The sequence below is a fragment of the Protopterus annectens genome, chromosome 15.part0, assembly GCF_019279795.1.
Source record: "Protopterus annectens isolate FY-2018-M chromosome 15.part0, PAN1.0, whole genome shotgun sequence".
Lineage (NCBI taxonomy): Eukaryota > Metazoa > Chordata > Ceratodontiformes > Protopteridae > Protopterus > Protopterus annectens.
The window spans coordinates 644,188,880-644,258,807 of NC_056749.1; the positions used below are offsets into that span (position 1 = coordinate 644,188,880).

At 38.2% G+C, this 69,928-nt stretch overlaps 1 protein-coding gene across 1 annotated transcript; it reads left to right on the forward strand.

Moving 5' to 3' along the window:
- The first annotated feature begins 42,136 nt into the window (after positions 1-42,136).
- Positions 42,137-58,673, forward strand: LOC122789866 (putative protein TPRXL). Its single transcript, XM_044057299.1, has 5 exons — positions 42,137-42,310; positions 44,745-44,829; positions 56,607-56,939; positions 57,128-57,286; positions 58,393-58,673. The coding sequence occupies exons 1-5, from the start codon at positions 42,137-42,139 to the stop codon at positions 58,671-58,673; spliced, it is 1,032 nt and encodes a 343-aa protein (XP_043913234.1).
- Positions 58,674-69,928: the final 11,255 nt, after the last annotated feature.

Consider the following 69,928-nt stretch of genomic DNA (forward strand, 5'->3'; position numbering starts at 1 on the left):
ACTTTTTCTAACATTTTCATTGGGAGTGTTATTGGAACCACCGCCAGGCCTGTGTGGTGGTTTACGCTGCAAAAGAACATATTTTCTGATAACCTCTTTGCATAGGGGCTTAAGCCCAGGCTTGTGCAGTTTTTCCATACTGTTTTGACTACCATAAAAGAACATTAACATTTTTCAACATTCTCAATATTTGTGGAGTCTTTAAAATGGACTGTCTGCCTTTTATTTGAACACTGGGACAAGGCTGTATTTCTTGTTTTTTTGTTTTGATTGCATTATGTTGAATTGTATTTTACTTTTTGTACTGTTGAGCTATATTCTGGTCATTTCATTAATTAATATTTGACCAAAAGAGGGCATTTTGTTACAAGTTCACAGTCTATTTATTATTATTTTTTTGAGATTTATATTGTCACAGGTTTTTTATTAGAATTATATGTATATCTACTAGGTGGATTCCAGATACATATCTAGTTTGACACATAGTGTCATTAATACACTATCTAGAGGGGTATTCATTTACTCGTTGTTTAAATCTTTTTGACATATATTATTAACACCAGTATATATATATATATTTCAATTTACACATTTTTATGTGTTTCATAGATAGTCGATAGGGTTATACAACTTTATACAAGAAAGGTGTTATTTGAATTGTTAGGTTATCTATTTAATGTTCTTGACATTTAAGGGATTCAATAGATTTATTGTTTAAAATGGAGCAACTTATGGTTCAATATTTGGAGCTTTCTAGACAAATTATTTCACTACTGCATGCCAACAAAAGTAAAGACAAGAACGACAGTTTAACAGACAGGCTGGTCGAGCTTTTCACTATGCACACACCACCAGGGACTTCTGCAGAGAGGCAGTTGAATGTGAACATTCCAAGACAGATAAGGGGTAATAACCCCAGATTAGACAATAACAATTCAAACAATAGCAAAATGAGGGGGGTTGATAATAGCAACCTAGTAGGAAGGTTATCTTTTGATATGGAGAACTTTTTAGTACCCCCTATATTAGGCGAGACACTCAGGACACCGAATACCGGTTTTGGGACATTTAATTCTCAGTTATCCAAATTTGAAAAGTTAGCCAAAGAATATAAATCCCTTCAAATGGACAATGTTTTTTTGGAACGATCCATCGAATTAAATCAAGTACAGAGGGATTTGAGAGTATTTAAGATACCTATGGGGATTGAGGCTGGCTCTGAGGCATTTAGTAACATGCTGGAATTATTCGATAGAACAGGAATGGATTTAATGAGAATTATTATTAAAGACAACACAAGTAGGCTTAATAGTTTAAAGAGTGAATTACTTATTCTTAAACAATGTATTATGAATGATTTGCTTTTTGAAAGTAACAAAAATAGATTTGATAGAATTGCAATTGATCTGGACAAATTTGTCAAGACGAGTATGGAGAGAAAACAAAAAAAGATTTTGAGGGATACGAATGAGTATAAAGAAAAAAGAGCTTACCCTACACCGAAAACTATAAATGAAAATCTACTGGACAGGGACATTAGGAGGGACACCATTCAATCTGATGTAGGAGCGACTGAAGGGCTTCAAACAGACGTAGAAGAAGAGGAAGTTTTTTTAGAGAACCAACCTCCACTGAGATGATCGGACAGGTTAAGAAACCGGGGTCACCCACTGGAACAGACCGACCAGAGGACACCCCAGAAACAAGGGTTTCACCCAGGCAACAACTGGAGGGGAGGGGGTTAGAGGAGGAACAACTTCAACTTCAACAACAGGAATTGGCATCATTGATGAACCACGCACTAGAGGTGGAGAACTGTTTCTCTATATATTTAGATATGAACATGCTGCCCCATAGTTCCCTCAACTCCATTGATACCATCGTGACCCCATGTTTGACGAGTAATGGGGGTCCCCTTATTATTGGGGATAATTCCTTTCATATTTACAACTATTCTGACTTGCAGATATCTGAAAGTCATTTAAGTTTATTGAGAAAAGTTTTTTCCTTTGTCCCGAACTTTAAATATGACATTGGTAAACTGCTCATTAATCTGAAGTTGTATACTAGGAAACTAAATTTAAGGTTGTTTTTCAGTAACAAAATACAAGTCAATAGGGAAATGCAAATATTTACACTCAAGAGAAGTAGTGTTTTTATTCCTCCATATAACCCTGTGATCCTGGCTTTCGAATGGTTATGTACCAGTCAGATCAGGAGACTGATTGACCAACACTTTATTGTTGATAATAAAAACCTAACATCAGCTGAAGCATTTTGTTTAAAAGAGCTTTCGCCCAGTACTGATTACAGGGTTATGAAACCAGACAAAGGGGGAGGGGTAGTCATAATGACTAATGTTGACTACTCTTGTTATATGCAGAGTATTATTTGTGACTCCAACACATATGAGTTAGTGGCCAAATTTGATGTCCACAAGGCATACACTAAGATTGATTGGCAACTGTATGAGATGCTTTGTGAAGGAATGATTGATATGGATGAATATAAATATCTACAAGTGGAACATCCAGTTATACCCAAGTTATTTGGGATACCTAAAATTCCTAAAAATACTGTCAACCCCCCATTTAGACCAATTGTTGCAGCCTGGGGTTCCAAAATGGAACCATTAGCATCATTTATAGACATCATGACCAAGAAGGTTTTGGACAACTTGCCACATGTATTAAAGGATTTGTGGCATTGCTTAGACTGCCTCAGGACACTAATCAGATGTACTGCTGGCAGATTTTCTATTTGTAACTGTGTACATCGTTAATTTATTCTCAGTAATCCCCCATGAAGTTGGTTTGGAGTGGTTTGAAAGAAGTTTGGTTAAACACGATGATATACACCAGGTGAAGAGAGGCTTGTTGGTCGACAAGATGCGTATTGTACTGGAGAACAATTATATAGGGTTTGAAGATGAATTTTCTAGACAATCCACTGGGGTAGCTATAGGCGCTAAGTGTGCGCCTATATATGCCAACCTGGTGTTAGCCGAATGGGAGGAACAATTTGTGCTGGAATCCAAATATAAATCTAGGCTAATCATTTATTTGAGATTCTTGGATGACATTCTGTTCTTATGGAAAGGTACTCGGGATGAAGTTGAGGAATATGTTAATTATTTAAGCAACACCACCTCATTTCTGAGATGACAAGATGATAGATTATTTGGATTTACGATTATACATTAAAGATGGGGTAATAGAATCCAACATCTATAGGAAGAAGACCTATAGTAATTCTTTTCTACATTTTGACAGTTGTCATCCTTATTACATCAAGAAGAACGTGGCCAAGGGACAGATGATTAGGTTGTCACGTATTGTTAGTGAGGATAGTAAATTCAACAGTGAATTGGGGGTTTTGAGGGACCTGTTTGTCCAAAGGGGATACCCTTTGGACATGTTAGCCTCACTGCTCTGGCACTAGTGTCATCCCTACCAGCCTGGATGCCAGCAGGACCTGGCCAATCCATCTAGAAGTTGATGAAAGTCATGCTAAAGAAGGCAATGAAAATTTTTCTTTTATGTATTCCTCTGCTTTCTCTTCCTTCTTTTTGATATTAATTGTCACCCAATTTTCCTCCCTTTTATAATGTATTTTATGGGTTATTAATTGTGCCCAAATTGCATAGTTAACATTTTTAATGCATGTGTAAATGCACATCACCACAAATACTCTACACTCCTGCTAGTGGGCCTGGGTCATGTAACCTATTATAGCAGTCTGCATCATTGCATGATTACTGCAGAGCTTGCAAGTGCATGGCTTATCTATGTAGAATTATCCCAGGCTGGTGTGCCCTGTGTTGACACTTATGCATGGCTAATCTTCTTTGCATTGCTTTGAACAATTTTGTCCATGCTATTTATGGCAGCATGATTGTTTTACTGTTCTTTCTGTATTCCATATCTGTTTAGTTGTTTATTTAAATTTTGTTAAACACGTTAGTGATCTTGTCTGCAGAACCTTTTCTGCCATGACCTGGGCTTAATTGGCAAGAAAAAGTACACATAACTCTATACATTTATAAGTTACTCAACATACACTAGTGTTCATTGTTCAGTTACAATGCCTGTACTAGAAAACAGATGTAGGTATATGACAGAAAACACTAAACAAAAATAATATATAGCATATTTGGCATAACATAGTGGTGGGTCCAAGTAATAACAGGGACAAAAGATTAACTTGTTATTGCTATAATAAAATGCTTCATCATTGTAGTTTAATACAGTCATCAATCTGAGAAGGCTGGCTTGAAGGTTCTGACAATACAGAAGTATATAGGCATTTTGCTCTGATCTGTGCAGTACTGAGGTCACAGCTTGATGATAATGCCTAAAATTTTTAAATTCTAAATTTTAAAGGAGTTATTGATGAAAATACTGATGTAAAAATGAATGCAGAGATTTGCTTTTAAAGTGACGAGAAAGACTTTAAATGAAGAATTACTTTTTGCTTGAAACAAAAGGGAAGAGGAGTAATGTGGTGATCGACCTAATGCCATGAACTTCTCAAAAGCATATGAATGTGTTAAACTTTTTTTATATTGCTCCTATAGCCAAATTTCTAAATTTAACGATATGGTAACACCAGCATATAAGTGGGATAAAACTGCCTCTGATCTAATGGGCACCTTAAAATAGATGTTATGAGATGGGCAACATGCTACAGTCCCTGTAAGGAATTTCCATTTTATTTAAATTAAAGAAATGTTCTAACTGGCCATGATCACTTGCAAGAGCTTCTGCTAGACCATGGTTGTTAATCCAGGAAGTAAAACTAAAATGCAAGGAATGAAATGTGAGATATCCTCACATGATAGTGCCTAATAGTCCAGAATATGTTTCCATTGTTTGGAATCTGATTTGAGTTTGCAGAAAAAGATTCAATTTTTAGCAATTGTGTTTCTTCCTCTCATTTGACAAAAAATTCTACAGTTCTATGGCTGCTCAACAAAGTTGTGCTTTGTTGTGTTAAATCATCTTTAGACTATCAGGTAATATACACACACAAGAAACATTTTCTTTTTTGGATGCACAGTTCCCCTTACTGCATATGCAGTACTACTGTTCTGTGATATCCTGCCTATGGAATTTTATATGTCCACTCTTATCAAGTGATCTTCAGTTAATTATTCACTTTAAGTTCATCTATATTTGACAGTATCAGTGATAATGCAATTAATACTCTTATGGTTAGCTTTATGTATATAAATTACAAAGTTACTTCATTTTAATTAATCATTTTGTGTACTCAGTATCTCATGGACAGTTATGAACATTTCTCAACTGAGAATGCTAAATAAAAAAACACTATAGCAGGTATTCTCTGAAAGCAGACACTTTTAGCAGAAACAAATTGTCAGTGATTTACTAACACCTCAAGAAACATAAAGCAATATTTGAAATAAATTGTCATATGGTACATAGACATACTGCGGATTCATTATTTACTGCTACAATTAAGGTTCATTTCTGGTCATCAAAAAGCTCTGAAATGTAAAAAGAAATCCTGTAGTATTTCACAAAATAAGGCGTTGTTTCCATCCACGCCACACATGTTTTGAAATGCTGATGAAATGGCACTTTAGTGGTTGAGTGTTCAATATGGTGTGATAAATTGTTGAAGAGATTACAGTATGGAGATATCTTACAAAAATAGGGTAATTTGTCAGCCGACTTCATCTCTATGTGGTAGTCAAGAATATAGAATCCATAAGTGCTGATGAAAGTTTAGATGTCACTCTTTTTACAGCAGCAGTGGCTGTCTCTTTGGGCATAATTTTGGCTGAATTTCAAAAGTTATAGAGCTTTTTAAAAATTTCCATCTAAGATGGCTATGAATAATAAAGATGTAGACAGCTGTTTTAAGACCAACATGCGACAAGGAAAAAAAAGGACTGAAATATCATTTTAATAGCTTGTAAATGAGCCTTAAATTCTAAACTGACTTAAAAAAAATATACATATGATAGGACGTTCTGAGAAGGTTGAAGAGCCAGCTTACGTAGTATATATGAAGGATAAATTGGTAGACTGGTCTAGATAGCCACCAAACTGCACTAACCTAGAAAAATGTCACTGGATTTTCCTTGCTGAGTTTGAAACCTGCAGCTGGATGACTTCATAATATTTCAGTGTGATTCAAGTTACAATTGACTAAGGAGAAAGTTTTCACTCAGCTATGGCAAACAGACCAATTTTGGAGGATTAGAGGATGAAGAAATCTTTTTGATAGTGTGTTATTTTTAACCAGACTACTAGAAATTGAACTCAAATGAAGTTATGCAAAAATTACTCAAGACGACCCAATCACCTAGCACCATCAATTGGCTTGCCCTCACACAGACTGCAGTCTGGGATCCATGTTCTCCTATCCTGAGGATACTGTGCACCACAACTGATGCCCAAAGAGGTTGGTCTGTACAACTCTTCCTTCTGTAGGCACCATCTAGGGTTTGTACAGCTGTCTACAATTTCACTCTTGGGTGAGTTTGAGGTAGAAACACTCATGTGTTTTTTTTGGGGGGGGGGGCACCACACTAAGACACAGAGAGAACTTACAAACTTCATAGAGGCATTGGCCAATGGCCAGGATAGAATATTGTACATGGAGGCAAAGCCCTTAATCATTATGCCAACTGATGATTGAGGTTATGCATAAATGTTGATAGAAAAAAATAAAGTTCAGTCTGATATACCCAGTATTTCTATCGGTATTTTTCTCACTGGAATGAGATTTTGGCTAGCTATAAATGTTGCATTGCACATGGTTTACCAATATGAGCTCAAACAAATACATGGCAAGAGGGGGCTAGGCACTGAAGAAATGGTTACAAACCAGAAACTGTAAAATATTCACAGCATGATGATAAAATATTTAAGGATAGAAAATTCATATTTGTGGTTTGATATTCAAGAGCTTCCTTTTTATGCAGTAGTAATTCAGCAAAGACAGGGACTTTATCAAGCTTTTTGGACAGAGTTCATACTTATTTTGCATCATTTGTGATACCTCTTTACTAATTTAATGCTGCAGACTTTTATTATATTAGCTGAAGTGCCAGTAACCTTTATGTTCTAATTGTGTTGGAGTCTATTAAGTTTCTTGGATATCATTCTGATTATGTTTTGAGTTGTTGCAAAGGTTTTCCCCATTCTATTTTGCAATGTTTTACTAGCAGAAGCACTAATAAATGTACTACTCTAATTATGATAAGGTAAATATTGCATGTTTAATATCCGGTTATATCTTTAGGTCCTAGTTCAGCATTTCAATGAACAATTATTTTAAGGAAATTACTTATTTTAATATTTTGGATACCAGCAGCATTTTATGTAATGCTCTTTGTGGTTTGTAAGTGGAAGGAGAAAGTATGATTTAAAGATCAGTTCAAAGGAAGTTAAAGTTAAGATTAAGGGGTGAGATATGAAAGTTTCTGGGTGTGAACTATAAGTTTGTTAGTTGCTGGGTTTGTAGCAAGCTCTTTTTATTTATCTGATCAATGTAATTTTATTACTGCCTTGTGGCTGGAAAATGTATATGGTTTCCAGATGGGTTTTTCAAAGAAATACATGAATGATTGCTTAGGTAGAGAGTATGAGCAGTCAAATATATTTTGTTTCCTTTATTAAAAATATGGCCCATTTGGTGTTAAATACATTGGCATGCTTGAAATCAGAAAATTGAAGTTTATAAACCGGTTACTCCCACCGATAAAAAGTACCTTGATTTAGAATACATTTTAGTGTTTATTGTGATAGATGACTGAAGATGACATTATGAATAAAGAAAATCATGGCAGTTTCCTGGATTAGCTGAACTGTACACTAGCCATGTTGGGCCAGATAAGGCATTCCAAAAAAATAAATACTGACAATTTGTAGCAGCCAAATGCATAATTTTAAGATTATGAACATTTCCTTCTCTCAGTCAAACTTTGAGGGATGAGTGTTGGGCATGAATACTGATTAATACATAACGGCATATTTTACATTAGACATTTGCTTTATTTCTATAAAGGACATGGTAATGTCCATATAATAAATACTGATAGGGCATAGCATAGATGATTTCAAGATTAGCAGCTTGCATCTTTGGAATATATGGGTCTTCAGAAGTGTGTGAAGAAATTTTAAATAATGAGAGGTCCCCTAAGTGTGCATGAGAAATAAGTTTATAATTTATTGGTTTAATGGCGGAGGGTGTACCATAGATCCACTAAGTTTATTATAGTTACCCTTATGAAATATAAATGGGACTTATTGTGTCTGGCTTAAAGTCATTCTTTTCAAGGGGTACAGGAGTTCTCTTTCCTGCCTTGGGGGAGATGACTGTTGGATGTTATGGAGAATATTTTTTATTATTTTGAATGACTATGTTATCAATATACTTAATGCTTAATAAAGGAAACTTGATAAGGACAAAATGTAGTATCTTGCTTCTCATATACTTTGAAAACCAATAATATGATGGAAACATATGTGTCTGGATTGTGTGGCAAGGTTTCTATGTGGCCTAGTTTTACATTTATCACTGGATAATGCAGTAGGCATAAATGATGCTTGTGTGTTAGGTACTCAGCAAACTATGGTGGAGTAACTGAATCATGACTGGACAGATTATATGCTAAGAATTGATAAGACTGGTGAGGTGGGAAGTATGAATGGTTAACCTTATTTACTTACATGCACTGAGAGGTGGAATTTGTGTTAGTATTTAAATTCTGTGAAGAATGTGGATTTGTATGTTCTGAAGACATCTGTAAAATTAAATACTAAAGCACTAAATAGTTAGAAGGTTGGTGTGTCTATTTTGTATGTTTTCTGTTTTTTGTTTATTTACCTTGTCATACAAGACTCATATTTAGTTGTCTGCTGCAAGTTTATTGAAATCATGTCAGTAAAGGTGTTTTTATTAAAAAAAAGATAGTGTTTATTAAAAAAATCAAAATATAATATAATTTAAATGAACCATATGATGAACCCCTTCTATACCATGGAAATGTAAAGAGATTCAAACAATGATTTTGAAACAGTCACAACAATACTTAAGTACATCTGCAGATTACCCCTAAACTATAAGGTGTCTGTCTTAATCTTGAAAATTAGATACTTTAGGTCATAACATAAACAAATCTATGGGCTTTATTCTTCATAACATAAGATTATCTCTTACTGTGAGAGGTTCATTTGCCAAAGGTACACAGTAAATATACAAATATAGGTGTAGTAATGAACAATCAGTAATGTTATTATTGTTAAAGTAAATATTGTAGTGGGCTGGCAACAAATTGACTGTGGCCTGCATACATGGTCCACATGGGAGTATTAATCCCTGTACTGTACTGCTATATACTACGATTGTCATAAAAATGCAACATTTTCTACTTTCAAGTCTCTGACTAGTTTTCTAATCCCTTCTGCTGTATTCAGCTTCTTTAGTGCACCTCACTGTATTTTTCCATAAAATCATACTACGGTACAATATTCCATGATGACCCAGCCTTCTTTTCATCCTGTTAGTCACAGACAACAATTAGTCTGTCTAGGAATGCAGGCTTACTCAGTCCTACTGTTGTAAGCCACATCAAATAAACAATGTATGGCTTCAAGACAGCTCTGTCAGAGTCAATTTGTCAGTGGAAATGAAAACTTTACATCTCTGTCTGACATAGGAATGTCAGGAGTGAAACAAGAAGTTCACGCAGTTTTCAATTTCTTTCCCTTTACAAGAGCAACTAATGCAGATATTGTCTGCAGCTGAAAAATACAGCAAACAAAATTCTTTAAGGAGATTTCAAAGGCATAAAAGATCAGGAGACATACAAAATAATGGATATTTACTTTCTTAGAGTTTTTCAAGGAAAGCAATACTGCATAGTAATCTATCTAAAAATTAATATACAGAACAGTTAAGAAAAGGAATGGAAATAAAATAAAATATTGACTGTAATATTGGATGTGTAGTATAATGCACTACACAAAAATTAGCACTCTTGCATATATGGGTGTGGTTGGGGGTGTGAGTGTGTATATATGTGTGTGTGTGTGTGTGCGTATATATATATATATATATATATATATATATATATATATATATATGTATATATATATATATGGGTCTACTTTACATGGTCGACTTTTCACAAAGTCGACTTTCATACGGCCAAGACCATATGATCGACTTTTGAAAAGCCGACCATGGGGAACCACTATCTCTGTACACTGCATAATGGGAAAATTTCCCTCTTCCGCACTGTAGTGTGATCTCGGAGTCGGTATATTTAAGTTACAGGGGTTGTGGGGGGCAGAGCCCTCCCTCATAACAGGTTTAAGATAAGTGTTTGTTGTGTTTATTTTACATAGTCGGCTTTCCGAAAGTCGATCATGTGGTCTCGGCCATAAGAAAGTCGACTTTGTGAAAAGTCGACCATGTAAAGTAGACTCGTGTGTGTGTGTGTGTGTGTGTGTGTGTGTGTGTATATATATATATATATATATATATATATATATATATATATATATATATATATATATATAAAATATATATACATATCCTTATGTAGATTTCAACAGATTTTCAAATGCACATTATATTGACAAAAGTTTATCTAATGCTTATTTATCTAAAACATATTTTGTTCAAAACATATTTAATCCGAATCAGAATAAAATAAAATACACCTCCAAAAACCATTTTTGCACTGCATCTCCCCACCCTTGCTTAAATATTTTAAGTTTACAGTCGCACAATCATGCAGAAGCTAAAATATGGACAGAAGTGATTCATTACATTTGGTGTTTTTTCTTCATGCCTGTAAAACCATAGAGTTAGTATACTTAAATTCATCTGGCAGTACAGCACCAGTTCTTGACTGGTCTGCCTTTTGGGAGGGATGGCCCCTCTGCTGGAGGTGGCTTAGAGGAGGCATGGATGCCTTCTGTGTCTGCCTGCAAAAGGAGACATTAACAGCTCCTCTCCTGAAGGTCAGAGGTCAGATTGGGTGTCTACAGTGTTAGTGCTGCACAATATGCTGGTTACTGCAGAGATGCACCAGCAGCCACACACCTGCACTGCTATCTGGCACTGCTTTCTGAAGTGATTAGCAAAGTCATGCAACTGAAATTTCCCACCCACTGAGCAGCTATGAACCTATGAACCAACCCATAATACTGGCTGTCCATCTAACTGATGCCTGGGTTTGCTCTGTCTGGGATGAGCCTTCTCTTTTCCTTCCTAGTATGTACTGCCCTTTTGTGTCTTTCCCTATTCCTTATTCATGGTCCATCCTTCCCCATCACCTATTATCTGCTCTCTGAATGAAAATGTCCATTCACTGTTCACCTTACATTTTGTGTGTATATCACCTCCGGCTATGTCTAAGTTCTTTACTGGTCCATCTGCAGTGCCACCTGGCCTACTCTCTCTGCCACTGTCCTTCATCTTGTGTCTTAATTAATGCCCATACTGTGAAGAACAAAATGTGTGGAGTCTGCATGTCCTCCCCGTGGTCGAGTGGCATTCGAAAGACATGCTTGAATGGGCGTGCCTTCGCTGAAGGTTGGACGTCGGGCTGGCACCTGGGCACCATAAAGATTGACTGCCAATCATTAGCGGACCAGAGTTCCACTGTGGCAACCCCTAACTGGGAAAAGCTGAAAGAAAAACAAATTGTGAAGAACAAAATGGACCAATAAAGCAGCTTTTCACCCTGCACCACTTTGACCTCATAGCTATAACAGAATCTTGGCTCAAACCACTGATCCTTCCATCCACCACTTCTTCCCTGGGTACAACTATTATCTTGATGGGTCACATATGATGTCAAATGCTTCCTGAGTCAGGGACAATGCCAGGCATACTTGGAAAAACAACCCATCCTCATCCTCCATGCAGCACTATTCTAAGCTAAGAAATATAGCTAAACTGGCAATCAGGTGAAATTTATTATTATTTAACATTTGTTTACTGGGAAAATCTGACTTGGAGCAAAGCCAATTTTCAGTGGAGGCCCAGGGAAACACGCTCCAGACGCATGTTTTTGTAATGTGGGAGGAAACCGGAGCACCCGGAGGAAACCTACAAGAATGCAGGGGCATTCCAGCTGAGAACTGAACCAGTGAACCTCTTGCTGTGAGGCAACAACTCTATCACTGCGCCATTATATTATGGTAAAGCCTCAGTCATCCCTTCTCAACAAACCTAAATAATTCTCAGTAAAGTAACCACCTGACAGGCTGTACCAATCCAGCAAACATCTCAACTCACAGTCACTGATTTCAGCTTCCACTTCAGTACACTTCCCATCCCTTATTCCATGAATAACCCCTCCTCTCCCTCTATCGTCTCATCTTCCCTATATATTCCCATTTTACATTTCAAACCAATCAAAGCTAAACACACAGTACCACTACATGAAGATCTAAAACTTTCTCACCTGCTGGTCCTTGCAATCTTTTCCCATGGTTCTTATTCCTATGTATTGACTTCATAGCCCCCCCCCCCTTTACATTTACAATCTCTGCCTAACTCAAAACATCATGGCTGATATCTGAAAAACAGCCATGGTTAACCCCCCCCCCCAAAAAAAAGTAACCTATTCCACAGCACTGACTTCCATCCCAGCTCTATTTCGCCCATACTTGGTAAAATCCTTGAAAGATAAATTTACAATTAACTCAGCCATTTCAACTCCCAATACTATCCTCAAAACATCATGGCTTTTGGGCTGATAGGAGCACTTCTCTAGCACTCTGGTTTCTTACTAACAACATCCTTCTGGCACTGGACAAAAGTCTCCTCATCAGAGCCATCTTAATTTACCTTATCAGAGCTTTCAATGTGGTTGACCATATTGTTCTGTTAGATCAATCCAAAAAGAAGGAACCAGTGAAGAGAGCACAAGTGTGCCAACTATTAAGCCGACAAGTTCTACACTGTCCGAGAGTTATAAGTACACAATTAGCTACAAGTAGTTACATTTAATGGATAATGATTTTATTGGTAAAAAGGAGGGATTATTATCAGTTAGTTCACTGTTTCTGAGGAAGTCTCAGTATCAAAGGGACGAAAAATGTGGCGATAATTTTAGTGTGTACTTCATGGTTACTGTGTGATTTGCTGGTATTCATTAAAAGATTCATGGAGTGGTGTCAAGCCTGTGTTTTGGAAGTTTTAGTTCTGTTAGATCACCTAACTGAAATTGGAATTAGCCCAGATACAGCTCCCTGGTTTAAACATTATTTTTTCAATCAATACTTTATTCAGTTTCAGTACAGCCTCCCTGCTTCCGCCACTCTCTGTAAAGGAGTCTCCCAGGGCTCCATTCTGGCTCCCCTCCTTTCTTCCATTTCATTAACAAACTACCACTTGACCTGCCTCACTAGTCCATTTTTCTTTATGCTGATGACAGGGTCTTATTTTTCTCAAACCTATCCTCCTTGGCCACGCAACAACTACAAATTGACTTCCTTTCTCTTATCAAATGGATTAATAATCAAAAATTAATTCTTTACACTTCCAAAAGCAAAACAATGCTGTTTGGTACCTCCGCTAAATGGCAGAAAAATTCTTCTTATCCATGACAGTCTTAATAATGCCATTAATCAAGTCACCTCCTTCAAATATCTTGGTATGTGGGTTGATCCCACACTGAACTTTCACCTTCACCTACGATAAATAAGAGGAAACTAAATTCCATCCAATTTACGTCCTAAAAACTTTCCTCATTTTGCTCCAGACCAACCAGAAATGCCATAGGCAAAGGTATTCTACTAACACAGCTTGAATATGGACTCCCACTGGTTGCAGCAGCAGCAGCATCCAAGAAAAAGTCCTCCACCATGTAAACTGAAAGCAATTCTATTAGTAATTTCATTACACTCTTCCTTAGAAATGAGCATCATTGTATCACACTTAACAAAGCCAGAGGGCTACCTGTCCGATAATGGGCCATTCTTCTTATTGTATCCCAACTTTACAAGCTCTTTGAAGAACACTTCCATCCTTCCCTGGCCTATAACCTCTTCTGCTATACTAAAATCCTGTTTGGAGGAAACATTTGCCCTAATCTTTGCTCCACTTATCACAACAAATATCGAGACAATTTACTTCCTCACACTACACCATAATGGTCAATCTCTCACCCCAGTAATCTAATCATCTGATGTTGTCATTTTTCATTCTTTCCTCAACTGCTGGGTTTGGATCTGAACTTGGGATCTGACTCGGCTGTTATTAAGCTTGTGGTAACCAAAAAAATCTCTGGCTTCTTCCTTACACACAATGCACCAATCTCTATCATACCCCAGATCTCATTTGTCGCTTTTCATGTAAAGATATGGTCAACCTTAGCTTTCGTATTTCAGTTCTTAAAGCAGCAGATAAGTGTACTTTTCTACAAAAACTTTATATTTCTTTTACACTCTTTATTCCCTTACCCTTGTACATTAGTGTAGCTCTATTTGGGTCTATATTAGCAGAATGAAAACTGTACTGAGCGAATCTCAGTTGAGCGACACCAAAAGTGCGAAAACCCCCTAATTTTGAATCTGATAAACAAAACAACTAAAACATGTAAAGTGTCACTAAGTGTTTTATGCAGGGGGCAAGCCAACCTGTGCCCCCACACACCCACTACTTAAATATACCAACTCTGAGACCGCACTACATTGAAGTAAAGGGAAGAATTCCCTATGGCAATCTCCTTTCATTCTTATGATATTAGCGGCTTTTGCACTTTTGGTGTTGCTCAACTGAGATTTGCTCAGTAAAGTTTTCGTTCTGTTAATATAGACCCCTCTATTTTACCATTTTGATATGTTTTTTTCCTTTTTTCTGTATTCGTACATGCGTATGTAATTATACTTACCATTGTTGGTATTAGCTTTCTTTTTTCTTTCACTCTGTTTAAAATAAAAATTCTTATCTTGTCCTTCTGTTGTTTTTGTACTGATGCTGGAATGGCTGAGAAGGGTCCTTCCAGCTTTAAAAAATGGCAGAAATGTAGGCACGAATTGCCTTATTCTGACACCCATATGCTTTGTGTTTATTGCTTAAGTCCACAGCATCTACAGGAGGATTGTTCTATTTGCCATAAGTTTAATCCCAGAGAGGGCTTGTGGATAGAAAAAATAAACTTATTCTTAAAACAGATTGTCACCATAAATATTAGAAGCATATGAAAAAAAAACTGAACTAGAAGCCTGGATTATCCAGCACAAGCCTGATATTCTTATTACAAATTAAATATGGCTTAAACCCAGTGTAAATTACTCCAAAATTCTACACCCAGACATAATATTATCCATAATGGCTGTGTAAAGAGGAAAGGTGGTGGTATTGCTTTAAATATTTCCCAACAACTAGCACATTTCCCCAACGAGCAGGGGAAGCTCATGGTACTGGCTTTTGGGCTGCCGACCACCATACCTCTCAACTGTACAGATTTCCGCAGAATGTTCAGATTTTTGCCTCATATTTTTACCCTGTTCCTCTATTTTCCTGGCAAATCACTGGGATGCTCTCAAGATTGTAGTCACTAAATAATGACATACATTTGAGTTTCAGACTTCAGATCCTTCAGAAAATGTATATTAAAACAATCCTGTTACTCGAGCAACTTTCTAAAAGTTTGAGCAGTATTTAAAATATGTCCCTATTTGTACCCCCATTTTGTCAAGCTTTGTACAAATTTTTTGCATTAAGGGGTTGAGAGGTATGCTGACCACAGTTAAAAGGAGAAAAAAAATGTGCTAACTCAGAAAGTCAACTATTATTTTTAAATTAAAATAATACTTGACTTACTGCTGTAGAGGACATCTGAAAAAAAAAATCTGATTCTTGCAATTACCAGGCTGTTTTGAAAACAGTATGAGGCTTCCTATTCATCAACTGGGTTTGACTGGCAGCATTCAGCAGTGTGACACAAGTGTCAGTCAATACTTGGCTCACCAGACTGCTGCATGATGCACCAAAGGGACCTTCCTGTTGATTCATCTGAAACAGCCTGAGCCAAGAAGAAGGAAGCAGTTAATGCAGAAGTGGAAGCACGAGTGTAGGAAAAGTATTTTTTTAAAGTATTTTTTCAGGTGCTGTGTGTGCTACTACCAGGATGTGGGAAGAAGGTAAGTACTTAACGTGAGCGTGCATGTATGTATCTGTATGATTGTATGTGTGTCTGTGTGTGCTCGTGACTGTATACATATGTGAGTGTACATACGTAGACAACATACTGAAGGTGTCATGGGAGAGTGCTTCATTTTGATGTCAGTGAAGTGCTTGTGCATACATGGACAAACTACTGGAGGGATTGTTGGGGGAAATTTTTCATTTTTGTGCTTATGCATACATGGACACTCTACTGAAGGGGACATTGGGGGAAATGTATTACTGTTTGTACATATATAGTTAAACAACTGAAGGGATCAAAGTGAAAATCATTGAGGGTGGAAATAAAATAAATTACTTTGACCAGTCATTGCTATTTTTATTTTATTAAATTATGATATCTGAGCTATATTCTGTCAATAAAGTTGGCTTTAATTGCTGGATGCAGGAGTTGTCTGTGGAGAAAAGTGACTGATACTGTTGTCTTTTGTTTAAAATAAGCATTTATTATTCTGGGTTTGCAGAAGTAGTCTGCATATTTTTTTTTCATTTTCTGTAACAGTCAGGCATCAGCAGTACAGTCAGTAATTAGCTGTTTGTGGTGGTCTGGGCAGGCTGTGACAGAAACTGATCATTGCAGAATGTTGAACTGAGTGGCACTGCCTCAGAACAGCACTTGCTTCTCCTGCTGAGTTTTGGCTGTGCATTCCTTCTACATGAAATCCTTTGAATTTTATACTGATGCTTTTCCCAGACCCTCAGCAGTATAATATGTGGCACTAGCCATTTGTTCTTTTACTTTTTATCACAATCAGAAGGGTACACAGAAGATTACTGTCTTTTTGGAGGGGTAGAAAGGCTGGCACTATTCCAAGAAAGACTGAATATATTTCCTTACAATTGATTGTTCAGGCCATCATCAATAAGTCAAAAGTTAGTTAAACGAATCTAAACTACACCCACTTTATGACTTCTGGGGTCTTAGTAGAACTCCATCTTAATTCAGTTACTTCCTCCGGACTTAAATTACAGTGGAGTCTTGGCCAGATACAGAATATAACAAGCATAGGGAAGGCAAAAAGTATGTGTTGGGGGGTTAAAAGTGAGATAAAGTATCAAGAATGAAGTTCAAAAAAAGGACGGTGTGGGGCCAAGATGAGGAGAAAACAGAGAAGGGCTCTGGGTAGTCCAGGGGAGACTAGTGGTTAACGGAGATGCATGGAGTGTTGATTACGGCTAGACATCTAAGGTGTATATAGTCAGTAAAGTGGTTCTAATGACTGGGTTTGTACTGAAGCAGCATGTGTCTGAAATTGAATGACCACAACTGTTTAATAATGGATAGCAGTTACTGACCTGCTGTAATATAGCCCCACCCCACTATATTTGGCTCCACCCATTCAGTTGCTTCCTGCAACCCCTCCTTGCTTTGAAGTCACCAGCTGCTCCTGCCTACAACAAATAAATAACAAAATTCAGTTTGGTAGAGCTTCATATTACTTTCTTGAAAATAAATAAATATAAAATAATATGTATTACTGTCCTTTATACCCCCCCAGCAACAATACAGAAACACTGGAAGATTTTCTACATAGAACAGCCCTTACAATTCCACAAGAAAAATATACTACTAGGTGATATCAATACCAACTGGTTGCACATCACCTGTAACTACTCTACATCCAGCATGTACTTATATGGTTTAGTACAACTAATTAATAGCTCCACACATTATAACAACACATCAAACCCCTTATTAAACTGAATCCTAGTATAAGAATATTGTAACGTCATCACTACAGGTACAATTTCTGACTGTCTCAGTCACCATCTCCCAATCTATACAAACAGGCATCTCATACATCCACTTAAACAGCATGTTTATAAAACAACATGCAACTTGTCCAAGTTTAACCCATAAGTATTTATGACTAGCTTATTGTGTATTAACTGGAACGTCATAAAAATCCTCCACTTATCCATCATATAGATGATGCTATAAATGAATTCAAATCAACTTTCCTAAATGTCCTAAATAACCTTGCACCTTCTAGAAGGAAGAGACGTAAAGCAAATAATGCACTTTGAGTCTCCAAAAAGAGTAGATAGTTAATTCAGGATAGAAACGAAAGTGAGGAAAGAATGGCAGGAATATAAACCACAGTATTCAGAAAACTTCAGAATGTTCCACAACAGTACTGGAAAGAAAATAAATGCAGGCAAAAAAGATGCTACAACAACATTCAGAACAATAGTAAACAAAACCCTAAAACATTCTGGTCAGCCATTAAAGAAATCTTACATCCTGACCAAAAATTCAATTTAAACTCTCTGCCAATAACTCTCCACTCAAGACTGCAATAGAATTAACCTCTTAATTTACAGACAGTATAGCATCCTTAACCAAAGATTCCCCAACATAGGATCATAGGAAGTTACTAGGCTATTGGCCCTGAGGCTCTAACAAGACTATCCAAGAAGTTAGCCCGTGTTCTGACAAGTCAGCATGCGATGCCCCTGTCCAGCAAGGATACAGGTGGAATCCCAGGGGTGTATTTTCTGTTCCCCATCCAGTTATCCAGGTTGTGCTTAAAAAGGTTAATGAGGTACTCTGCTTGATGTGGAGAGGGAGTCTATTCCACAGATGGGGGAGTCTCTGGGACACAAATCTGTCCTGCCAACAAGTCCTATTGATATCACAGACCAGGTTGAGGTTGTGCATGTGGGTTACTGGAGTGGAGCTTGACTTGCCGATATGCAGCAGTCCCATCAATGCAGGGTCTGAGATTGTTTTGTATGCCAGACAGAGTTCACCTCTGAGAAGTGTGCATGAGACGGAGTAGAGGGACAAGGCTTTTAGCCTATCTGTGTAGGGTAGATGCTTGAGGCCCTGGATTCTCCTGGTGAAGAACCTCTGTGATCTCTCCAGTTGCTGCACGTGCTTTGTGAGGTACAGGCTGAAAGGGGCATTGTACTGAATAATGGGTGTTATAAGGGATGTTATGACCTCCTTGTCCCTGGATGAGACACCCTTCCTAATGAGGTGGGCCACATGCAAAGCTTTCCATATAATGGAGGCAATATGGTGGTCAAAAGTCAGGTTACTATCAACCTGGGTGCTCAAGTCTCTCAAGACAGATCGCATACTTATTACCTAGTTATTAATGTGATAATTTGTGGGGACATCACTCTGCCCAAAAGGGGATGATGGTGCATTTTTGGCATTCAGTTTGAGGCATGTTTCTGGCACCAGTTCTTTGTTTGGGTGAGACCCTCTTGGAGGATGGCCACATCACTAGGGGAGCTGATGACAGTGCCCAGCTTGCAGTCATCTGCAAAACTTGGTCATCCATGACCCACTGGTTTTGGCCTGCACAACAGAAAAGTATATCCCAAACAACACAGGCCTCAAGACAGATCCCTGGGGTAAACCGCTCGTTACAGGTCTACTGCTTGAGGTGGCTTCCCTATTTTGACTAGGTGGGTTTTATCAGTGAGACAGTTTGCTACCCATCTGGTAACATCAAAGTAGATGGTGTGCAACATCATCCCCTCATCCATGGCTTTGGTGACTGCCTGAAAGAAGTCAACCAAATTTAACAGGCATGACCTCCCCTTGATAAAATCAAACTGTGTGGGATTGAGTGTTTGGAGGTTACCAATGTCCTTGTTAATGAGGTCTATGATAATCCATTCTATGACCTTGCAGATCAGTCTAGTTAGACTGATGGGTCTATAATTTCCTGGATGCTCTACCTTTGTGCAAAGGGATGACAGTGGCTGTCCTCCACTTGGCTGGAATGAAGCCGGTACTCAGGCTTTGGTTGAATAGAGTGCCTAATGGTGCTGCAAGTTCCTGCCTGAGTTCACGTAGAATGCAACCTGGGATGTTATCAGGTCCCATAGAGGCTGTATTTTTGCCTTTGAGAGGGCAGTGATGACTTGCTCCCTAGAGATAAGAGGAGGGGGCAGGTCCTGGAGATGTCCTGATTTACTGATGGGGGACAGAGGGGTGAAGTTTTTGCTGAACCTGTCTGCCAGCAGGTTGGCTGTATCTACGGTGTTTATGTATGCGATGTCCTTGACCACCAGTTCTGAGCAGATGTAAGTGCTTCCTTTGAGATTGCAGACATATATGTAAAAAAAGGCCTTTTGATTGTCTTTAGTAGATGTGGCCAGTTTGGACTTGAAGTTTGCTTTGGAGGATTTCACTAGTGCTCTTACTTGCTTATTCAGCCTAAAGAGATATTGCTTCCAATTAGGCACCTGCTCCTTCTTGGTCCTGGACAGCAAGTTTTTTCCTTTTACTATAGAATTTATTTATTGCAGATGCCCACCAGACAGGTTTACTCTTCCTTGAGGAGGAGGACTTTTTTCCTGTTGGGTATTCCTGATTCAGCTATATAAATGCTCATATAGTACTTTGGTGTAGGTATGGATATCTGTGCCACTTCTATGAAGGGGGAGGGGGCTGTGAAGCTGTTTATACCTTCCTCCAGGAGGTTGGAATTAGCTTTGGAGAAGTTTTTATGTTTGACCCTAGCAAGGGGGGTGGGCAGGTTAGATGGTGAGTTTGAAAGTGACCACTTTGTGGTCAGATCTTACCAGGGAGGATGACACTGTAGGGATGCTGCAGTGGTTACTCAGGTTGGTTAATACCAAGTCCAAGATATTATCACCTCTTGTGGAGGTGTCGACCAGCTGGTCCAAGGAATTTGCACTGATGAAATCAAGGAATCTCTGGGCATTTGTATTTTGGCATGAGTGGTTCTTCGAGTCTAGTGTTGGATAGTTAAAGTCACCAAGGATCAGGGTAAAAGGTTGAATCTTGATAGATTCAAAGAGGTTCTGATAGGTGGAGTGGGCATCTTGAGTCAAAGTTGGGGTCCTGTAGCTAGCTATGATTTGAATAGGGGTCTTGTCAACAGTTAACTGCACCTGGAGTGCCTCCTGTGCATCATACTGTTTGATGAGCCTGGAGGCATGTATGTCTTTAATATATATTGAAACTCCACCTTCTTTTGCTTTGCTGCCCATGGTTTGGGGTCTGAATATATGCTAGGATGAGTAACCTGGTATGGCTGGGGTGCTCTCCACAGCTTTGAACCAGGTTTCTATGACTGCACAAATGTCAGCATTTCCAAGGTTAAGAATGCTTGCAATGAGTGTAGTTTCATGTTTAGACTCTTAGCGTTTAGGGGCATGACTTTTAATTTGTGTTTTGGTGAAATTTTTTGGTCTATATTAAAAGAACAAATGCTTAAAATGTTGAACACCTATTTGTCGACACACATTAAGTGAACACTCTTATAGCCAAAAGCTGACAAAGTTGAAAGCCACATACTCAAAATATTTTAGTTGTCTAACATCGATCCCCCACTGCCGCATTGAACATGAACTGCAAACACAGTAAATTTCACGTCAAATGAACACCCTCAATATATGCTATAATCCTTCCTATTTGTAAAGTAAATGAATTAACCATACCAATTGCCAACAGTAAATCTCCACTTGTCCAAAATGGCACTTTCCCGAAACACAAACCAGTTAACACACATATACTAATTTTTCTCTAATTTTTGCAGGGGGCAAGCCCCCCTACACTCCCTGCTGATTATATATATCAACTCCTAGATCACACTAAAATTACGGTAAACATGCATAACTCATAATGTACACATCTTTGCATCACTGCTACATTTGTGTGTGTTGGCTAACTATGACATTTCGAACTTAATGTTTTCGATCTTTAGGGCTTTCGCTTATGAGAGAGTTCACTTAAAACGTATCGACAATGTGGTGTTTGGCATTTTAAGCATTCATTCTTATAATATAGACCCAACATTTTCATACTGGTAATTTTGACCTCATGGCATTGCCTAAAAAAAAGCACTATGGGAGAGGCGGCAAGAGCCTTTGCCAGAAGCCTGAAGCCCAAGGGGAGGCAGATGCAGGCTATCTCTGACAAAGCATCGTGATCTGTCGATCACGTCTTCCCAGGCTGTCAGGTACTGGATCCCGTTGGAATGACACCAGAAACTAAACCAATTGTTAAAGTCAATCATTTTCTGCTTTTATTGAGGCATCATTTTGGGTGATGGTAGAATGCTGCTAAAGGCTAGGGACATACCTGCCTGGGACACATATTCAGCAATCTCGATCATGTCTCTCTTCATAGAGTCCAGGGATGTACGTGTCAAGTCATTCACGCCAACATGGACTATAACAGAGCCATAACAGTACCTGTTGTTGGGAGACTTGAGTGCGTGTGTGATACAGCAGATTCTGGCACCTGACAAACAACTAACCGCGACTTTCTCCTTATCCAGCCTGGTGAAGGGCACATCTGTGTGTCTTACAATGGAATTTCCTATGACTAATATGTTGTGTTTATGGTCAGGCCTTAGTGGCTGTGAGACACAGGTGTGTGGACTGTGTGGTGTGTGATGTGGTGGTATGTGATGTTTGCATGTGTTTTTGCATCAGAGGTCTCTTTTGTATTCAGCAGCCACATATCACCTTATCCACTTTCACCTTCAAACCTGTGCTCACATCCTATACAAAACTACTGTTAAACTCATATCATGCTCTACCTCAGCTAATGACCTTCAAGGTGAGTACCTTAAAATAGCAGCTAGTAACATTGCCTATCCTGTCTCAACCCTTATAAATAGGTCAATCCAGGAATCGCATATTGCCTGCCTCTCTAAAAAAATCAGACATTATCCCTCAACACAAAGGAGAACATTAAACAGACATCACCAAGTTTAGACCTAGAGCAGTCTTATCACTCCTCTCCAAAATACTTGAAAAAATGTAGTCAAAAACAATTGCCAAACTTCCTGCAGGAAGAACTCCAGTCTCCCACACAGCACAGCTTCTGTACCTCCCATAGTACTAATGCAGCATTTCTAGCCTTTACAGATGTTTCCAGTAAATATAGAGCTAATAGCAAACTAGTCTCCTCCTCATTTGCTGCCTTAGCTAAAGTCTTCGACAAAGTTTGTCACAGCAAAGTTCTACTTCAAATGTCCTCACTAAGTCTATTTCAGCACACCCTTCTGTGGCCCAAAAAGTACCTCTCCAATAAAGTTTCAAAAAGTAAAATGGCCTATCTTCAAAACTCCCAGTCACCACAGGCTCTATCCATAGTCTTCTCCTCTTTAACATTCTCAGCAACACCTTCCACACATCCGTACAACAAGCCTCCCTAATACAATATGCAGATGACTCCACACTCAAATGCACATCAGACAACCTGGCACATCTCCAAAAACAATTACGCAGGATGCTTTAACAGCCACTGACACATGGCTTTGTAACTCAAACTCATGCTTGTCCCCCCCCAAAAAAAAAAAAAGAATAGTACTAGTACGTTTACCCCAAATTCCTCTCATGAAAAAACAAAATTTAAAATCCTCTCTCTTAATAATACAGCCATGAAAGTTACTTCCCATAGCAAATTATTATGGATGATAGTGGATGATAACCTTAAACTTCAAATGCATATACAAAATTGCATAAAAAAGAAATCACAAAAAACTAGGGATACTTTACAGAGCTAAGTACTCTTTCTCTTCTCACTAATTTATGATGCTTTCTTCTTTACTAACCTCTGGGCATCAAAAAAAGCAAAACATGAAGCATGCTATAACACAGTGGCTAAATTTGCAGCAAATACCCCTTTTAGAACCCACGACTGTACGGCACTAAAAAGGAAAAGAAAAACTAGTTAGATCTACTCCATGAACAAACATATACACAACTTTTTGCCAGCAATAAAATTAACCAGCATCCATCTGCGTGTCCAGCACTAAACACCATTGTAAACAACTATCTTCCCACTGGGTCATTAGGATCCGATGGACAAAAACTTCTCTCTGTCACAAACCTATCAAATCTTCTGGACATGGTCTGTACTCATACCATATTGCTAAGGCCTGTAACTCCTTACCTATATTCAACAGGTCAATACGTTCACTCCAGTCCTTTAAAACCATTAGGAATGACTTCTTAACTAAAATCTATCTCTGTTCTTGCTCAACCACAGGATAATACTATATCCATACTGCCCCTACTTTTTTCAATAGGTTCTGTGGGATCTTTTACATCCACCTAAGTTACCACCAGCTCAAGCAGATTGGGCCTCAGTTTCACATCCCATCAGAAGGATGGCACACTCAGGAGTGCAGCAGCTCCCTTATGCTGCACTACACTGTCAGTAATTTATCTTCCTAGTGTGTGAACAGAACCCACAGCCTTTGGCACCAAATGCAAGGGTGCTACCTGTTACGCTGCTGACGCTGAAAATTTCTCTAAATATTAAATCATTGCCATATAAGTTTTTAGCCAGTGTTCTTAAATATTAAATCATTGCCATATAAGTTTTTAGTCAGTGTTCTCACAATACGTCTAATTTTGTTTTTGTATTATTTTAGAAAATTTTAACTGCGGTGGTGGTGCTGCGGTAGCGTTGTCGCCTCACAGTAAGACGTTGTCCTGTTCGATTCTCAGTTAAAGCGTCTAATGTGTGGAGACATGCGAGAATAGGTGTACCTTCATTGAAGGTTGTGCGTCAAAGCTGGCAACTCGGCACGTAAAAATCTACTGCCAATCATTAACGAACCAGAGTTCCGCTGTGGCGACCCCTAACCGGGAAAAGCCAAAAGACACAACATTATTTTAGAAGATTTTAAAATTATTGTTCTTGAAATGTTTTTGTAATACATTGGAGCTTTTCTCCTTGGGCCTGCACTGAAAATGGGTAGCTACCAAGTCGGATTTTCCTGGTAGTCAAATGAAAATAAATAAAAGTAGACTACAGCTGCAGTTAATATGCTGTTTGGGGAAGGGGCTTTTCCATACCATGCCAGCAGACTATTTTATAGGCTATCACCGTCAGAGTGCTTGATTGACTTGCTTGCTGTTTTCCGCCTGACTATTGGTGATCTCTGCCTGCAATTAATTTTGTATTGGAGTATTTTTATTTAAGGTTTGGTTACTTCTATTTTTATCTTTTCCTCATATTGCATTTGTTTTGTTTTAAGTTTTTTGTTCTTTTTTAAGAGGTCTTGGCTAGTGTCAGTTAGAAAAGTTAGGAAAGAATTCCTTGGTAGATAGTAAATAACATCCAGCTAATTAGTGGGAGGACCTGAGAAATATCATTCCTCATTTAACTAGCAATATTTGGAGGCATCTTTATTTAGCTGGAGTGCTTGTTTGACTTGCTTGCTGTTTTCTGTCCGACTATTGCTGATCTGTGTCTGCATTTGATTTTTCCCACCCAGCTGCCCAACTGTTGTTGCACTTTTAAATCAGTTCATTCTCCTGAGAATGGAGAGTTCAATTGGGAAGGTCCATCTCCTTAGTCTCTTAAATTGTATTATCTTCCGTTTTATCATTTCCCAATTTCTTAAAAAAACTGCACTTTATTCAACTGTTTTTACTGTATCTCTGCTTCTTCCGACTTTATTACTTTATTTTGCGTTTTGCTGCTTGTTCTTAAAGTTTTTAGTTGCATTTATTCTGCTGCATTTATTGCTGCTTATTAGTAACCTGATTACATTGTAACTGTTATTCTAAGCCTCTTAGTTTTGATTTAAGCACTTGGGCTTCAAACTATCATGCATAAGGAAGGTTTGCGGTCTACACTCTTGTGGCAGGAGAGGTAGCTTACATCTTTCTAAGTCAGGAATTGCTGGTTGAAGGCTCATTTTGTATGCTGTTCTAAAAGTCTCTTAGTTCTGATTTAAACCCTTGGGCTTCAGGCCAGTTATTTTACATTAAGAAAGTTTGTGGTCTACACTCTTGTGGGAGGCGAAGGTAGCCTCCTTTCTTCTGAGCTGGGAACCGCTGGTGAAGGCTTATTGAGCCTGCTGTTCTAAGTGTCTTTATTCTGGTCTGTGGTCTGCACTCTTTTGGCATTACTGTATAGACAGTTTTTGTAATTACTAGATCATCTACTTTGCTCATAGCTGAGAGATGCTCATCAGGTTGCTTGTTTTACTGACTTGTTTAATATTAAAGTTTTCCTTACTCTTCCCTAGCAGATCAGTGGCCATGGATATGCACTCCCTTACTCTGTCTGCGGCTAGTCTCATTGAGTTGGGTATTCTAAGGCATTGCAGCAATTGCCTCATGTACACTGATAACCAACTTATTCTTAGACAGATAGCATATGCGAGTAGCGAGTACTGTAAATACAATTTAATGCTGGAAGCAAAACTCTCATACAACCACAACTAATGTTATAGAGGCTGTCAGTGACACTTACACCATGCCTGCTGCACAGGGTAAAGATCCTACACATAAAACTACTTATTCTGAGGCAGGTAGAGGTAACCTTCCTAAAACACTAATAACTCCTGCACAGTACAATCAAAGAAAGGGTCCTCAGCCATCACATAAACTCTCTGTTAAAACACTACCCACAGCTACACATAGTAAAATTCTATCCATTGCCTCCACTGCTAAGCCCTTAAGGCAAACTGGCACACAACCAAATTTCCTGGTCATTGGTGATTCTATAGTAAGGCACACTGATGTTCCCCTCACCAGACTGAGTAAGGAGAAAGACACAGTCAGCTGCCTTTCTGAGGCTAGGATACATCAAGTCACACAGGCACTGAGGTCATTGAACCACAGGTACCAGTATGATTCTGGCACAGTCCATGTGGGTGTTAATGACTGAGATGTACCTACCTTGAGTGTATGAAGTGAGACATGATTGAGCTTGCTGATTATATATCGCAGGCAGGTATGAGCCTAGAACTAAGCAGCACACTAACTTCTCCAAGGATGATGGCACATTACCAGCAGAATATGACTGATTTTAACAATGGGCTTAGCTTCTAGTGTCAATCCGGGGGTGTTACAATATTTGTAAGCCTGGGAGGACATTGTTTTACAGACCATGCTGCTTTGCCATTGATGGTCTGCATTTATCCCCTCTAGGCTTTCTGATATTGGCAAAGACCTTTCCAACACACATAGTGCCTTTTTTATGCAATGACAAAATTGCTAAACCTAATGACTTAACTGAACCTATGAAGGAATATCTGAAGATAGTACTGCTTAATGCTAGAAGTCTTAACAAGAAACTCCACTCCCTGCAAGCCTTGCTCTCTTTAGAGTGTATAGACATCTGTGTAGTAATGAATACATGCTTTAAGGTCACTGATAGTGCCCCAGCAATGCAAGGTTATAATGCTTTTCACACCTTTAGACCAGCTACTACACAAGGAGGGAACTAATGGTGCAGAGGTGTCAGTCAATATTGAGACCAGTCTCACATCTAGACTAGTTAAAGTGTCTAACCCACTGGAACTCATACATGTGCAACCCAAAATAAACAGGGTGCTGTACCATATCCTTGCAACATATAGGTCTCCCCTCCATGTCATAGGAAACCCATACTACCTATCTTTATGCACTAGGGTTACCCTCTGCTCAGCTCAATAGAGTATTCATGGGGGATCTCAACTATCCCACTATAGACTGGGAATCCTATACCACTTCTAATGCACAAGCCCAGTGATTCCTACACTTTGTTAATACTAACATTGTGGAATAGTTTTTGCTCCATTCTTCTACCAAGGCAAACCTCTATCTATTAAGCAACACCTTGGTTAAATTCCAAGCACTCCCCCAAACAAAATAAACCCCACAAAATACACTGAACTACATACAAAATCTCTTTACAGCCATATTGATAGTGGTATAGTCCAAGCTGTGCCCATTGATATAAAGAATAAGACAAACTCAAAAGACAAGCCACCCTTGTGGAATCAGACTATCAATCGGTTATACAACAAAAATCTTGGCCAAGCATAGAAGGAACAAAGCCATACATACTAAAAGCCCCCTGACCAAAAACAGGCAGTTAAGAGGGTTAATTAATACTTCAAAGGCTAAATTTGAAGAAAAAATAGCTTCTCAGGCAAAGGACAACCACAAAGCTTTCTACAGCTATGTCGGTAACCTCAGAGGAAATACTCAACAATGTACAGACCTTATTGTAAATGACATCACCCACTCTGAGGCTATTGCCCTCCTTTTGGCTGACAGGTTAAGCCCAAATTTCTCCCACCACTCCACCCTGATAGTCCAAATGAAATACCACATAACACAATCCCCCCAACCATTTCTAGAGAACAGATCATTAATGCACTTTCCAAAGCTAAAAACACTACATTGATAGGCCCTGATAGCATCCCGGTATGTTTGTAATAAATAGCATGAAACATGACATTTCTGGTTCACTTGAATCACTTTTCAACTGAAGCATCCAATCAGGTTTTGTGCCCAAGGAGTGGAAGATGGCAATGGTCATTGCCCTGCACAAAGGAGGTCCAACCACTGATCCGGGTAACTACATGCCCATAAGTCTTACCAGCCTTATATACAAGGCCATGGTAAGAATCATCATGGGCATAATAAATGAGGACATAGGTAACCTGCAAACACTGGACTCAACACAGTTCGGCTTTGTTAATGGATAGTCATGCCTATTAAATCTGGTGAATTTTTTTTTTGAGAGGGTCACCAAAGCATTGGATGAAGGTAAGACTGTGTACACAGTTTACCTCAATCTGGCTGAGGCTTTTGATACAATACCCTCACTAATTTAAATATAAATCCTTTTATCACCCACTGGATAGCCAATAGCTCACTGATAGAACCCAGAAGGTCAAAATAGGCGAGGCCACCGCCACCAAGAAGCTAGTCACTAGTGGAGTCCCCCAGGACTTGGTATTGGACCAGCTACTTTTTGGCATCTAATTCTCTAAAATGGAAGCAAATGCTGAAGGATTATGGCTATGTTTGCAGATGAGTGCAAGCTGTGGGTTATCATCAAGTCCTCTGCAGACACTAGCATTCTTCAAAAAGGTCTTTCTCTAACTAATAAATGGTGCCAAAGCCATGGTCTTAAACTCCGTGATAAGAAATGCATAATTGTACCCTTTTGGAAATCAAACACCCCAGCTAATTACCATGTTGATAATACACCCCTAAGAATCGACCCAGTGGTCAGGGATCTGGTTACACAGATAAACACAGTAGCCTTGCCTTCAACCACCATATGGCCACAGTGGTGAGGACATCCATTTATGATGTGAAATTTATAAATAAGCGCATGGCATCCAAGCCCAAAGAGGTCAGTATCTTACTGTACTCTTCCCTTATCAAACCAATTATGGAGTACAGTGATCCCTTTGATATTTAACAAAACAAGATAAGAAAACTGATAAAATAAACAGATCCAATGCCAGGAGGAACACCAGCTTTAATGTAAGACAAATGAATAAACTAACTAAGTGCTTTCTTCCACAATTGGGCTTCATCAGAGCCAGTACACAATAGAACAATTATCCCGTAAATATCAATTAACAACAAACGAATCACATGAGTACCACCATAATTTGTAAAAAGTTAACCCTCAAGCAGCCAAACTCAGTCAGCCCTAACGTACAATGCATAAAATACATTAGTAATACTAATACAACTATAAACTTTTAAATTTATATCTAACTTATATAAATTGAAATGTAAACATTTATATAACTATATTAAAAATTCACACCTTCTTAGAGATTGGTGACCACATATAATAAAATAAAAAAAATATACATTATAATAACTGAGATTTATATTTCAATACACAAGCTGTAGAAATACTGTCATTAATACCAGGTACATTTGATGTGTCAGGACACAACTGCCATAAGCATTCTCTAACTTCTAGCAAGGTTTTAAGATCCTCACCAAAATCTCTCTTAGGTAGCCTGTCAATAACAAAAAATAATTTTTTTTAAATTAATACAGTTCTTACTGTGATTAAATAGGGGATTGGTGGATTTTTTATTTTTAATATCGCTATTATGCTCCAGTATATGAAGTCCTAATTTCCTTGTAGTCATCCCCACGTAAATTGCCATACATGATAAGCATGTAGCCACATAAACTACCATGCTTATATTACAGTTACAATGCCCTGGACATATTAATGCTCTCTTGTAACTGTGAATCTGCACATATGGTCCATCATTGATAAATTTACAAACACTACATGTACCGCATTTAACCATCTGTGAGGTTTTCTGACCAGAGATCCCAGAACTTTTCTCTAACAAATCTTTCGGATTTAAGCCTGTGCTGTTAATAAACCTTGGAACAGACCCTATTATATATTTTGTTCTTGAAAACACTATCCCATACAGTGTGTGTGAACTGTTGACTTCAAAACATAGTATTTTTAATGATTTGTTGTTTGAGATAAGGCATGCTTTGATAAAATTCTTGTAGATGTGGACAAATTTGTTAAAACTGGGCTCGAGAGAAAGCAAAAGAAAATTATTAGAGACACTCGAATATAAGGAAAAGAGACCTTATCCTTCTAAAAGAAGGGAAGAAAATATGGGTAGAGACAGTCTGAACAATGAGACAATTAGAGTTCCTAGTGATGAACTGGAGGTTGTGCAAACAGATATGTGTGAAAACACTGATACTTTTTAGACAATTCACCACCACTGAGACGCTCAGATCGGTTAAGGTACCAGGCTCAATATCAGAATTATGCAGATACGAGAACCCTGAGTTGACAGAATTATCAACAAAGGAGGAGATGGGGAGGTTCATGGCAAATGCAATACAACCAGTGGCACAACCATCAGGAGAGTTACAACAATTAGGCTCTTGTTCAATGTTTAGTGATGAAATGCAAATTGATGTGTCCATGTTTGAGATGTTTTCTTGCCACAGTAATTGTTTTGAGGTTGATGAATACACTGATGTTGACAGTACAAATATTATAAAAATTTTAAGCAGTATGGTGACAATGATTTTAACATTTATAATTATTCAGACCTCATGATTACTGAATATCATGTTAGCCTTTTTAAAAGAGGTTTTTCATTTGTTCCCACTTTCAGGTATGAGATTGGGAGACTGCTTATTAACCTTAGATTATATTCTAGGCTTCTTAATTTATGCTTATTTTTTGGCAACAACATTTATCCAGATTAAGTCTTAAAAGAAGTAGTGTCTTTATTCCACTATATAATCCAGCTGTTATGGTGTCTGAGCTCCTCTGCGGAACACAGATACATAGATGTTTAGAACATGAAACACTGTCTAATAGAAATTTAACTACAGCAGAACAGTTTTGTTTGAGAGAAATGACACACAGTAACCAATATAGGGTTATGAAACCCGACAAGAGTGAGGGGGTCATTATGTCAAACACTGACTATGAATGTAGAATGCGATTATTATTAAATGAAGTAGAAACCTATGAAATGGTATCTAAATTTGATGTATAAAGGGCTTACACTAAAATTGACTGGCAGCTGTATGAATTTATGTGTGAGGGGATTCTCTCTCATGATGAATTTAAGTATCTTCCAGTGGAACATCCCATTATTCCTTCAATTTTTGATATTCCCAAAATTCATAAGAATGTTAATTGTCCACTGTTTAGGCCTATCTTTGCAGCTAGGGGCTCAAAAACTAAACCCCTAGCATCATACATAGATATTAGTTGTAAGAGCATACTGGACAAATTACCGTATATTCTAAAAGATTCATGGCATTGCCTAGACTGTATAAGGAATATTAATGTAGATCTTATGGAGGAATTTTGGTTCGTAACAGTTGATGTCATCAGTTTGTTTTGGGTGATCCCCCACCAGATTGGAGTAGATATGTTTAGTAGTAGTTTGGTTAAATACAGTTTATTACATCAAGTAAAGAGAAGCCTGTTGATAGAATTAATAGAGATTGTATTATTTAATAATTTTATACTGTTTGATGGTGAGTATTATAAACAGACGACTGGGGTTGTGATGGGAGCCAGGTGTGCACCCATTTATGCCAACTTGGTGTTGGCTGATTGGGAACAGCAATTTGTATTCAAATCAGAATATAAGGCCAAAATTATGATTTATTTACAATATTTGGATGATATTCTTATTTTATGGAAGGGCTCTAAGCATGATCTAAAAGAATTTATTGGGTACTTGAATGAAACAACAGAGTTCCTTAAGTTTACAAGTCACATTGATAAGGACAAAATTGAGTTTCTGGACATTTAGTTGTATAAAGAAGATGGTCAAATTCATTCAAATATTTTTCGTAAAAAAACATATAGTAATTCTTTTTTACACTATGATAGCTGCCATCCTGAGTATCAAAAGAAAAATGTGGTTAAGGGGCAGATGGTACGTATGTCCCGATTAATAAGTCAGGAAGCTTGTTTTAGGGTTGAAATAAGAAATTTGATAGATATGTTTAGGAATAGAGGATACCCTTTAGATTTATTAACTAAGTTCAGTAAAGAGATTGAGAAGAGGAGAACTTGTGACTTTATGCCTATTCTTTTGGACAATAATAGAAGTCATGGTAAAGGCAATGTCTATGACATTAACAACCCCAGTCAGAATTATTCTTCTGGTATGGTTATGGAGTTTAATCCCACAGGGGTAAAAGTTAAGAATATTATACACACTGTATGGGATAGTGCTTTTACTCAAGAAATAAAAGATATAATAGGGTCTGTTCCAAGGTTTATTAACAGCAGAGGCTTAAATCTGAAAGATTTGTTAGAGAAAAGTTGTGGGATCACTGGTCAGAGAACCTCACGGATGGGCAAATGCGGTACATGTAGTGTTTGTAAATTTATCAATGATGGACCATATGTGCAGATTCACAGTTACAAGAGAACATGTCCAGGGCATTGTAACTCCAAAACAAGCGTGGTAGTTTATGTCTCTACATGCTTATCATGTATGGCATTTTACATGGGGATGACTACAAGGAAATTAAAACTTCGTATACTGGAGCATAATAGGGATATTAAAAATAAGAAATTCACCAATGCCCTATTTAATCACAGTAAGAACTGTATTAATTTAAAAAAAATTTTTTGTTATTGACAGGCTACCTAAGAGAGATTTTGGTGGGGATCTTAAAACCTTGCTAGAAGTTAGAGAATGCTTATGGCAGTTGCGTCTCGACATGTCAAATGCACCTGATATTAATGACAGTATTTCTACAGCTTGTGTATTGAAATGTAAATCTCAGTTTTTATAATGTATATTTTTTTATTTTATGATATGTGGTTACCAATCTCTAAGAAAGTGTGAATTTTTAATATAGTTATATAAATGTTTATATTTCAATTTATATAAGTTAGATATAAATTAAAAAGCTTAGAGTTGTTATTAGTATTACTAATGTATTTTATGCATTGTGGGTTAGGGCTTACAAACTATGGTGGTACTCGAGTCATGATTCATTGTTGTTAACTGATATTTAAGGGATAATTGCTGTATTGTGTACTGACTCTGATGAAGCCCAATTGTAGGTGAAAGTGCTTAGTCAGTTTGTTCATTTGTCTTACATCCCTTTGATATGTACCTGACCAGGTGTATGCAACAACTAGAGTGACCTCAAAGGTTCATTACAAAAAGAATGCAAGGTGTAAAATGCCTTATGCAGAGTGCCTTAAAGCCCTTTGCCTCTACTCAGTCTCCTGTAGACTGCTGAGGGGTGATCTATGCCTGGCACTGCATTCACAAACCCCACACTTATGAATCTCCTACATATTTGTAAGCCAAAAAGTTCCAGAAATACAAGGTCTAGGAATCTGAATTTTGTCTGTGACTTAAAAGAATGTGTTGGAAAGACAGATATGTCTCCTGGAGACTGCCCCTCCTATGGAACAGGCTTCCCATCTGTTTGAAGCTGAGTTTGACTAGTACCCATTTTAAGCACAACCTAGACAAGTGGATGGGGAATTGGAAAGTTACACTGAGCCTGGCACACACATCCCTTATGAACACAGGTAGCTTAGAAATACCTGACCCTCAATGCCCTATTTGGATGCAGGACATCATTATTCTTTTGGGAAAACTTGGCTAGGCTTAGAAAGGCCACTTGGGTCATTAGCCACTAACAGTCTATGAATCTAAGAATTATTATTTGATAATGTAGCACAAAATAAAAGGTCTGCATATTATGAATATGTACCTGTGTGTATTATATATAATGTCCTTCATTAGATTACTGCTGCAGTATTTCTTACTTATGGGAAAGTATCCTGCCAGGGATATCTTATATCGGGACAGTTTACAAAAGCTTGGGTTCCATACATCTGACCTATGAACTATGTACAAAACTATGTGGTGGTACATAGGGATGTATGGGTATGACGTTCCTCAGAACTTTTTGGGTAACAGTCCATAAAGGAACATTATATCTCCAGGGATCCCTATCAGTTGATCGAGTTTTCAGAAACTCAAAATTCATATGGTCGAGGCCATATGATTGAGTTTTTGAAAACTCAAAAGGTTTTGAATGGAGATCAAGGTACAGTGAGGATTGGGGAATGTACGCTTTTCTTCACTGTAGTATATTCTTGGAGTTGGTATATATAATTTGCAGGGGGTGTGAGGGGTGCAGGGGGGGGTTAGTCCCCTTGCCTAAACATAAAGCAAATTTATATATATATATATATATATATATATATATATATATATATATATATATTTTTTTTTTTTTTTTGATGTTCAAATTTTTGGAAACTATGGTCTTGTTCATATGAATTTTGAATTTCTAAAAACTCAATCATCGGACACCGATCCATCTCCAGCCATGGCTTGTACCAGTTTTCATTCACTATGGTTAGGTATGTACTCCTTTTGAGGACACTTCCATTTTTACTTAATTTTTGACTATAAATATTTAATTTCATGTCAGTTAAGAGAGAGAATTTGATTGCAGTCAGCAGATCCCCTAGAAGGATAATAACACCAAGTGTCTATTCGGTCCAGAAGATAATGTTAGGGATTGCTCTATTTGCAAATCTTTTATCACTAAAACAATTAGAAGTCATCTGGCATCTCTGAAGACCTACCTTGAAAAATCAAAGGCTTAAAGAGAACTAGCTTGAGAAAATATGGACTCAAGTTGTTACTGTCAGATGTCCCTCAGCATCCACGTAAGAAATTTAAGTAACCTAAATAGTCTGAGGTTTCTGTTGTCTGGTCATAGTCGGACATCTCTACTGAGGCATATGATGAAGCCACATGCTGTTTCTCTTCTGTCCCTGCTTCCACTGTTGAGACGTATCCTGAGACTTGCAAGGAGCAGCTTTCAGGCACTCAGAACCTGATGAATTAAATAGCCAGCAAGGCCATAAAGGGGGTAACCTGTCTCACTGGTTCTGAAAGGCCAGATAATACACTACAGATTTTCATATGAGAGAATGGTAGATGTCCTGGGTACCCTTATAAAGAGACATCACGTGTATGTCCCTTCTCTTCTTCTGTCTGCAGACACTCATGAAAGAGAATGCAGAAGACTAAATGCATTTGCCTTCCTGTTACTCTGTATCCTTATGAACCTTAACAGGAGTGGTATAATTTTCCCAAGGGCTTTTTAAAGCCCTTATGTCTGTAAAGTCTCCACATTTCTTTTCCACACCTTCTTCTACCACTCAGAAAGTGAAGACAGATACCTCTTCTGAGGATGAGGAATCTACCAGACCCAGATAATTAGATATTTATTGGCTATTTTTCATAACATCAATAAGGTAATTTCTGATATTTTTGACTATGACAATTCAGCTATGCAAGTAGGAAGTCATTTAATAAAGTATGACTATGATGCTGTAATACCTGCTCCAGGACAAAAGCTACTACTTCTGTTTTAAAGAGGCACCCTTGACTTTGCTTACAGTCCTTGCCAGAAGATTTTAAGGCTGTTAGATACTTCTTTAGACAAAGACAACCTTTTTGGACTAGATCCTGCTGAAATTTTCCAAAAGCTGCTCTGTGTGGCACATCTCATTACTAAGGGTTTTGCATCCAGGAAGAAAGTTCATTGTCTCCCTCTATTCTTCTCTTATTAGGCCAATCATCGAGTACAATGCCTCATTTGGCGTGTATCTCACTAGACATCTGCAACAACTGGAGAGGCTGCAAAAGTACCTCACAGAGAGGATCCTAGGCCTTAAACACTTGTTTGCCATGTCTGACCCAGCTCTGTTAGAAATGCTACATCTAAAGAAATTCCAATCCCTCCGCACCACACGCTCCAGAGACCTCAGCCTCATTACCACAGTCAAAAGAACATGCTGGAGGGACAGGTTTATAACCCAGAGACTGCCCATACATGTCAAACAGAGCACCTCACTGGCCCTCTTCAAGAGAAACGTTGATGAGTGGATGGGAAATAGAAAATTCACCCTGGGGATCACTCAAGTGTCTCAACTTGACAGAGGCACTGGGAACTAAGGTCGGATTGCACGATGCCAGGCTAATCCTATGCACTAGGCTTGTAAGGGCTCCAGGGCCATTAGCCTAGTACACACCTTTGAGCCTATGAACCTATAAAAGGTAGAAATTTATGAAAGAGTTTAAGACAGCTTTTTTTCTCCCTATACCAAAGTTTCAGAGGAATTACAGTAAAGTAAAAATAAAACCCAAAACCCCAGCCAACCCTAGAACATTCAGGAACTACTCTAAGGCAACATGAATACTATTAAGTTATAACCTGGAAGCATTTTAAGCACCTCCAAACCTGAGAGCAGTGCTGCCTATGCCTATGCAGAATTCTTCACAGAAACCCTATACAAGCAAACTAATAGCTGCATACAGGCAGCTGTACCCACCCAAATTAAATACAGAGTTAAGTCAAAAATACAAACCACTCAGGTAGCATCACAACATTAATAAGCTGTATAACAGAATGAAGAAAATCATTGCAAAAATTAGGAGGTGTAGCACCGAGCAGGATAAAAGCACTCTCATCAAATTAAACAAATAACTCAGAGAACAAAGAAAATCCACCAGAGCCAAATTTGAGGTAAATCTGGCCTCCAAATCCAAAACAAACCATAAGGCATTCTTTAGCTATGTCCACAACTTCAAAGGCAGTACACAATTGTGTGCAGAGCTCATTGCTAATGGAGTCACCTTCACTGAACCAGAAGATATTGCAAACAAATTCAGCTCTAACTTTACCCCCCGCCAGCCTCCCCTCAGGCAATATACCATCACTAGGGAACAGGTCCTAGATGCTCTCAGTGAGACAGAGAACAGAGCATCAAATTACTTTGACAATATACTAGACTACTTTCTAAATTGCATGAAACCTGACATATCAGGCTCACTAGAATCACTCTAACTCTAGCCCTCAAACAGGCTTTGGGCCTCATGAATGGAGAATGCAGCCATCATCTGTCTGCACAAAGGCCAACCATCTATGCACCCTGGAAATTATAGACTGATAAGTCTCACTAGTCTCGTATGCAAGGCCATGGAAGGAATTTTCATGGAAAATGTTTTATTTTTATCCTGTTTTCCTTTGTTGGAACAGGATAGTCCCACAAGGATAGTAGCCTCTTTACAGGGGAAACCCTAGGTAGCATTTATACTAGTAGGAGAAATCTGTTCAGGGAATCACAGAACTTCCCCAACTCTTTTTGTTGTGAATGAAGAATGTTTTTGCTGCTGCACTTCCTGCTTCTGTTCCTGCCACCAAGCCATCTAGGAGAAGCTGTGCAGAAATGGAGGGAGAAGAGAGCTGTTCTGTTGATGATAGTGGTGTGGTTCTGTCAGTCAGACAGAAAACTGTCGAAAAGTGAGTGGATGGTAGAAATAGTCAGTGCCTACCTGACTTTAACCTCAGAATTTTGAGTAACTGAACCTGCTTCCAGAGATTTGCCTGATGAAAAACTGGTTGGTTTATTGAACAAAGGTGATCCTGGAGACGAGTCCAAGATTTCATTGTTGGAAATGATGGAAATGGTTTTTGGAATGGACAGTGAACTTGAAAGAAAATAAATGAGTCGTATGGACTTAAGGTTACAGGTGGGATGCAATGTGGAAAATCGAATGATGATGTTGTTGGAAGGGGTCTATATTATTACCTCGAATGGGTAATATATTGAATACATCTCCTTCGACACATAAATGCCGAACTACAAATTCAGCAAACCACCAAACCATCAAAACTGACAACATCTAACGTGTTTGTTGTCCAGCAGCGTGATTGTTGAGATGAGGAAATATATTTTTTTCCCACTGTAGTGCGGTCCCGGTGTTGGTATATTTAAGTAGGTGGGTGGGGGGTGCAGGGGGCTTGCCCCCCCTGCAAAAGTGTGTTAATGTAGTTTTACTTCATTAGGTTTCACTTACCTGAATGGCACTTTTGATGACGTGATGCATTCGATGTTTACATTTTCGATGGTTTGGTTGTTCGCTGAATTTATAGTTCGGCGTTTATGTGTCGATGGAGTTGTATTCGATATACTGCCCAGTCAAGGTTATAATACAGACTCGGAAGAACAAAAGCTAATGTAGACTTTATTAAAAGTTTGTTTGGATAAGAAAGAATAGAGAAGAAATAATAGACAGATATTTTGGGTGGGATAATTTAGTGCTATCTTTCACTTTTAAAGCAAAAGACATTAGATCTTTTAACCAGAAAGAGACATTTTGTGACTTAACACTTGAAACTGAAGAATTAATGGAGAGACTTTTGTTTAATAAGTCTTTCGGCTTTGCCCAGTTAAGGGTCACCATAGTGGAACACCAGTCTGCTCTTGACTGGCAGTGGATTTTTACGGTGTTGAGTTGCCAGTCCAGCACCCAACCTTCACAGAAGGCACACCCACACACATGCCCTACCTGCATGTCTTTAAAGGAGGACATGCAGACTCCGCACAGAAGGCACTCCAGCCTAAAATCGAACCGGATTGTGAAAAAAAGAAGGAATGTTACTCATGGAATGAGTTTATATTTTCCAAGCAAGGGACTTGTGTCACTTGTTGGGTTCGTGTTAAGGAGACAAGCATGCATGGGTTTAGTTCAAGTAGCTTTATTATTGACAAATACATCAGGATTGAGGCTAAGTAACTTAAATATAATTAAAGCAAGAAATAGACTACTGCGTGATTAGATGTTATCTCTCTGGCTGCTCTCTCAAAATGGCACTGCTGCCTTGCACATGCTCTATCTTATATGCACGTGCACACCCTGTACTGCTTCTTAAAGATATAGCACACTATTTGTTCTACATCCTACCTCTTTGAGAAATAGGCATGCATGGAATGCTGACTATAGTTATTGACATGCAATTTGTACAGAATAATCTTTAGTCATGTATTATACAGAACTCGGTTTCAAATAAAAAAAACAGTCACATCCAGATTGCTGTGTATTTTACACGAAGTCGAGAAATATGACCCGATTGTGGAATGTATAATTTAGGACTAGGTGTAGCAGCATAAACTGGTACTGATAAATGTTCAACTGCAGGGAGATATGGAACATAGTCTGGAACTGAAACGGATAATGAGACATGTCCTTCAACAGGAACACCATCTGTTGTTTTCTGACATCTTTGGTCTGTATCACAGGTACGATGCTGTGATAACTGTTTAGACACAGGAAGAAGATGTCTGTGATTTTTCCTGTATTCTATGCCATCAGATTCCACTAGGTATGATCTAGGCTTGGCACAAATATCTCTCACTTGACCAATTCAATCAAACCCCTTTTCTGCCTGCATCCTCACTTTGTCTCCTTTTTCCAATGGAAGAAGAAATCTGCTCATTTTATCATAGTTGGACTTCTGGAAAGAAGGCTTTTTGAACAGTTGGGCTTAGATTGCTCTGTAGCTTTTAGCATAAGGCACCAACAAATGAACTGATAGGCAAGGTTGTTCTGGTTTGCCTAGATAGAAGTCTCTGAGCAGGTGAGTCAAGGATATTGTCAGGGGTATATTTCTCAGATTAAGTAGATTCAAGAAAACATCAGTATTGTCACGTTTTGACCTTTCAAGTAATTGCTTTGCACTTTGTACTGCTCGCTCAGCTAGACCATTGGATTGCAGATAGCCAGGACCCCTAGTAACATGAACAAAGTCCCATTTTTTGGCAAATTTCTGAAACAATTGACTGGTAAATTGGGTACCATTGTCAGAAAAAAGTTTGTGCGAAATACCATGGACTGAAAAATGATGTTTCAACTTAATAATAACAGTACTGGATGTCAGGTTAGGTAACAAAAAAATCTCAAACCAATTTGAGTATGAGTCTACCAACACTAAATAATGCTGACTGTTCCACTCAAATATGCCAGTGGCAACTGTTGACCAAGGTAGTTCAGGAATCTGGTTTACCTGAAGAGGCTCTTTTTGTAAGTGTGGCTTTGTACTATTGCTTACTGAACAAGAAGAAAGTACTTTATCAATGTCTTTAGCTAGAGAAGGCCAAAATATGAGACATCTCACCCTACGTTTAGCAGCTTCTGAACCTGGGTGGCCACGATGCAAAATCTGGATATACTCATGTTGTAAGGAAGTAGGAACAATTATTTTAGGGCCTTTGAATATGACGCCATCTTCCATCAGCATCTCGTCTCTGTATGGAAAATAAGGTTGCACGTCTAATGGTACGCAGGAATGCTTTGATGGCCATCCAACACAGATGAAGTGGTTGAGCTTTTGCAAAATTGGATCAGTCTTTGTATGATCTCTCAGCTCATCAAGTCTTGTAGATGAAAAATTACACACTTCCATGACATCAAAGTCAAAATGTTCTGCATGTAGCTTTTCTGTAGTATTTCTGGGTGATCTAAATAAGGTATCAGCCAGATAAAGAAGTTTGCCTTTAGTATAGACCATTTTGAAGTTGTACATTTACAATCTAAAAATCATTCTTTGTAGTCTTGCTGGAGCTGTGTACATAAGCGTCTTTAAAATAGTTATGAGGCTGATGATCAGTTTCTATCTGGATAGCTCAACCATAAATATAATTGTGGAATTTTGAACATGCGAACACAATTGCCAAAAGTTCCTTCTCAATTTGAGCATACTGCATCTCAGTCTGGGTAATAGTTCTTGACCCATAGGCTATTGGTCTACTTTCTTGGAGAATAACTGTGCCAAGACCAAAATTTGATGCATCACAGGAAAGAACTACCAGTTTGTGAATATCATAGTAGCCTAACATAGGTGGGCTGGCAATTTTCTGTTTCAGGACATCAAATGCTCTTTGGTGTTGTTCTAATCATGACCATGCAATGTTTTTGCATGTCAGTTCTCTTAAGGACAATGATAATTCACTGAAGTCTGGTATAAACTTGCCCAAATAATTGACTGACCATACCAAGAAAATGCTGTAAGGCTTGGACATCGTCAACAGTTGGCATTTCAAGAATGGCTGTTTGTTTAGAAGGATCTGGTCTTAAGCCTGAACTGGTAAATAAATGTATGTAGGCCACTTCTGGTAGCTTGAATTTCCACTTCAAAGGACTGAGCTTTAGATTCACTTCACGTGCTCTGTTCAAACTTCCCTGAGGTTTCTGTCATGCTCTGCTACTGCATGCTTAGATGTTATCTTTCTGGCTGCTCTCCTAAAATGGCACTGCTGCCTTGCACGTGCTCTCTCTCATATGCACGTGCACAACCTGAACTGCTTCTTAAAGATACAGCATACTATATGTTCTACAGGACTGAATTAAAAAAGTATTCAGTTTTGTACTGATGAAATGGATTTAAAAGATGTTAAAATATTTTTAATTTATGTGTTATTCAGTTTCAGATATTGTGAAAGTTATACATGAGAGCTATATTTCAAATGAGGGTAGGATGTTATTTTAAAACATGAAAAAGATGTGATAAAGCATTTACCAATTGTTATGTATATAGATGGAAACAGAGGAATAATTAGGTATATGGGACAGCCAAAAACTTATTTTTATCGTGTGGATTTCAATAATCTGATAAATAAGTGTACAAAAATAAGATGGAATTAATGCAGGGAGAAAGGTCATATGATGAATCAGCATAAAAGGAATGTAGAATATGTAAAAGTGAATAGGTATTTTTGGTTTGATTTTAAAAAGAAGAAGCAATATTATGTAGAATAGGATGATTAAGAAAGCCCTGTAATGTTTGAAAGTAATAAGGCAGTAGGAGGGGAAAGGGGGAAGGAGTGTTAATGAAAGAGGATGAAATAATAAAAGATGACTTGGGTAAAAATTTTATATTTCAGGAGAATGAAGATACCAGTACTGAGAGCATTGAAAACAAAGAAGAAATTGAAAGTGGCAGGTCAGGTGTTTGTGAAGGGAATGTAAAGGATGCCAGGAAAATAAATCTGAGAGGTGCTAGGGTAAGTATGAGAAAAAGAAATTTAAAAATGCATTAGCAAAGACTGAAAAGAAAGGTAAGGAGTGGTTTTAGATGTTTCAGTTAATGAAAATAATGACACAATTGATTCTGAAGATTAAAGAATAATTGTACATAAACTCAGAGAAGTATTCAATTGCTGAAAGAATAAAAACAAGAAAACAACAATTGTGATACTTATCATAAAATTAAAAAGAAAGAGCAGTAATAATTTTAGAGTACTTTCAGTGAGTGTGAATAGTATTATTAATATTGTAAGATGGATAGGGATACTGAAGTGATGATGTGATGTAGTTATCAGTCTTACTGAGGATGTATGACCCCTGAGAAGTAAAGAATGATTGCAAACAGAAAAGTTGTGAGGCAGAAAAATAATATGGAATTTAGGAAGTGGATGCTGTTCTGGAGTGATGTATTGTGTAAAAAAAGTAAGAATATTAGATGCAACATTGGTAAGGATGGGAAGGGTAAGTGTGGATGTGAGGTAAAGAGAATTTTTTAAAGAATTATTGCAATATATGTATGTACAAATGGCAAGGAAAGAGAGAATCTGTCTCATCAAATATTAGATCATGTGGTGGTTAACATGGCAATTATTATTGCAGAAGACTGTAGCTGTGATTTAAGGGGAAATGTAAAAAGAAAAGGAAATGTGTTAAAAATTACAAGTGATAAAATGTAGTAAGTTAGCTTTGTGGAGTAAAAGTCAATGGACTTATAGAAACAGGGCAGTTGGGTCTGAAGTTGATTGTTTTTTACTATCAGAAGATTTGGGTATAGCAGATAGTGATACATTAGAGACAGTGTTATTCCCCCAGGATATTTCTACTACAAAGAAAACAGGGCACATGGAGATGTACTTACGACTTAACCATCCTAACCACTTTTGAAAATATCTAAGAATTCAAGATGTTATTTCTCCAAAGCTTACTTTCTCTGATTTTTTTCTATGAGCTTGTCAAGTTAGCTTGTATCTGAAGGATATCTACCTTCTTACTCATCATTCAAATCACAGATAGTTCTTAAGATTTTGTGATATAATATACAATCTCAGTTCATGAGCATAATTTAGGACCTTCATAGAAAGGATCAAAGTTAAAGACATTACAGATTTAAATTTGTATGAAAAATTAAATATATTGGAATGTTATAGTCAATGATTTTGGAATGAATGGTTTTCACGTTAATCTTCTTGGATATGTTTCTTGAATATTCACACAGATGTATTTTACGATGGTTGGTATTTAACAAGGTTTGTGTCTTGAAAGTTTTGTAATAATAAATATAATATTAATAAAAAGATTTTGTGCTTTGGGATTTAATTTTTAGCTGTGTTGCCCTTTTGTCTTTCTACACCTCCAAGAGTATTCACAAAAAGTCTGACACTAGTGGGAACATTCTGTAAATGCCAAGGTTCCCATGTCTAACCTTATTTTGATGACCTTATGATCCAGGCTACTTTAGCACACACAAGACAAATTATCCTTCAGGACATAAAACTCACAATAGCCAGCTTTTTTGCCTAAGTTCACTCTGAAAAAATTCACCCTACAGTCTTCTCATAACCTATTTTTCCTAGCCTGTCAGTCGGGTATATCTTGCATGGTGGATTTTCTGACTCGGAGAAAAATCCAGTCACTGACTTCTTACTTTCAATCATTTTTAGTTCTGGAAATAACTTCTACAAGAATGAATTCCATTGATGGACCAACTAGATAACTCAGTACAGGAATACCTTTTCTGGTCCCTGCTCCCCATCACAAAGTTTCAATAGATCTCTCTCAAACTTGGTTTCTGTAGCCTTTACAATGGGCATAAAAGTCCAAAGAGTATGGGCTATGCAAGACAAGCACAAACACATAAATATAAAACAAATACAAGCTATGATCATACCCTACAGACCTTTCACTACCTCTGGTCTCTAGGAACCTTACAAGTCCTGAGAGACAGTTTCACAGTTATGTGGTATATAAACAAACAGCAGGGAAGAAAACCCTGTCATCTTTGCAGGCTAGCCATGGTGGCTTAGTATATTGCTATTCATCACAATCTGTTTATTAAATAACATCTCCTCAGAGATGAACTCAATAGCAGGTTACCTGAGAGATTCAAGGCGGAGCCTCAGGAATGGATGTAAACAGGGAAGCCTTCCTACAAATTGTCCATCACTTGAGGAGAACGTCAGATAGATCTTTTTGTGTCCACTCTGAACAGACAGCCCAAACTGTTCTGCTCCAGACTTTCATGCAGGTAAGCATAGACACCTTATCAATCTCATGGTAAGGAAAATCACTGTCTTTCTGATCATTCCAAAGGTCCATATGAATATCAAGGAGGACACCCAAAAATGATGCTGGCGAGTCCCCTTTGATCCAGACAAGAGTGGTTCTCCACCTTTTTTTTTTTTTTTCATCTAGCGAAGGGCAATCACCACACATTACCCAGAGGATGGACCAACTCTCACAACAAAATTGCTGACTCATTCTTCTGAACCTACAAACTGTTAGTTTAATAGTTTGGATAATATGCTTCTAATTCCCTTAAGGCACCTCTTTTCTCAGGACATACTGCAGGTAATGAAGGAGGCAAGAAAACATGCAACAGGAAAACCTTAATTTCCAAAGGGAAGAGATTTTCTAGCTGGTGCCATAAGACAGGACAGGACTCATCAATTGGGTATTCCCATTTTCTTTAAATATGTGTGAGGTGCTTAAAAGAAGGGTTGTAATAGTCATCTATTAAGGGTCATTTACTACAAATTTCTGCCTGTTTCTTGTAGATAACCTTCTTTTTTCATATTATGAGTTCAACTGTTTTCTGAAGGGCGTTGTTCATATCAGGACTAAGAAAAATTCTTTCCTTCTCCTTGGGACATGAAATATGCATTGGAAAAGCTAACCCTTCCTCCATTTGAACCAACCTCCTCTACTTCTTTACAGCTCTGCACCTGGATGACATTCTTGTTAGTGGTTTTCACATCTGCTAAAAGTTTCAAAATTACAAGCTTATATGTCTTCTCCGCCCTTCCTTGATTTTTCATAAGGAGAGGGTCACACACCCAGCTAATCCTTTTATGCCCATAATGGTAAATGAAATGTTTTTAAACCAATCCATTCATCTTCCTATATTTTCCTCACCCTTAAAATAGGGTGGGGGGAATAATTCTTCATTTACTTAGCATTCACAGAAAACTAAATTCTATTTAAACAAAACAAATTTCTGCAGGCCACTAGTCTGTTTCCTTTGAAGGAAAAAAGATAGGTTCACCTGTGTCAGAACTAACCATCTCCAGGTGGAGTTCTATTGCTTTATCATTATGTTATTAAACTTTCCATGGAAAATGCCACCAAGGCCTGGTCAAAACATATTTAATTAGAGCTGATGCATATTCAGGAATAGCCTTTTTTAATGATCTCGATTCAAGAACTATTCTGAAAGCAACCACTTGGCCATTCATCTACATCTTTACTAAACATTACAAGATAGATGATTTTTCTACAGCCAGAACTAGTTTTGACAGCTAATTTCTCCAAGGGACATGGGACTCTAGCTCTGTACCTCAAACCTTCTCCCAATCAGTATGAAAGCTTTCAAAATCTTTCCATTAGTTAACCATACTAAAACAATAAGCTAATGAAGAACACAGTACAGTTGTGTAAGAACTTATGAAAACAGTCTGAGGAGATGCCTGTTACAGTATATTTACCTTACTTCCTTCTTTCTACCTGTTTTTTTTTCTCTCTTTTATTTGGCCAAGATAGACCTATTTTTTTTATTTTATCCTCTTCTGTTCCTGTGTACCTCAGTTTGTTTTACTTAAATGTTTGGCCTTGGACAGATTTTTCTGGAATAAGGAAACTCTAAGGAACTTTGTACTTGTACATTGTGTTACATACCAACACGTAATCTCACGCATAGATCATAAGTCAAAAAAGAAGGAGCTCACGCTGTTGTAAACTGGTTAATGTACAGTATTCTTCACAGGACAATTCCTGTAATATTGTAACGGTGATCTATTCAGACATATACTATTATGGTAAACTTACACAACTGTATTTACTCAGTATTCATACACACATCTATAGCAATATCTAGGATCAAACAGGATTCAGCATAGCCATAGCATTTGACATTCAGAGGATGGAGAATTTCCATTATGTTGAAATTATTTTGGTGCAGACACTCAAGGTGCATGGCATTTGGATGGCATACAGAGTAGGAGCAGACTGACCACTTAGAGACCAGATGCAGCAGTCTTGCTGTGAGGGCATAAACATGGTGGGTGGGTATAACCACTCAATAAGGCAGACTCACTGTCCCTTCACTGAAATGATCAGTATTGCCAAACAGAAGGCACATAAGACTGGAAGACAGAGTGACAGAAATCTACCACAGGGTGGGCCTTCGAGGTGCAAAGGACTAGGGTTGTCAGTTATCAATCATTTGCCCAAATTAGACAGAAATCAAAAGATAGTCCAGTAGTTTATAAAATGATGTACAAACTCCAGTATTCTATTTTTCAGCGCAAACCAGAATGCCAAAGTCTATGAAAATATCACCTCAGACTGACCTGTTTTCTGAAAGCATGATGCAGTCAAGTTCAAAACCTGCAAAAAAAATACAGAAAAATATATTCCACATCCCACCAACATACCCATTTACAGGCAGCTGGAAGTATTCCTTCCATCTGATTTTGATGTCCTATGGATTGCTAAGCAGATTGTTGCTGGCATTCCTTTTGAATGGTGTCTGACAACTATCTTATTTCTCTTTCTGTCTTTGCCTTACAACACGATAAAGATTTGAGTGTCATCTGCTGATTCACTTTCCAAAAGCTGGTAGATTGGCTCTGATGCTTTATTATTTGCTATGTCAACTTTTCTATAAGCCTGTTGTTTAGCCAGCCAGTATTCCTCCTAATTCTGGTCCATCCTCGGTATCTTCCACTTTTTTCTGCATTTCTTTCCTTTGTTAAATTCCTAGACTTGTGCAGTTCCCCACCAGCATTCCTTATGTTCCTCATTTCCATACCTGGCTTAGCGGAAAATCTGTTCTATTGAATTTAGACATACTGTTCTGAGATGCTGTCGTTCTTCTTCAGGATATCCTCTCTTTTCCTTACCGTCATGTCACACACTTCCATGCTGTGTCCTGTCAGTGAATCTATACTGAGTGTTACAATCCTTAGTTCATTTTTTAGTATGTTGATAGATTTTACATTCAGCTGTCGCTTGTCATGGCTATTCTAGGTAACCAATCCTGGTTAATTTGACACTGGAGAGCCAGTAGCTTATTTAGCCAGCAGTGCAGGGCTTTATGCTTTATGGTAGCCAGTAGAGGAACATAGACCTCTTTTACCAATAACATGGGTCTATGGCATAGGTCAGAATAGCCAGGTCCTCAACACACTTATAACTTGCAAATACCAATGTTTATTTTTTGATGACATTAGTCAATGTGAAAACATTAACTAAAGCCAATTTTAGACCATTGCGTGGTTAGCCCTGACCTGGCACACAGTTTGTAATCCATTTTCTTCTGTCTAGTGCATACTATGGACCACAGTGTCTGCCTAAAGCAGTTAGTCTATACACAACTCTTCCCACATAGTATCTCTGGGAAAGAGGAGATGCAGTGCTGACACGCCCCTCTTTAGCCTTGGCGTACCACGTGCATTTATTAATATGCAGTAATATAAAATAAAGTAAGTGTTTGAGTGTCTGTGTGGTAAATGCTTGGAAAACATCCAATGTAGCCTCGGTTGATTGCTGAAAGGTTCATGCAGGTGACATCATACATCATCATCATATGTTGGTATACAGAAGTACAGGAAGACAATGTATTCAAAGCAATTTAGCATGCAGACAAAACACACTGGCCAAACTTCAGATTATATCATTATTTACTTGAAACATGTCCACAATTTGTTTATCAATTAGGACACAGTTGTTCAGACACCATTTGTAAATTTTAGGAGTTCGTAGGCTTTGAGGATGTGCAATTCAGTTAGCACTGGTAGCAGCTAAGGTAAAATAATGCTGCTCAACGCATGTAGATCACAGCTTCAGAGATTCTTGGGTTCAGACTGAGCTAACAGCTGAAACCATTGAGAAGTTTAGCCATGAATATTAACAGTATGCCAGTTAATACTGATAAAAAGATTGTTTCCACATATCTCTGCCTGAATTTATGGTCTCTCATCCAGTTATCAAATCTGTTCCTTTAAGTATGTGTTACCTTGCTTGGCATATAGAAGGAGTTCATTCCAAAGACAGGAAAGGAGTTATGCTAAATACTGTCATGCCTGTAGGCATTGTTGATCTTGTGGTAGAGACTGGAGTCTTTTGCAGAAGTATTAGACAGACCACTAGTTCTGCAAAGGTAAATCAGACTAAACAATGCTTAAAAGGCTAAAAATAGATCACCTTTTGGGAGTTCATATGAGTCATGGTAGAGAGATAGGGATTTTAGTCTTTTGTTCATCTGAGATTTTGTGACATACCATCTTCTTGGTCAGAAAGCTTTGGGATCCTTCATATTGGCCAAGATGATTCTTGAGGTACATTTCAAAAGAGGCATAATTTTCAAAGATGGGGCAAATAACACAAGAGTGTAGAAGGACTGAGTCTGCATGGGACCTAGAGGACATACCTTTGTAAATCATACGAGTAAGACAAAAGGACATCCTCCCCATAACCAAGATATGGTGATCAAAAAGAAATTATGTTATCAGTACATGAGACCAAGTCACAGACATTTGCATCTGTTTTGAAAATTGGAAGAGCAATGTGATAAAAACAGAGGCCCTTTCTAAAGGCAACTATACTGAATTTTTAGCATTTAAGGTAAGCCAGTGATTAGTATAGCACATATGCCTCTCAACCTCTTAGCAAAAGAAATCTGGACAAAGACTAAAATAATTGCATGACAAAGGCCCAAAAATAGAGAAATATTTTAAATAATGCTCATGTAAACTCTGAAAAGTGTTAGAAAACATGATTTGTGGTAGCAAACATTTACTGATGGGTATGAAGTCTGAAACTCAAATGCATGTCATTATTTATTTGTTTGTATCACTAGAAGCAGATAGTAGCAATAGTTGTTGGTATTTCTAAAGGCATTCTCTGCTGCAAGTTATTTGTTTTGTGCATCTTGTGCATTGGGGGGCTCTAAACCAGCTATTAGGACACCAAAGATAGGCAGTGGATGCAGGTTTCTATAGTCAGGTATTGTCTGCTTTTTTTTCTTTTTAGAGCTTACTCTGATTTTTTTATTGGCTTGCATACTTTGCCCTACTTTCCCAACTAATAACAAATCTACGACAGTGGGGAGGGCTTTCTTTCTTTCTTTTGGCTGTGAGTGCAGAGGCTTCCCAGAAGGTTAAGTGTTTTGTTTAACAGCAATGACAGTTAGGTGCAACTAAGGCTCTTTTTTTGCATTGTGATATTTGTTTTTGAACTTACTGTGCTTTGGTTGGGTTTTGATGCCAGATGGTACAGCTACAAAAATAGGTAGAAGCTGCAGATTTGTGCAGAGAGGAACTGTCTCTTATCACTCTTTCTGCATTTGGCAAGTCTTCATCATTCAGGAATTTCATTATTTTAACTCAGTACCCCTTTAAAGTTCCCCTGTGATATTTAGTGGACTGTACGCTTTCCTTACTATTTACTAAGTAATGAAGAGAGTTGTGACAGTGAAAGAGTTTTATTTATTTTTTGTTTCTCTGGAAATTCTTCCCTGCAATCAGATACTTGTGTTGGGTCTCTGTATGTCTTGTTTTCTCTGCCTTAGTGGGTGTGGTGGGGCTCAAACCACATTTTAAAAGGATTGAGACAGGTAGCAGCTGAAGATGTTTGCAGTGAGGTACAACCTGTTGTGTATGTGCACAATTTTTTTATTTTTTAGCAATCTGGACTTTCTTTCTGTAATTGCAGTAGGCCTTCAAAGATTCTATGGTGGTGTTTGACTATGTACTGCCTCACTATTTTCCTAACCTATAAAAAGAGCTGTGACAATGAGGATTTTTTTTTTATTTCTTTATGATGGCTTTGTGTAAGTGGAAATCATAATGGCCCTTTCAATTTTTGTTCCAATACTTAGAAACAAAGAAACAGTGGTTTACAAGGATCAGGGTTTTACAACCAACATAAGAGGGGAAGAAGGTACTAATAAGGTATGTACGTATTCTGGTATTTCTCCTTGTGAGGAATAAAGTTATGGAGTAGGTAACTGTTAAGCTGATAAAAATGACATAGGTGGCCCACAAGTCCTTAGGCTCTTACCAATTAGGATTTTTAATAGGCAGGGTCATGCCCACTAAACCTTGTCAACCTTCTAAATCTCTTGATAAGGGCCAACAGTCAAACTGCCTACTTTAATCGCACAAGGCCTTTGACTCTACACATATTCCAATAATCCATATATTGCATACAAAACATATTCCTTAATGTAGCTGGTATAGCAGTTCTTCAAGTCCAGGTCTATACAAATATGATTCACATTATACAGCCACACCACTCAGCCATCTCAGCAAGTTTAAACTTGGATTTTAGTGCCAAACACAATTAAGCAATTTTGAAAGGTGTTTTTCATTTCAGACTTCCCACACATCTAGTGTTTACCATTTGGGATGTAAGATTTGTTTCTAAGAATCTGACCTTACTTCCCTTAGAGCTTGCATATATTCTACTGATCTCAACAGCCTTGTATGATTTTGGCCAGGATTTATTGACAAGTTGTGTAATACACAGTGTGTATTTTCACTTGAATCAACCCTTTGCAGATTGGTGTAAAGTAGTAGTGATTCACGGTGCCATGTTACAGTACAGTGAAGTGAGCTCAAATGTGCAACAGAATGTGTACATAAACAGAACACAAATGAAACAGTTTAGGGAAATTGTCCTTATGATATTGCAACCAAAACAGAAAACCACCAACAACATCATCAGCAGAATTTAAGGTCATTTAGTGGATGGTTGCTACCCTCCTGCTGTTGATTTTGTCTCTGCCTGGGATCTGGCCAAAGCATTCAACAGTATTCCCTATGCCAGTATCACTAATAAGCTAAGCACTTTAAATGTCAACCCTTACATGCTGAGGTGGACAGCAAATTGGCTAAAAGACAGAATCCACATTCTCAGACTGGCAGGCTCCTACCCTGAAACTACTACTGTAATCAGTAATATCCCCCAGGGATAGCACGGGGGATCTGGCATTATCAGCATCTATATTTGATTTACAGAGGAAATATCTGGACCTTTGGTTAACTAAATTTGCATATGACTGTAAACTTCATATTATTGCCAAATATACCTATGATTCTGTCATATTACAGCTTTAACTTACTTCAGTACAGTGATGTACCAAAAAGGGCTAAGCTCATGCAAAGATATGGATCTTAGGCTTGAGAATAAAAATACTTTTTGAATTATTTATATATTTGCCACTAGCACTGTTTGCTTTTTATGTAATTGAACAGGTAATAAAAATTGGAGATAGCTGAAATGTAAACTTCTTGTAAAAAGAAGTTTGAAAAACATCTAGTCCTGCCTGTTTTAAATCATCCGTTTTTTTTTTTTTTTAATTTGTGATACCTGGGCTGCTTGGTTATACGCTCTCACGTTCTGTTTTTTTAGACTTTCAATTAACATACACCATAGTCGGTTGTAGTTATTATTACTATCATCATCTGGCACTTAGAAAAGTTAAAAGGGAGAGAAGAAGTCTGAAGAATGTTACAGAAACTGGCGTGTCATTGAAAAATGTTTTGGATGTGGCAGAAACTTACTTAGGCAACTTAGTGGGGAATTAAGAAGGTAGACGTGAAGGGAAACAAGGGCATTAAGATGTTAAACAAGGAATTTCAAATACAGATACACAGAAAGATATAATCGCAGGAAGTAAATCATGTGTTAAATACGTTTAGAGTTAAAGGGGGTGGGTCTCCAAGTGTCGATGTTTTCTTTTAAAATGGTTTACTTATTGGAGTTTGGAAGTTGTCTTGCATGGTAGAACTGTTTGATAAATAATTCACAAAGGTGAATTTGAGGCCAAAATAGTTTTTGGGAGTTCTAGTCAAATTTATATATTATAAGGGAGACAGCCAGATACAAGGAATTGGAGACCCTTGTCAGTGATACATATTGACTATAAGGCACCAAGTAAAATGTTACAGGTGATACTAGAGAGTGTATTAGAAAACAGTGTGGAACTATAAGCAAGTAGGAGAGATAGTGGAAAGTTACTAGTCTTAGTAATGAAGGATAGAGGAATGACACAGAGAAGAGTATAGGTAAGGTTACTGAGCTGTGACATTTCCACAACCTCCAGTAATGTATCATATTCAGTTTTATACCATATGCTTTGGGGTAATAGGTTAGGGAAGGGATTCATACTGCTAGTGTATAACAAAGCATGACTAGCCCATGAAGTTAATGGAAAAGTGGGAACAAGTATTAATATTTTGAAACAAATAATGTAGGGTTTACAATAAGTGCCATGCTTTTGGGTCTGTTAATGAATGTGTTAATTAAAATAATGGTAAATTTAACATCAGATAAAAAACTGCTATTAGAGGACAGGCACTGGTAATGGTGACCTTATATTTGGCTGATGATTTCATGCCAATGTAAATAAAGGACAGGCACTGGTACTGGTGACCTTATATTTGGCTGATGATTTCATGCCAATGTGAACAGAATTGATTAGAAGAATTTCTGCTATTAGTAAAAAATACTCACAGAACTTAGGGCACAAGTAAGCAAAGTTAAAAGCAGGGAATCAGGGGGAAGACGGAGCATTAGCTGGCATTACACATGAGAATAACAGTATACAAAATCTGGGTATAACTTCTGGAAATTGTTATAGTTCAATGGAGATAGAAGGTATTACTATAAAATGAAGAAGACAGTGATTTATCATTAACAAACTTTAGTGAAGTATAGCCCCTGCAAGAAAATTGCCAATCAGAAATGTATGCTATATTTTTGAGGTAGTCTGGAACAGCAAACTTAATCTTATTAAAAATGGATGTCCAAAAGCAATTGATCCTCTCATATTTTAACCTCATTTCAGATGTTCTATATGACTAGACTGAAGGAGGAGAAGTAAGGAGTAGTGAAGGATATTCTGGAAATGTTCTATGAAGAGCTGATATAAGAGATGAGGGGGGGGATAGAAAGGAGAAACACAGTAAAATTAAGATGTTGGGTTAAATATTAAACATATGAGATAATGGTGAAGTGAAGATATTATGAATTTCCTGTTTGAAAGGTTATGAGAACCATTTATTAGAAGGGTATCCTGAATACATTTACATCAGTGAACTGGCAGAATGGGCTACATGATTATGGGTGGAGGTTCATTCATAGAAGGCTATCTGTTAATTTGCAGTATAAATGTAAAGCCCATGTGGAAAGATGTTCTGTTATAGATGTTAAGGAGAAGAAACATTACAACATGTCAAATCTGACTGTGGAAGAGATAAGGAATTGGGGTTTATTTGTTCAAAATGTAAATGCAGCAGACATTTGTCAAATTAGCATTCACTGTGTTTAATATGGGTATCTTGACAGGAAAGATGAGTTGGATAGATTAAAGACATTAGATAAGATAATGCTGAAAGGGGCATGTTTGATATGGAAAGTAAAATGTGAAAATATTTTAATAAAGAATGGGACATAAAACAGAGATGCAGAAAATATGGAGAAGACTTACTTATACTTTAGCTGAAGCATACGAAATCTGTTGTTCTTATGTAAGCATTTTTTTCCATTATGAATCTTATTTTTTCCTTGTTCATGTCTTCACCTAATTTAGTACTAACAAAGTTTAAATAATTAAAGAGTAATGATTGTTTAAAAGAAACACTTTTAATAAAAAAAAATAATACTGTTTGAAATTGTCATGAAGCCTTTTGTATCCATCTGAGTTGACACCGGTTGAGGCAGAAAGGACTGCAGTTTAGTATGACCTTTATGAAGTAATTTTTCATGGAAGTGGTATAGGATAATTTGAATAAGTCTGCTGAAGAAGTGACAGAATTCAGCACATCCCAGACATACAACAATTCTTGCATACTTTGCACTTGCAGGATGATCCCTTTGCAATCCACTTCTGGTATAAAAATAGCATTGAAAGTATTTCCATGCAAATATCCTAAACCATCTTGATTTAGTTGCATATATCAAAGCTCTACACTCCACCCACCCTCTTTTTTCCCCAGTCCTGCCTGAATTTCTCTGATTTATTGTTATAAATATAATTTGTATTTTTGTACACTTTATGGATTGCACCCTTTTTTGACAGCCCTATTGTCTCTTGATTCCAACAACCTTTGCACCAGTGGTGACCACTCACTATCACTTCTCTTTATCTACCTTTTTATCTATAGTCTGCTATTATTCCCTGATACAAAACCAAGCAGTTTTGTTTACTCCTCCCATTCTCTTACCCCATCTTGGTTATTTGATCCCTATACCTAAGCTCCTTGGTTAACTTTCTTCAGTACTTTTCATTGTTTCTTGCCTGCTTGCTGTGGGACATCTCAACTGTCCCTATTTTGGAGGGACACCCCTTGATATTTCTCAATGTTTTGTTTTATTCCTCCTAAAAGTGGTAATCATTTTGAGAATTTCTAAGATAATAGTGCCAATATTTACAATTATTGCCATCCCCTCACTCTCTTAGCTTTTCAGTATATTATCTAATACTTTATAATGTTCTATTTGGTTATTTTTGCTTTCCCCAACACTTGCTTCGTATAAAGCAATCTCTCACAATCTCTCACTATCTCTATTAGTCCTACCTTGACTCGTCATCTCTTTCCATTTCAGTTTACATTCTTTTACATGTAGTGTGTAAAATGACCTTAAATATCCTTTTAGATCAGGCAAACCTGTGACCCCTTTTTTGTCATTATGATCATTTTATCTCACTTAACATTAGACCTCTTTCCTTTCCAAATAAAGATCATCTGTTTCTTATTTATTGTTTATCTTAACTTATCACCTGGCTGACAGAAGTGCATTTTGCCAACAAATAGCATTAAGGGGACCAAAACTATTTCCATTACATGTATCTTACAATGTAGATCAATTATCAATACCTCAATTTTCTTACCTTTCAGACTATCTTCTGATAAGTTTTTACCTACATTTCCTTTGCCAATACTAATGCATCTTTCCTAAGCCATATTCCTAGGTACTTTATTTTTTTGTGCCCCAAAGATAGGAGAATTACTGCACTAATGCATACAAATATAACTCTTGTTTTATATATACTTATTATATATCCCCAAAACATTTGGAACGTTTTTCAAATATTTCACAATACAGAGACACTGTATTCTGGATTTGTGCAATAGATTATGTCCATCTGCAAACACTGCTAGTCTTTTCTGATCTGTCTCCTCTTCCAATATACCTTTTAACATGCAAACATTGAAAATAAAGACAAAGGCTCTGGAAAAGTAGGCAAATCCAGCCAAAAATCTGGACACCTTATTAGCATACATTTTGAATATGAAATAGTACCTCCCTATACCATTAGGAATTTAGGATACTAGTCAGAAACACAAATTAAAAAAACTGGACGTGCCAGAAATGACATGAAAATGTATCCATTTTATCAAAGGCACGTAATAAGATCTGCAGACTTGAATGACATTCCAAAAAATCTACATCACAAAGTTATTTATTTTTGCTTCTGAAATGGGAGACGGAAGTTATGGGCACTTATACTTTAAATCGGTGGTGCCCTAGTATGTTGGCCATGTAGTGTGGGTTTCTATGAACTAAACAGCTTCAACAATCTTGTGCAATGTGGGGGATTTAGAGAATTGTGTTAAGGGTTAAACCAAGCCTAAAAATCTGGACATACCTAAAAAATATGTACATTATGTGAAGGTGCAAATCTGTCCTGAAAATAGGAATGTTCTTCCAAAACAGGTAGAGCTGCGGGTTTTACCTTCCACTCTTACCCCTGGATGTTTGCACCTCTTACGTTTATTGTTAGTGGCTCTTTATATATTATAAATAATACTAAGGAAAGAAGACATCCCTACCTTATTCATCTAGAGAATCTCAGTTCATCTGGTGAAATATCTCCCTCTCTTTTATTCTTGCTTCCACCCTTTTATATATTTTCTTTATTAATTCAATTATTTCAGTAGGAAATGGAAATTCAGCCATTACCCTACTTGCTGTATCAAAAGCTTTATTTGCATCTAGGAATATCAGGAGTATCGTCATGAGGTGAACCAGGAGTATCATTATCATCAGGTGTACCAGGAGTATCATCATCAGATGTACAGGAGTATCATCATCATCATCCAAGTGTACCAGGATTATCATCACCATCAGGTGAACCAGGAGTATCATCATCATTATCAGGAGCATCATCATCATCATCAGGTGAACCAGGAGTATCATCATCATCATCATCAGGTGTACCAGGAGTATCATCATCATCATCATCAGGTGAACCAGGAGTATCATCATCATCATCATCAGGTGTATCAGGAGTATCATCATCATCAGATGTACAGGAGTATCATCATCATCAACATCATCATCATCATCCAGGTGTACCAGGAGTATCACCATCATCATCAGGTGAACCAGAAGTACCATCATCATCAGATGTACAGGAGTATCATCATCATCATTAGGTGAACCAGGAGTATCATCATCATCAGATGTACAGGAGTATCATCATCATCATCATCATCATCCAGGTGTACCAGGAGTATCACCATCATCATCAGGTGAACCAGAAGTATCATCATTGTAATCATCATCAGGTGTACCAGGAGTATCATCATCATCAGATGTACAGGAGTATCATCATCATCCAGGTGTACCAGGAGTATCATCGTCATCACTATCATCATCATCATCAGGTGTACCAGGAGTATCATCATCATCAGGTGTAGCAGGAGTATCTTCATCAGGTGTATCAGGTGAGCCAGGAGCATCATCATCATCATCATCAGACGTACAGGAGTATTATCATTATTAGGACTCTGTCCTGGGGCCCCTCCTGTTTGGCATATACTTCTCAGAAGTACAGGCAAGCACGGAAGGGATGTGGCTGACTAAGTTTGCGGACAACTGCAAACTGGGTGCTATAATAGAGTCTCCGGCCGACATGGAGATCCTCCAGAAGGGCCTAAATGAGACTGATGCATGGTGTCAAAGCCATGGTCTCAAGCTAAATGCAAAAAAATGTGTAGTAATCCCCTTTGGAAAAAACAGAGTACCCGCAAACTACAACATAGGAGGTAATCCCCTGAAATCTGAAGAAGAAATAAGGGATCTAGGGACCCAAGTAGATAGTCAGCTTTCCTTTGATAACCATGTTGCCAAAGTGGTTAGAAAATCCTTCTATGTAACCCATTTGATCACGAAAGGGTTTGCATCAAGATCTAAGGATGTAATGGTGCCCCTCTACTCTTCCCTCATCAGACCCATTATTGAGTACAATGCACCAATTGGAATGTACCTGGCTAGACATCTCCAGCAGCTGGAGAGACCACAAAGGTACCTAACCAAGAGGATTACTGGCCTCAAACAGTTGCCCTATGCAGCACGATTGAAAAAGCTAAGTCTGTTCTCTGTTGCATACCACTTTCTCAGAGGCGATCTCTGTCTAACGTGCAGAGCCATGTCCAACCCAGAATTGTTGAACATGCTCCATCTTAGCAAAACCAAATCTACTCAAGCTACATGCACTAGGGATATAAACCTCAACACAACAATGAATAGAACATGTTGGAGGGATAGATTCCCTTCGCAGAGACTTCCCTTACTATGGAACAGAGTCCCGATCTACATAAGACAGAGCCCCTCACTATCACTCTTCAAGAGGAACCTTGATGAGTGGATAGGTAACAGAAAGTTTACACCGGGGATCACACCAACAGTACTACTAGATAGGGGCCAAGGGTACTAGCTGCTAGTACAAGGGTCTAGGAAACTACTAAAGGGGTGGTGAATACCTGGCTGGGCTAATTTATGCCTTTGGGCAGATAGCCCAGTACCAACCTATGAACCTATTATCATCCAGGTGTACCAGAAGTATCACCATCATCATCAGGTGAACCAGAAGTATCATCATTGTCATCATCATCAGGTGTACCAGGAGTATCATCATCATCTGATGTACAGGAGTATCATCATCCTCCAGGTGTACCAGGAGTATCATCATCACTATCAACATCATCATCAGGTGTACAGGAGTATTATCATCATCAGCAGCTGTACCAAGAGTTTCATCATCAGCAAGTGAACCAGGAGTTTCATCATCATCAGGTGAACCAGGAGTATCATCATTGTCATTATCATTAGGTGTATCAGGAGTGTCATCATCATCATCATCATCATCATCATCAGGTGTACCAGGAGTGTCATCATCATCGGGTGTACAGGAGTAAAATCATCATCATCCAGGTGTACTAGGAGTAATGCTATTTTTTTCTTGTTGTCCTCCTTATCCTTCTGAATCATCAGGGTTCTATTAATGATGTCTAATGTCTGCCTCCCCTCTAAATCCACAGTGATCCAGTTACACTGGGACCCCTTGAAAGTAGCAACTCAAATATAAATTCAGCCAGTCAAGTTGAGTTGAACTGGTTCAGTTCCAGGTTTTCTATCACATCTACTTTTGAAGTACAGGCTAACACAGAAGGTCTTTGCTAATGAAGTTAAATGACTGCAAACTAGGAGCCATAATTGAAACTCTAATGTGAGCATCCTACAAAGGGCCTCACTGAGACAGATGCCTGGTGTCAAAGCCATGCCTCAAGCTCAATGCCAAAGTGCTTGTCATCCCTTTGTAAATCTGTACCCATGAACTACCATACGTATAAACTTAACGCACCAAAAGTGTGATAAGAGGACCTTGGGACACAGGTGGACAGTGGTCTCTCGGCAGCACGATAATCACGCCGCCACGGTGGTCAAATCCTTCTAAGTGGCACACTTCATCACAAAGGTTTCTCATCCAGAAAAAAAAGGTCATTGTTCCCCCTCTTCTCATCACTCATTAAGCCCATTATAGGTACGCGCCTTTTGGTATATGCCTCAAAGGCATCAACAACTGGAAAGGCTGCAGAAATACCTCACGGGGAGTTACTGGCCTGAACAGATACCTATACGGCCGTCTCAAAAACTCCAGCTACTCCGTGCTCATCGCCTACTCCAGAAATTGATCTCTGCCTAACACCAGCAAAACATGTCAAACCCAAAGCTGTTGGACATGCTCCCTTAAAAAGAAATCCCAATCCCTCAAGCTTCACATGCTCTGGGACCAAAGCCTTGTCCACAATAATAAACAGAACAGCATGCCAGAGGATAGATTTCTGTCAGAGACTTCCATACTCTGGAATAAGCTACCTATCTATATATCAAACAAAGCTCCTCATTAGCACTCTTCAGAAAAATCTTGATGATTGGATGGAAAATAGAGAATTCACCTTCAAAGGGATCACCCTCTGGGGCTCTGCTCCAACAGTAGCACAGGAAAATAATTTTTCTTGCGTGGCAAAAGCCAAATTACCTTTGGCTGGGCTTTGTAAGGCCCCAGGACCGATAACCTAGTACCTACCCTATGAATTGGATGAACTGCAACCTCTATCCTTCAACTAACCACTGCCCATTCCATCATTCTCCAGCATGACACCTGTACTCAAAACCTAATTTTAGCCCTATTCTAACTACCAGAACCTAAGTGCGTGACAAGCTACTACTAAAGTCCAGCAATAATTTCCAGGTGGTCTGCTACTCCTACCAACTATCTAAGTCCTGAAATTCCATCCCTCAACACATATTAAATTCTACTAACATGCACATATTCAAACTACTCCTCAGGGAACACCTGACCAACAACTGGCTTTGCTCCTGCACAGCTTCAGGCTGACCATATTATGCTTTCTCTCCTACTTTTTCCATATTATGTGTCACTTATCATCTATTTTAGAGAGGGACAAGCAGGCACGGCATTTTGTTTAGACGCTTTAATGCATAGAGACACATCAGGATGGATAGCAGCATCATAAATTATAAATGAACTGATTACAGACAGACCTTATGTACACACATGCTTACATCTCAACAGCTAACTATAAAATGGCAGTCAGACTTGCACGTGCTCAGTATTTATACACTTGTGTAAGCCCTTGGTTAGCTTCTTAAAGATACATACACACACACTGATCTACATCCTCCCTCTTAAAAAGATTGACTTTGTAAAAACATCAGAGTTAGACATGTATTACTATAGACATTAGAAACAAAACACAATGTTTATGACTCCTCCCTATAGTGCCTCACCAGCAAACACCCACCCCAGTTATACACAATTATATACAATCCAAATTCACATCCAACGATTTCTCACAAAACTAACCCTAACATCCAATTCCAACCTCCTCTTACTTATGTTTGTCTCAACCAATGTTATTACTGGAAACCAGTACATTCTATGTACTACTTTACTTTAAATTTAAACTAAAGAATTTTGTTAAAACTTGCAACTACCAATGAATACTGTACTTTTTAACTTTAAAAGTATGGATTTTGTTAAATCATGTGTTTTCTTATGAATACTTGTTTGCTATGTAGAAATCTCATACTTGTTTGTTCTTAATCTGTGGAGCTTTTCTCCCCAGGCCTCTGCTGAAAATGAACATGTATCCGGTCAGACTCTCCCAGTCAACAAATGTAAAATAAAAATAAATAAAATATGTCCAAATTGCCACGTATCTACTACATGGTCTGGAGATATGACCAAATCTCATAACATAATAATCTGGACTGAATTTAGTAACAGGGACAGTCTTCGGTGAACAACTCATATCAGGAACTTCTGGATTCATCATAGGAATGGGAATATTCTCTGGAAACTTCTCTGGAACTGGAATACCAGACAACTCACTCTGAGATAGAGAGTCTTTGTCACAGCCTATGTGCTGTGGTTTAGGCTCAGACACCGGAATCAAATGTTCTCCTCAATTCCACCTAAAAGTCTGTTCCTTGTGTTTCCACAATGTATGATCTCCAAAGCTTTGGGCAAATACTCTACATGACACCAATCATAAACTTTGGACATTTGCATCCTTACCACATCTCTTTCTCATAATGGATTGAGCAGTTTCCTGGTTTTATCGCAGTAGGACTTCTGGGTTAAGCGCTTTTTGGGGTTTTCACTGACCTGTTGTTCTTGACACTTAGAAACAACAATTGACTACTGATTGGTAATGTGATTCTGGTTTGTTTCAACAGAAGTCTCTGAGCAGGTGAACCAAGATGTTTATCACACTATATACACTATATACACTATACTTATACACTAAGGCACTGTACGAGCACATCCACTCATGCATGAATCGTGCCATCCCAAATAGAACCAAAATGCTCTCATCCAAAAGGAAGCCAATCTGAGTGGTCCCCTGCCATAAAACAAACTTTACAACAAAAGGAAAACTTTTTGCGAAAGGAAAATCGGGATGCAAAAGGCTTTCCTTACTAGCTCAATGGCTTCGAGATGCCTCATAAAATCTCAAAGCTAGTTACGAAAATAAAATTGCCAAAGATTCAAGGAGCAACCACAAAGCATTCTATAACTATGTCAGGAGAATCTAAATGGCAGTACTCAGATCCTGCTCTGAGCAAAAACAGAATGGCATTAAATATATGATCGAAGGATATGCCAATATCCTGGCAGATCGATTCAGTGTAACTTCACCTCACCCCCTAAATGGCCCATCTCAATACTGGAAAGATTGCCAAATTCAGTAATAATGGCACACACAGGTACTAAAACGCACTCTCAAAATAAGAATACAGCATCCATGGACCAGATGACATCCCGGGCCTGTACTACATGAACTGGTATGAACTGGCACATCACCTAAGTGTCATGTTTAATCATAGCCTCACCTCAGGTTTTGTACTGAGTGGGCGCAGAGCTACTGATTATCCCACGTCCACAGGGATCCACCTTGGATCAAAACCGTCCCATCGGTCTGAAAAGCCTCATCTGCAAGGCCATGGAGCGTGTGTCATGGAACTTATAAAACAAAGGCATTGGCAACTTCAAACACTGGACCCACCCAGTTTGGGTTTGTGAAGGGGCGATCTTGTCTCCTGAACTGATTGACTTCTTTAGATCGTCTCCAGAGCCATGAGCAAGGGGCAAGGTGGTCCACACAGCCTATCTATAGACCTTGCCGAGGCCAGCGACACCATCCCCACTCTGGAATCACTTAAATAAACTTACTAAGTTGGGCATTAATCCTATGTCACCCAATGGGTTGCTAAATAGCTTGCTGATAAGACCCACACTGTAAAAGTGTGACTCCGTCAACTCCCAGACAAGTGACAAGTGGAGTACCTCAGGGTTCAGTCTGGGGCGGCTCTTGTTTAGCATCTACTTCTCTGAAATGCAAGTCAACACACTAAGGGACTCTGGCTAACAAAGTTTGCAGATGACCTGCAAACTAGGAGCCATTAATGAATCTAAATGATGTGGATACTCTACAAAGACCTTACAGAAACAGATGCTTAATTGCAGCCATGGGCTCAAGCTCAAAATGCCAAGAAATGTATTATTGTATCCCTTTGGGAAAAAACATGTATCCGAATTACCATATGAATGGCAGTACACTAGCTTGAAAGTGTGATAAGAACTTGATGACTGAGTGGTTGGTGGTCTCACCTTGATAACCACATCGCCACAACAGTCAGGAAATCCTTCCTATGTGGCACAACTCATCATGAAGGGCTTTTCATCCAGAAAAAGAGGTCATTATCACATACTCATCTCATTAGACTCGCTATAGAAGCTTGCTTCCCTAAACCTCTCACAACCAGCCCTCTCTTCAATTCATAGCTACTTAACTAACCACCAACAATCAGTCACGTAGCAAAACAAACTCTCTTCTCTATTATCTATTACAGCTGGTGTCCCACAAGACTCAATTCTTGGGCCACTACTTTTCACTATCTTAACTAACAAACTTTGCACCACAACCCACCTAGCCACCATTATTCAATATGCAGACATGTTCTCCCTCATATGTTCAACTCCCACCCTCACAGATCTCCTAGAATAAGCCAAAAATATTTCTTAGACATAGAAACCTATCAATTTATACTCAATCCAAATAAAACAAAAATAATGCTCTTCTTGAATAACAAAACACCTAATCACCATTCCCCTTTGCCATCTATTCCTCAAACAAAACTAAAATTGAGCCTGTAGATCACACCAAACTACTTGAGGTCACTATCAACAATTGTCTAAAATTTGACAATCACTTAACTATAACCATCAAAACATTCCACATGAAAATGGGCTTACTATACAGGGTAAAGCCGTACTTTACCTGATCCACCAAACAATCTGTAGCCAAAATGTATCTTCTCTACACCCTTCTATATGCCTCCCCATTTTCACAAACCTAAGAAAAACAGACAAATAAATTAGAGGCCTGTTACAACAAAATTGCAAGATTTGCTACTAGCCAACCTCACAGATTGCACCACTGCTCTGCTTTGAGCCATCTTAATTGGATCGAACTACCCAAACTCCTATCCTTCAGCTAACTAACCATTGCCCATTCCATAATTCACCAACCTGACAATTGCCCTGTACTCAAAAACCTGGTACAGCCCTATTCTAACTGCAGAACCCTAGGGTATGCTGACAAACTACTACTAAAAGTCCAGCAATAATTTTGGTGAATCTATGTTCTCCTACCAACTATCTAAGTCCTGGAATTCCATCCCTCAACACATATTAAATTCTACTAACACACACATATTCAAACTACTCTTCAGGGAACGCTTGACCAACAACTGGCTTTGCTCCTACACAGCTTCAGGCTGACCATACTATGCTTTCTCTCCTACTTTTTCCATATTATGTGTCACTTATCATCTATGTTAGAGAGGGACAAGCAGGCAGGGCATTTTGTTTAGATGCTTTAATGCATAGAGATACATCAGGATGGATAGCAGCATCATAAATTATAAATGAACTGATTAACAGACACACTTGCTTACATCTCAACAGCTAACTATAAAATGGCAGTCAGACTTGCACGTGCTCAGTATTTATACACTTGTGTAAGCCCTCAGTTAGCTTTTTAAAGATACATACACACACACTGATCTACATCCTCCCTCTTAAAAAGATTGTCCTTTGTAAAAACATCAGAGTTAGACATTTATTACTGTCGACATTAGAAACAAAACACAATGTTCATGACTCCTCCCTATAGTGCTTCACCAGCGAACACCCACCCCAGTTATCCACAATTATATACAATCCAACTTCACACCTAACCACTTCTCACAAAACTAACCCTAACATCCTCTTTCAACCTCCTCTTACTTATGTTTGTCTCAACCAATGTTATTACTGGAAAGCAGTACATTCTATGTACTATTTTACTTTAAATTTAAACTAAGGAATTTTGTTAAAACTTGCAACTACCAATGAATACTGTACTTTGTAACTTTAAAAGTATGGATCTTGTTAAATCATGTGTTTTCTTATGAATACTTGTTTGCTATGTAGAAATCTCATACTTGTTTGTTCTGAATCTGTGGAGCTTTTCTCCCCGGGCCTCTGCTGAAAATGGACATGTATCCAGTCGGACTCTCCTGGTCAACAAATGTAAAATAAAAATAAATAAAATATGTCCAAATTGCCATGTATCTACTACATGGTCTGGAGATACGACCAAATCTCATAACATAATAATCTGGACTAAATTTAGTAACAGAGACAGTCTTCGGTGAACAACTCATATCAGGAACTTCTGGATTCATCGTAGGAATGGGAATATTCTCTGGAAATGGAATACCAGACAACTCACTCTGAGATATAGAGTCTTTGTCACAGCCTATGTGCTGTGGTTTAGGCTCAGACACCGGAATCAAATGTTTCCAATTCCACCTAAAGTCTGTTCCTTGTGTTTCCACAATGTATGATCTCAGCTTTGGGCAAATACTCTACATGACACCAATCATAAACTTTGGACATTTGCATCCTTACCACATCTCTTTCTCATAATGGATTGAGCAGTTTACTGGTTTTATCGTAGTAGGACTTCTGGGTTAAGCGCTTTTTCAACAGATTGGTTTTCACTGACCTGTTGTTCTTGACACTTAGAACCAACAATTGACTACTGATTGGTAATGTGATTCTGGTTTGTTTCAACAGAAGTCTCTGAGCAGATGAACCAAGATGTTTATCACGAGGAACATTTCTGAGATTCAAGAGATTCAGGAAAACATCATTATTATCTAATTTAGACTTCTCTAGTAACTTTTTTGCACTTTGAACTACACATTCTGCCAAACCATTTGACTGTGGATACTCAGAGCTACTTGTGACATGAGTAAAGTCCCATCATTCAGCAAATAATTTGAACTGTTGGCTTGTAAACTGTGTGCCATTGTCAGAAATAATTTTGTGTGGACTACCATAGACTGAGAAAGGACACTTCATCTTAGTAATGACAGTACTGGATGCTAGGTTAGGATGTAGGTCAATCTTAAACCAATTAGAGTAAGAGTCTATTAACCAAATAATGTTGAGCATTCCACTCAAAGATGTCGGTGGCTACTGTCGACCAAGGTAGTTCAGGAATCTGGTTCCTCTGAAGTGGTTCCTTCTGTTGATGTGGCTTTGTACTATTACACACAGAACAAGATGAAAATGCCCTTTCAATGTCTTGTGACATAGAAGGCCATAATACTAGTCCTCTCTCCTTTCTTTTGGTAGAGTCGGTTCCTGGGTGACCACAATGCAAGATAGTAATGTACTCGTGTTGCAAGGACTTTGGAACAATTACTGTCTGATCTTTCATAATGATACCTTTGTCAGACAAAATCTCATCTTTGTATGGAAAATAAGGTTGCACTTCTTGAGGTAAACTAGATTGCTATGATGGCCATCCTTGATTGATAAAGTGGTTGAGCCTTTGTAAAACTGGATCTGTTGCTATGTTATCTCTCAACTCATCAAGATGTGTGGAAGAAAAATTTCTCACTTCTATGACTTAAAAATCAAGGTTCTCATTCTTGTGATGTTCAGTGGTGTTTCTGGGCGATGTGGATACTGTATCAGCAAGATAAAGAAGTTTGCCTTTCTTGTAGTCAAGACTGAAATTATACTTTTGCAATCTCAGCATCATACATTGCAGTCTGGTTAGAGCTGAATACATAGCTTTTCTCAAGATAGTGACTAGAGGCTGGTGGTCTGTTCAATCTGGATAGGTCTACCATAAACGTAATCATGGAACTTCAAACATGCAAACACAATTGCAAAAAAGCTCTTTCTTGATCTGTGCATACTGCATCTCAGTTTGGGTAAGACTTCTCGATGCGTAGGCAACAGGTTGGCCCTCTTGTAGAATAACTGCACCAAGACTAAATTTTGAAACATCACATGAAAGAGTAACTGGCTTGTGAACATCATAGTACCTGAGAGCTGGTGGACTAGGAATTCTCTGTTTCAGGGCATCAAATGCTCTTTGGTGTTGCTGTAACCAAGACCATGATACATCTTTATGTGTGAGGCAGCTGTCTGAACAGTGCTGAAAGTTGGCTCAAGTCTGGAATGAACTTGCCTAGATAGTTCATTATGCCAATAAACATGGCTTGAACATTGTCTAGAACTGGCATCTCGAGAATGGCTGTTTGTTTAAAAGGGTCTGGTCGTAAGCCTGAACTGGTAAATAAATGACCCACATAAGTAACTTCTTGTAGCCTGAATTGCATTTCTATGGATTGAGCTTAAGATTCACTTGATGTGCTCTTTCCAGAACTTTTCTGAGGTTTCTGTCATGCTCAGCATCACCATGACCTCCTACTAGTATGTTGTCTACTATAATAGCACAAGGATACCCAGAAAAAAGTTGCTGCATTGCATGTTGAAAAACTTCACCTGCAGAATTTATTCCAAAATGGCATTTTCAAAAATCTGTCCCTTCTAAATGGTTTACTGAATGTAGTGACTAATGATTTCTTGTCGATCTGAATTTGCCAAAATTAACACTCTGCATCTAAGACAGAAAAAACGGTGGCATTTGACATAAAGCTTTGACTAGTTTGACTGTGCGCAAGGGATGATGATGTCTTTTTAGTGCTTTGTTCAAATACATATTCTCTTGTCATCTGAGCTTATCTTATGAGCTACCACCATGGAAGATACCCATTCAGTTGGAGTTGAAACTGGACAAATCACATCTTGTCGTACCATTTTATCTAACTCAGCTTTGACTCTGTCCTGCATAGCTACTGGAACTTTATGTGCTGGCCTGATAACTGGACTGACATCTGGATCTAACTTCATGGAGTACACAACTGGAAGCTTCCCTTGTTTGTCTTTAAAAAGGTCAGCATAGGTAGAAAAAAATGTACTGGGCAAAATTAGAGTAATGGCCTTTCAGGCTTACATGGTGGACTTCCTTATTAAATGAAAATCCCATTTTCAAACTGTCTCTGAGCCCTAATAATGACTGGACATGCCTCTTGACAACATAAAATAACAAGCTGTAACATCTTCCAGCAGGGCAACATGAAAGCACTATTGAGCCTTTGGTTTAAATTTCTTCACCTCCATAAGAAACACGCTTCGCACACCTTGCCAAATCAAGCCTTTCACCATGACACACACTAGCAAAAAAAGCTCCAGTACTTATTATTAATGCCCATTCCACCAGGCATATCTAAAGGTCAGTTCCCTGTGCTTTCTCTTATTAACCTGGTGAACTTGGGCATCCTGAGGCAATGTAGCAACTGCCTCATGTACACTGACAACCCTCTCCTCTTACCTCCCAACACTCAGACTTGCAAAAGATGCACTTATATATCCAAATTGGAAGCCACGCACTCTCCAGCCAAGACTGGAATAGCTGGTCAAGAGGAGAAGGTCAACACTTGCACCACACCACATGGAACACATAACCCTACAGAACACACACCAGCACTGCCTTCACATAAAAACACAAACCACACACCCACCTTCATGGAGGCTCTCAATAAAAATCTACCCAAAGAGCAGAGACCTCCAAGGCAGAAATGCACTTGACCAAAACAACACAACACTAATCACGAGACACATAACTCTCCTAACCTGTGTGCCACTCAACCAAAGCCCCTAAGGCAAAACAGCATGCCCAACACACTAGTCATAGGTGACTCAATAGTGAGGCACACTGATGTCCCACTCACTAGGTTGAATAAGGAGAAAGTAACAGTCATCTGCCTGTCAGGTGCCAGGATCTGCCACATAACGTGGGCACTCAGGTCCCTCAATGACAGGTACAAATATGACTCTGCCATTGTACATGTGGGTGTGAATGACCTGAGACGTACTTCCCTGAACTACATGAAAAGAGACATGGAAGAGCTCTCGGATTACGTAGCCCAGGCAGGTATGACCATAGCCTTGAGCAGCATCCTACCATCACCCAGAATGATACCACAGTATAAGCAGAAAATGATTAATTTCAACAACTGGCTATGTCTCCGGTGTCATTCTAAGTGGATTCAGTATCTGTCTGCCTGGGAGGACATGACTGACAGACCTCAATGCTTTGCCAGAGATGGCCTGCATCTGTCACCTCTGGGCTTCTGGATACTGGCCAAGGTTCTTGCCACTCCTATAGTACCTTTTCTAGGTGGTGTTCTAAAGACCAAATTACCACTGTAAGAGCTGCAAACAAATGCAATCTGAGGGTTATATTGCTCAATGCTAGACGTCTAAATCTCAAAATGCACTTGCTCGAAGCACTCCTTAAAATGGAGAACATTGACATTTGTGCTGTAACAGAGACCTGGGTCAAGGCAGCAGAAAGCACCCCTGCACTACCAGGCTATAACTCATTCCACACCTTTGGTCCCCAGAATTTGGACCGAAGCTCCAAAGGTGGTGGTGTTTGCATATTCATAAAGGATGTGCACACCTCCAGACTGGTAGCCCAACATAACATATCAGAGATACTTCAGGTGGGGGGCGTGGCCAAGGATGAACACAGGATAGCAGCAGATTTCTTCAGCTCCACCAATTTCATTACATTGACAGGAATTAATTACTTAAAAAATTAATTTTTGAAGTAATTTTCTTTCTAAATATGTTTGTTTTATATAGTTCTTGAACTATATCTAAAAAAGAAAGGAAATCTTAATAATATTCCTGTCAGAAATTACTTTGGAAATTTTCCTGTCAGTTTATCAGTCTGAAATGAGTTCCAGTAAGACAAATTATCAAGACTCCAGCATCAAGAAAGAACTTCAGTCTCTGATAATTATAGTCCAGCAACTTACTGCTAAGATGGATGAAATGGATACTAAAATAGACACTTTCATAGAAAAACTACAAAACAAATAGACTTGTTACATATGGACCTGCAACAACAGAAGATCCAGATGACAGGCATAGAAGAAGCTGTGAATGACATGGAAAATAGAATACAAGAAGAGGAAATCAACATTGAGTTTCTGCTGAAACAAAATACACATTTACAAACAAAGCTGGATGACCTGGAAAATAGATCTAGGCGCAATAACATTAGGATTTTTGGACT

Coding starts and splice junctions, on each gene's coding strand:
- LOC122789866 (XM_044057299.1), top strand. CDS start 42,137: ATGAAAGAGGATGAAATAATAAAAGATGACTTGGGTAAAAATTTTATA. Junction 42,311..44,744: donor TAAATCTGAGAGGTGCTAGG/GTAAGTATGAGA, acceptor TTTTTCATCTAG/CGAAGGGCAATCACCACACA. Junction 44,830..56,606: donor TTCTTCTGAACCTACAAACT/GTTAGTTTAATA, acceptor CATTATCATCAG/GTGTACCAGGAGTATCATCA.